The 64,318-nt window shown below is 48.9% G+C and overlaps 3 protein-coding genes across 9 annotated transcripts in view; all 3 read left to right on the top strand.

Annotated features, from left to right (window-relative positions):
- Positions 1-4,412: 4,412 nt before the first annotated feature.
- Positions 4,413-21,106, top strand: Ing5 (inhibitor of growth family member 5). 4 transcript variants are annotated; one of them, XR_005286596.1, is made up of 9 exons: positions 4,413-4,498; positions 6,634-6,705; positions 8,688-8,854; positions 9,435-9,546; positions 9,695-9,788; positions 14,747-14,882; positions 15,181-15,242; positions 17,030-17,970; positions 20,379-21,106. XR_005286596.1 is itself a non-coding variant. In XM_038340180.1 (8 exons), the coding sequence occupies exons 1-8, from the start codon at positions 4,462-4,464 to the stop codon at positions 17,070-17,072; spliced, it is 720 nt and encodes a 239-aa protein (XP_038196108.1). In that variant the 5' UTR covers positions 4,413-4,461; the 3' UTR covers positions 17,073-18,747. The 4 variants fall into 4 exon arrangements, 3 of the variants coding, with proteins under 3 accessions (XP_038196108.1, XP_038196107.1, XP_038196109.1); XM_038340180.1 differs by lacking the exon at positions 20,379-21,106 and having other exon boundaries at positions 9,698-9,788; positions 17,030-18,747; XM_038340179.1 differs by lacking the exon at positions 20,379-21,106 and having other exon boundaries at positions 17,030-18,747.
- Positions 21,107-24,599: 3,493 nt separating this feature from the next.
- D2hgdh (D-2-hydroxyglutarate dehydrogenase) lies at positions 24,600-46,222 on the top strand. Of its 4 annotated transcripts, none has more exons than XM_038339568.2 (10): positions 24,600-24,668; positions 26,208-26,552; positions 29,984-30,041; positions 30,632-30,771; positions 31,493-31,686; positions 33,938-34,106; positions 36,128-36,271; positions 37,322-37,464; positions 43,439-43,604; positions 45,035-46,222. In XM_038339568.2, exons 2-10 carry the CDS (start codon positions 26,219-26,221, stop codon positions 45,292-45,294), a joined length of 1,608 nt encoding a protein of 535 aa, XP_038195496.1. In that variant the 5' UTR covers positions 24,600-24,668; positions 26,208-26,218; the 3' UTR covers positions 45,295-46,222. The 4 variants fall into 4 exon arrangements, with proteins under 4 accessions (XP_038195496.1, XP_038195495.1, XP_038195494.1 ...); XM_038339567.2 differs by lacking the exon at positions 24,600-24,668 and adding an exon at positions 25,041-25,159; XM_038339566.2 differs by lacking the exon at positions 24,600-24,668 and adding an exon at positions 25,177-25,423 and having other exon boundaries at positions 37,355-37,464.
- A 7,639-nt stretch (positions 46,223-53,861) lies between these two features.
- The window catches only part of Gal3st2 (galactose-3-O-sulfotransferase 2), a 13,548-nt gene continuing 3,091 nt past the window's right edge, over positions 53,862-64,318 (top strand). Inside the window, exons 1-2 of the mRNA XM_038339918.1 lie at positions 53,862-53,967; positions 63,650-63,736. Of these exons, the coding sequence (XP_038195846.1) occupies positions 53,939-53,967; positions 63,650-63,736 (116 nt within the window). The 5' untranslated portion in view covers positions 53,862-53,938. The remainder of the gene's footprint in view (positions 53,968-63,649; positions 63,737-64,318) is intronic.

Raw genomic sequence — 64,318 nt, 5'->3', positions numbered from 1 at the left:
GATGTGCTGCAGCTTCATCAAAGCGTTCAGAAATGTTTGCTGTTTTAGTGTACTGGGACTGTGTCAAAAACCGAGGGACAGAGTTGGTGGAATTGAATTTAATTGCAGCCTTGGCCAGAACTGAACAATTCTCATTTTCTTCTTGCTTTGCCTCAGTAGTGTTTTTATAGAAAAGATTAAAAACAGGAAAAATAAATGCGTTGGAGGCAGGCACAATTTATGTAAGTTTGAGGTCAGCTTGATCTACATAGCAAGTTCCAGGACAGCCAGGGTTGCATTGTGAAGCCAGATCTCAAATAAAACAACAGCACTCGGAGGCTGAGGCAGAAGGATCCCGAGTTAAAGGCTAATATGTTTCAATAAGACAGATGGGGGGGGGGGGGGCTGGAGAGATGGCTCACAGGTTAAAAGCACTGCCGGCTCTTCCAAAGGTCCTGAGTTCAATTCCCAGCAACCACATGGTGGCTCACAACCATCTGAAATGGGGTCTGGTGCCCTCTTCTGGCCTGCAGTCATACATGCAGACAGAATATTGTATTCATAATAAATAAATAAAGACTGATTAGGGGGCCTGGAGATGGTGGCACAGGCCCAGCAGTTGGGAGGCAGGGACAGACGGATCTCTGTGAGTTTGAGGCCAGCCTGATCTACAGAGTGAGTTACAGGACAGCTAGGGCTGTTACACAAAGAAACCGTGTCTTGAAAAAAGAAACAAGGGGCTGGAGAGATGGCTCAGAGGTTAAGAGCACAGACTTCAAGAGGTCCTGAGTTCAATTCCCAGCAACCACATGGTGGATCACAACCATTTATAATGAAATCTTCTGATGTGCAGGAATGCAAGCCAGAACACTGTATACATAGTAAGTAAAAGAAATCAACCAAAAAGAGGTCACCAAGCTTTGAAAAAAAAGAAAAGAAAAAACAAACAAAACAAAAAAACCTGATTAGGAAGCTCTCAGCTGGTAGAGTGATTACACAACATGAATGAAGCCCTAGATTTCATACCCAGCACAGAAACATCGATATATTGGGAGACATCCTATAATCCCGACCCCTTGGGAAGTGGAGGCAGGATAAAAAATTCAAGGTCTGTGCAAACATCTGAACTGACACCCCGTCAAAGAAGGTATTCAGGTGCCAAGCAGATATGTAATCACGCTCAACATAACCATTATTAGGAATCGTCCATTAAAAGAAGATAATTTCACACCTCTAGTAGAATAGCCCAAGCCTACAATTCCAACCATACAGCACGCTGGTTAGGTTTTGGAACAAAGGAAAATATCAATGCTGATGAGAAAGCAAAACCTGTGGGGGGAGGGAGGGCGGGGGCACTTCAGAAGACAGCTTGGCTGTTCCTCAAGAAACTTTTTTACTCTTAATATATGGTCAGTATTTATTCAAATGAGTTGGACACTATGTCTACAGAAATTCCTGCAGGCAAATGGTTGTATCAGTTCTATTTATATTTGCCTAAACATGGAAGCAGCTAAGATGTCTCTAACAGGCAAACTGATAAACTGGTTAATTACACAGTGGAATCCTTCTCAAATAAAAAAGAAATCAACTATCAAGTCATAATAGGACATGGAAGAATCTGAAGTGCATAACGATAAGGGAAACCAGTCTGAAAAGACTGTATATTGTAAACCCCAACTACAAGGCATCCCGGAAAATAGCAAAACTACAGAGATTCTAAAACGTTTATTGGTTACAAAAGTATATATGTGTGTGTGTGGGGGTGTCCCATACTGTAGTAGACCAGAGGCATTTAAGGCAGTGAATATTCTTCAGGATGCTGTAGCGGAATACTTAGTATGTATTTGTCAGAAATATGAGACTCCAGCAAGCCTGGACTCTCGTAAACTATGGATTTTAGTTAATAATGTATCAATGTTGTTTCGTTAACTGTAACAAAGTTGCCATAGGAATGTAAAATGTGTACAATAGAGGAAATTGTTGGAGATCCCTATGCAGATTATATGCTCAATTTTTTAGGAAACCCAAGACTGCTTTGAAAAGGGTTATTAGTCTTTAAAATGAGCTCCAGAACAGAGATATTTAAACAGAAAAGCAGGTCCAGTAAAGTGGTGTATATGTTCTCACTAGGCATTAAAAGTGTTCAGGAATGAGCACCTTCTTCAAAGGGAGGGACCTGGACGCAAAGTGAAGACCACTGGTTTAGTATTTGGACCGAGTGGGAGACATTTAAAATTCCTATATAGTTTGAATTTTTTTCTAGAGTAAATGCTTCTAAGGCTGGGAATATAGTTCACTTGGTAGAATGCTTACCAAGCACTCACAAATACCAAGTAAACTGGGCATGGTGGCACACTGCTAATATTAGCACTTGGGAGGTGGAGGCTGAAGGAACAGTTCAAGGTCATCTTGGGCTGCATATTCAGATTGTGGGCAACCTGGGCTACACGTTCCCAAAAACTGCATTTTAAATAATGAGGACCCTGGTCCAGGGGATGTGGTGGCACATGCCCTTAGTCCTAGCACTGGGGAGGCAGAGGCAGCTGATCTGTGTGAGTTTAAGGCCAGCCTGGTCTCTATTTTAGCAAGTTTGAGGACAGCCAGAGCTACATAATAGGGAGACCCTGTCTCAGAAAACCCAAAAGAAAAAAGAAAACCTTGACCAGGGTGGTGATGGCACATGCCTTTAATCCTAGCACTCAGGAGGCAGAGGCAGGCAGATCTCTGTGAGTTTGAGGCCAGTCTGGTCTACAAGAGCTCGTTCCAGGACAGGCACCAAAGCTACACAAGAAAACCCTGATTCTTTAGTACTGAAGAGATGGCTGAGTTTAAAAGCACTTGCTGCTCTGTAGAGGAACTGGCTTCCATTCTCAGCATCCACATGGTGGCTCACAACTCTAGTTTCAGGGGATCTAATGCCCTTTACCGGCTTTCCTGGGCACCAGGCAGGCACATAATGTCCATGTGTGAAAAACACTCATACATGTAAAAAACAAATTCTAAAATATTGTACAACCAACAATGTCAGAGGCCGAGGCTGTGAGGATTGTTCTGGCACTATTGCTGTAACCCCAGCTGTTCCTTGGCCCTGGAGCTTTCAGGACAGAAATTTCTTTTCTTTCTTTCTTTTTTTTTTTTTTTTTGGTTTTTCGAGACAGGGTTTCTCTGTGGCTTTGGAGCCTGTCCTGGAACTAGCTCTTGTAGACCAGGCTGGTCTCGAACTCACAGAGATCCGCCTGCCTCTGCCTCCCGAGTGCTGGGATTAAAGGCGTGCGCCACCACCGCCCGGCAGGACAGAAATTTCTTATTCCTGGCCAGCGTGAAGTTAAAGTGAAAGCAGGATTGGTCCGCGACACCCAATTTCGCCCATGAAATTTTGCAGGAGATAATTTCCTAATCTTAGCAGGCTCGGTGTGACAGAGGGATAAGTGCTGACTGGCAAGCGCATCCACGCTGATAACACTGAGTAAGGTCCGGACACAGAGGATCCACACTTAATTCCACCATCTGATATATTTAAGTGGCACCCACCGCACCCCCTTTTGTTTTTAGAGACAGGGTTTCTCTGTGTAACCTTGGCTGTCCTGGAACGCACCCTGTAGACCTGACTAGCCTCGAACTCAGAGATCGGCCTGCCTCTGCTGTGCTGGGATTAAGGGATGTGCCATTACCACCCTGCTAACTTTCCCTTTTTTAAAAAAAAAAAAAATTGTGACGAGGTCTCGCTAGTCTGGGCGGGCAGGTAGACGACGGCAGGCCTTGAACTCATGACGATACACCTGCTTCTGCCTCCCAAGTGCTGGGTTTTAAAGGCGCGTGCCCCCACGCCCGGCTTTTCTAGGTTTTTTTTTTTTTTTTTTTTTCTTTTTTTTTGGCAGGAGTCGAGGTGTGTATGGCTTCACGAAGTGCGGGTCAGGATATGCAGGTCCAGCGTGGGCACACCCCTCGGGACTAAAGAGCAACACAGAGCATCAGTGTTAACCAAGGCCTCTGTGTGTGTGTCTGTGTGTCGGGGGGCGATCTCCTTCCTGGAGGACCACGCTGCCACCTTCGAGAAGCCGCAATCAGCTCGCGCCGGCTCTCGGCCCGGCCAGACCCCAGATCCGAACAACGCCGGCAGAGCGGCGGGTGTCAACCGGAAGGTGAAGCTCGGAGCCGGCACACGTGCAGGCAGGGTCCCCAGTCGAGCGCTCGACAGGACACTGCCAAGGCTCGGACCTCTGCGGTAGCCAGAGAAGTAGCTTCCGCGTCGCCAACCGCCGACCGACTCCATCGCCCACCCGGCTCCCCTCAGGGGAAACCCCACAGCGCCGCCTGGCGACCGCAGCCGGCCGGAAGCGTGGGGGTGGGCCCTGACGTGCCCCGCCCCTCCTCCGTCCAATCGGCGCGCGCAGCTCATGAATAGTGAGCGCGCGGCGCCGCCCCGCCCCGAGTCCGCGGCACCGCCCGCTCGCGCAGACCCCGAGCGTGGCCGCGGCGAAGATGGCGACTGCCATGTACTTGGAGCACTATCTGGACAGTAAGCACCTTGGCCGAGCCGCCCGCCCTCGCGGGTCTGCGCCGCCGCCGCCCCTGGCCCACCGCGACCCGTGCGGGACCCCGGGGTGCGGTCGCGGATGGGGACTGGTCATGGGGACAAGTGGGGGCTCACGGCCGGTCTGGGGCGGGGCCGTGGATGGAGGGCGTGGGGCGCGGCGCGGGGTCCCGCCGCCTCCGCCGCGCCAATTCCAGGTGCGTCACGGAGGGGCGGAGCCTGAGGCTCAGCCCGCCCTCTCCGCTTCAGCCACACCCCCCGACGCCGACCACGCCCCGGTCCCCTCCCCTCCAGTTCAGTCTTGCTTGGGGGAGGTCCGCCCCTTCTTAACCTGAGGCTTGTGGTGTTTGCTTTTGGAACCGCAGTAGGGAGCTATAGGCTAGTGGGGTACGTTTTTTCGCGGGAAATCGTGCTGTCTGTCACAAACCCAGTCTGACAGGGGAGAATGTCCTGTGTAACGGGTTGATCTTTGACATCCCAGGCATGTCTTCCTCCGTTTATTTTTAGATGGTGAGATTGACTCCCGGCGAGAATTGAGGGAGATTATTTTTCCACTCTTTACATATGAGGAATTGAGACCCTTTGTAGGGAGGTGGATCAAGCCAGTGCGGCGCCCTTCTGCCTTGATTATCTTGCTGGGCTTGGGAAGTGGGTGTCCAAGGTGATCTATTTAATGCCCACCCAGTGGGTATTCTAAGTTAGATCCAAGACGGGTTCATTTCAGTGTTGGCATCGTATGGTGGCTGATGTCCACTCGCCACCTGCCCAGTGTCACATGTGGGCAGGAACCCAATTTCTCCACAACTCACTGATAGTTGAGGCACACTCACCCCTCCCCGCTTTTTTTTTTTTTTTTAAAGTTCATAGATGACTCAGGCCTGGAAATAAATGTAGATGTGGAGACTGCAGATAAAGGGCCCTCTCTCTGAGAGTAGAGAGGGCCACTGGAGGGTCGAATGTTGACTAGCTATCAGGGCCATGGAGTCAGGCTGTGGGTGATAATGACTCGGTGAGCTCAGGAAGATACAGGCTTATAGCAGCAAGTGTTATAAGATGTAGGCCTAAAATACTGGCCTTGTTGGCTGTGGAGATATTTGGAGTGGGACAGGACCCAGAAGGCAGCTGGAGCCTGCCGAGAGCTTGATGCAGGTGGCTCTTCACCAGGGGACACAGTGCAGGCAGGAAAGCAGCGTGAGATGGTTCGCCAACCAGCCCACTCTAACCACAGGGACTAGAGAGCTGCTCGGTGGCACTGGTTGCATTGCCAGTGCTCACGGCTGCATGTGGCTAGAGGCTGATATGTTGGGCCGTGCAGAGAGAACATGTCTTGGGGACCGCTTGGTCTACAGTTCTTGGTGCAGTAGCTATCAGGATAAGGTTGGAGAAATCCAGGGGGACTCTTTAGCACATCTCATAAGAACCCAGAGGCAGACATTGGGGTTCAACTTGAAAGTCAGAAAAGCAAAACAGCCAACTACTGGCTCTTATCTCTACCTCAGTCCGAAATGACAACCTGCCTCCGGGAATCTCAGGAAGAGACTGTGTGAGAGCCGTCTTCTCCCGTTTTATGTTCCTCTCTAGGGCTGGGATTAAAGGTGTGTGTTATTGCTGCCTGGTCTGTAAGGCTGACGAGTGGGGCTGTTTCACTCTCTGGTTTTCAGGCAAGCTTTAGTTATTAAAATACAAATGAAATATCACGATAGGAATCAGGTTCTCTCAGGCTGTTGGTACCTGCCCCTAAAATGGTCTCAGTCATTTTAGTTCCTAACTGGAACAGAAATGATGATAAAGCCTGCAGACTTTGGTGTAAGGCCCTGGAGATAGTTTTTTTTTTTCTCCCCGCTAAATATTTATTTATTTATTTTATTTTGTGTATATGTGTGTTTTGCCTGCATGTATGTCTATGTACCACATGTGTACAGTGCCCTCTGAGGCCAGAGAGGACATCAGATCCCCAGAACTGGAGTTACAGATGGCTGTGAGCTTTCACATAGGTGATGAGACTTGAACCCGGGTCCTCTGGAAGAGCAGTAAGTGCTCTTAATAGCTGAGCCATCTCTCCAGCCCTAGAGGCAGATTTTTGTCTGCTGAGAAGTACAGCCTTTTCTTGTCTCTTTCAGGCATTGAGAACCTTCCCTGTGAACTTCAGAGGAACTTCCAGCTGATGCGAGAACTAGACCAGAGAACGGAAGGTGGGTATATCCTGAGCTGGGTTTAGAGCATTGGTCAGAGAGAGAGAGATGGCAAAGGACACAGGGTATCAGAGAGCTCTGCAGGGACCTTGTATAGCACAGGCTTTGCATCATACAATGTCTTGGAGGGAGTGCTGGTACTTTTTGTTGTTCTTCAAGACAAGATTTCTTTGTGTATCCCTGGCTGTCCTGGAACTCATCCTGTAGACCAGGTTGGCCTCGAATTCAGAGATCCGCCTGCCTATCGCGTGCGCGTGCTGGGATTAAAGGCATGTGCCACCACTGTGTGACTTGTAGTCAGAGTTTTCCTGTCGCCACCGCCTGCTCCCAAATAATCAACATGGAGATTTAAGATTGCTTATAAATACAAAACTCTGACTACACTTGGTGGGTTTTTTCTTGTGTAGTTTTTTGAGACAAGGTCTTTCTATATTGCCTTGACTGGCCTGGAACTGCCTGTGTAGAGCAGGCCAAACTCATAGGGATCCACCTGCCTCTGTCTCCTGAATGTTAAGATTAGAGGTGTGTACCACCATGCCCATCTCAGGTTCTTATTTATTTATTTAGAGATGAGGTCTTATTCCATAGCCTAGGCTGCCCATGAGTTCCCAATGTGCCTTCCCTAGCCTCTGAGTGTAGGGGTCGGGAGGAGAGTGCTGGTGCTTTTAACTCAGGTATAGTTTCTTGGTTTGTTTGTTTGTTTTTAATCTCTGTGTGTGTGCATGCATGATATGTGTATATGCACTTGTGTGGGTACGCACTTGTCATGGCAGCCTTGGTTTCAGAGACAAGGTCTCTTTTCTTGTTTACTGCTGCATATTTGGGATTTTCCAGTCTCTGGCACCCATCTCCCAGTGAGTGCGCTGGAATTACAGATGCACATGCTTTTGGCTCTTTTTTTTTTTTTTAAGATTTATGTATTTTGTATACAGTGTTCTGGTATGTATGCCTACACACCAGAAGAGGGCGCCAGATCTCATTATAGATTGCTGGGAATTGAACTCAGGACCTCTGAGCCATCTCTCCAGACCCCCTACCCCTTTTTTCCTACACTTGGCTTTTAAGTGGGTTCTGGGGGGGCTTGGACTCGTGTCGTTATCCACAGTGATGGCTTTACCCACTGAGCTATTTCCCCAGCCTGGTTTCTGGCTTCCTACACAATCCTTAGAGCTTTTCAGCTATTGTCCTTTACAGTCAGAATGTTTGTTAAGCTCTTCTCCTTCCAAGTTTTTTCCTATTTCTGCACTGTTTATAAGTGAGTATTCCTTATCCAAAATGCTTTGGGCCTGGAGTGTTTTGGATTTTTATGTTTTTCCATTTTGAAACATTTAAAACTGTATTGAACTATCCTTGGGGGTTGCAACTCGTCTAAACAGGGAAAATTTGTGCCAGAAGGCAATTTTATATGACATTGCTATTGATTTCGTGTGTGGAATAATGTGTGCTCTGAGCTGCTTGTTAATGGCTGTCGTCTGAAGAAGTCCCACTTCTCGGTTAGAGCAGAGTTGTGTGTGTCCCTGCTGTTGAAGCATGCAGCGTGTTTTTACACGTTTTGCTCTGTTGTTCACCGTCAACATCCGTTGGACTCAACCATAGGTTGTGAATCACTAGTTGGCCTTGTGCCCTAGATGGTATAGATGTGGCATAGCCTTGCTCATTAGTCTTACTGTGGGTTGGACATTTTCACCGTTTCTTGCTTTTGTGTGTTGTGTGTGTTGTTCTAAGTATATTTTGGTGCCTAAGTGCTTCTCCTCTGGGTATGTGACTAAGTTGTGCACCAGGAGGTAGGCATGATGACCATAAGATTTGCTGTTCATGAGAGCCAGGGGGCAGTTTGACTACCTGCTGGACGATGTTTGTGCTGGGTCTGCCCCTGGGTAAGTCGCTGTACCAGAAAGTGCACAGGCATGGTTAGTGATGCTCCTGCCAGCTTCTTGGATGCCTGTCACTCCACCTCTTCGCTTCTCACCTGTCCCCCTTAGATAAGAAGGCAGAGATTGACATCCTGGCTGCGGAGTATATTTCCACAGTGAAGACTCTGTCTTCAGACCAGCGTGTGGAGCATCTGCAGAAGATCCAGAACGCCTACAGCAAGTGCAAGGAGTACAGTGACGACAAGGTGCAGCTGGCCATGCAGACCTATGAGATGGTGAGTGCAGGGGTGCAGCTGGCCATGCAGACCTATGAGATGATGAGTGCAGGGGTGCAGCTGGCCATGCAGACCTATGAGATGGTGAGTGCAGGGGTGCAGCTGGCCATGCAGACCTATGAGATGATGAGTGCAGGGGTGCGGCTCTCCATGCAGGCCTATGAGATGATGAGTGCAGGGGTGCGGCTGGCCATGCAGACCTATGAGATGGTGAGTGCAGGGGCGAGGCTGGCCATGCAGACCTATGAGATGGTGAGTGCAGGGGCACAGTGCAGGCCTTCACTCCTGCCTCCTATGCTGCAGGAGGAAAAAGGTGTATGGAAACATGTATCTAGGGTGGGAGTTTGGAGCACCCAGAGAGAGGGCGCATCGGGGGTCGCCATCTGGGCTTACTCCCATGGTTTTGCTTTTTTGGGCCCTGCTTGTCTTGCCTGTCGGTGGAACCATTGTTTGTTGGTTGGTGTTTCCTTGGGGAGGTCTAATGCAGGGCTTTGTGCACACAGGCAAGTGCTGAGCCACTGAGCTGCATCCCTAACCTTCATTTTACTATGAAGTCACATGTTCAAATGTCCTTTTGCAGGTGGACAAACACATCCGAAGGCTTGATGCTGACCTGGCACGCTTTGAGGCTGACCTGAAGGACAGGATGGACGGAAGCGACTTTGAAAGCACTGGATCACGAAGCTTGAAAAGCAAGTTGACTGATAATTCTGTTTGCTAGTGATTGCAGTTTGGAAGGCTTTCCTCTAAATGTGTTAAGGACACGATGGTAAATGAGTGTGCGTGAATCTTGTTCCACATTGGTCTGTTCTGTGATAATAATGGGTCTTTGTCCTTCAGAAGGTCGGAGTCAGAAAGAAAAGAGAAGCTCCCGGGGCCGAGGCAGGAGGACATCAGAAGAGGACACACCTAAGAAAAAGAAGCATAAAAGCGGGTAAGATGTTTCCGCCCTCTTTTCCCAGTGGAACACTGGTTTTCGAGGAACAGGGAGAAAGCCTGGGTGACTCCCACTACTCTAGCACTTACCGCGCATGCCTAGCCAGGCCTCGGACTAATGATTCTTCCTCAGCCTCCTAAGCACTTAAGTACTGAAAATACAGACCGTAATTTTTAGCTTGAATTTTTTTTTTTTTTTGTTGTTGTTTGTTTGTTTGAGACAGGGTTTCTGTGTGTAACAGCCAGGCTGGCCTTGAACTCACAGAGATCCTCCTCTGCCTCCTGGGTGTTGGCATTAAAGGCCTGTGCCACCACCACCTGGCTTAGCTTTAAATTTTTCAAAAAAATAGTATTTGACAGTTTCATACTTGTATATAAAGTATTTGGAGCATAGTCATCCCTCCCCCCTTATCTTCTTTCATCCCCCTTCCGCTCCTTCTGAACCCCTATTTTGAACAAGTCATTCTCCTACTTGAATGCCCTCAGCCTTTTTCTTTAATGGCCCGTCTGGTTTAACTAGGTTTGTTTACGTGAGCATGTGTATGGAGTCGTTTGCTAGAACATGGGCATATTACCAGTGACTCCAGCACTGAAGGGTGACTCGCTGTCCTAGCAGCCTGTATTAACCACCTGTGTTACCGACCGTTAACTGCTCAGCTCAGGAAAGGACCTCATGAATCCCTGCTCAATCCATGATGGAAAACTGATTATATCTGGCACTATCGTAGGCTCATTTTGTTTTGTTTTCTATATGTGGGTGTTTTTTGCCTGGGTGCATGTTTGTGTACCCTGTATGTGTGTTGCCCTTGTAGGCTGTAAGAGGGCACTGGATCCTCTGACTGGAGTCACAGACAGTTGTTAGCTGCCATGTGGTGCTGGGAACGGAGCCCCAGTCCTCTGCAAGAGCAGCAGCTGCTCTTAACCTCTGAGCCGTCTCGCCAGCCCATTTTAAATCTTTGCAAAGAGTCTCTAGCCCAGGTTAGCCTTCCAACACACTATGTATCTGAGGATAACTTTACATTTCTGATCCTCTTGCCTGTCTCTCCGAGTGCTGTGAAGTCTGGTGTATGCAGCAGTTGGGAATGGACTCAAGGCTTTGTGCAGGAAGGTACCCTGCCAGCTGAAGCATGCCCCAGCCAATCTTTACCTCTTTTTCATCTTGGATGTCTACAGTGGCTCCTATGGGAGCATGACTTTCCATTAGCCTATGGCTTCCCTGAACTTCTTGCTCATAGTCTCCAGACCGGGGGCCTATCCTGGAACTAGCTCTTGTAGACCAGGCTGGCCTTGAACTCACAGAGATCCACCTGCCTCTGTCTCCCGAGTGCTGGGATTAAAGGCGTGTGCCACCACTGCCCAGCTTCGGACCGGGGCTTCTTAGCATTTTCTACTTGCAATTTCTTTTTATGTGACCTTGGCTATAGAAAACACAAAAAACTAGGTATATAAGAGGGCTGGTAATACATCATATAGAAATTTATTTTAAAGCAAATCTTTGGCATATATATATAACTTTATAATTTATGAAAGATAAGCAAATTTGTATGCTAGTGAGGTGCCTATTAATGTTACTTGTTTTTACATAAAATATTGATTTTGCTCAACATTTGATACTGAAGGATATAGAGCATTCTCATTGTTTTTTTAGAGTTGATTGATCTTTTAATTTTACAATTGTCAATGCTAAGAATTTCTTAGTTTTTTTTTTTTTTTTTTTTTTTTTTTGCTTTGTTTTATTTTTGAGACAGAATCTCACCGTGTAGTCCTGGTCTGGAACTCACAGAGATCCACCTGCTTCTGTTTCCCAAGTGCTGAGATTAAACATGTCTGGGTTTTTTGTTTGTTTGTTTTTGTTGTTGTTGTTTTTTTATACTAGGGTTTGGTTATTGAGTATTCTGAAACTTTTCTCCTGTTGCCAGATTTTCTGAGGAACCCCCGTTCCCCCACATTCATATAGTTTAGGGTTTGTGATCCACAGTTTAAGAAGCTGAGGTCTAAACAGTGCTGCTAAGTAGAATTCCTTTGTGAGCCTGGTGGGGCGGGGAGGCTGAATGTGTAGGAATCTAACCAGTGCCTCTCCCCGTGGGCCATGCTGTCTGCAGCTCTGCCACACATGGCTGCTCATTGTGGGAGAGAATCAGACTACAGGTTAGCAACTTGTGTATGCTGATAAAGATGATATTTGCAGTGCTAGAACACCCGTTTGATTTGATTTCCTTTTAAAAAATACAGTTTTGGCTTCTGTTTTTGAAAACGATGTATATTTCTATCCATTTAGTCATAAATCTTTTAACTTTTTTTTTTTTTAAAGATAAGGTCTTACTCTTTGGCCAAAAAGCAATGCACCTTGAACTCTGGCATCCCAAGTGCTAGGCATTAACTTCCTTACGATAGCTATTTAAAGCTCTCCTCTCTCACATTTACATCCCGAAAGGCTGTGTGTGTGTTCTGTAAGTCAGCTTCATACTGCCCTCATTGCTTCTGGGTTGAGGAGAAACTGGCTGTGAAAATGAGCCCTGGTTTCACAGACTCTAGAGTGAGGAAATTGTCACTCTGCCTTTGTTGACATAGAACTCATTTAGTTCATATTCAGCACATAGACTGGGTGTCCATGGCTACCACATGTAGGTCCTAAAGTGTTATGTAGATAGCTTGGCCAGCCTTCCTGCCAGGTCTATCAGATGGACAATCTCTCTCTTGCTACAGATCACCCAGCTCTATTACTCCAGGGTCTTGCTGCCTGTAAAGTGGTTTTGAGCTTTGCATTTCTGACTTGTGGGATGGCAGCACGATGTCTCTGCTCCTTCCTTCCCCAAAATCCAGACGCCGTGCATCTGGGTTTGCACAGACAGTCTTGCTGGTTGTCTTCTTCACTGAGTGTTTTTCATAGTGTCCTCAGCATGGGGAGCCAGTATAGGGGTCTCTAGGTGGTGGGGAAGCCAGTACCCACTGGCTGGAGCATCCTCCTAAGACCTCAGGTATAAGATGGGCATTGTAATACTCCTAAACTCTCACAGATGAGGCAGGCTGTTCAGTTTCTCCCTTGACAGGAGCCACCATGTTAGGTCTGATACTTAGGAGATAGTCACTGCTTTCAGACCTGTTTGCTGGGCTCGCTGGAGCGGTGGCTGGTTAGTGACGGTGGTAGGACACCTGTTCCCTCTGGCTCATGAGTGGCAGTGCAGCCGCTGTCCCAATTTGCATATGTTCAGTCGGGAGGCTGCTGGAATGAGAGGTGTGCTCAGGCCTTGACATCTGATACACAGAGCACCTTCCACAGAGTAGGCATCCAGAGGTAGCCCAAGGCACTGAAGTCCTGGACTTGATGTATCAGGGTGCGAGCTTGTTGTGGCTTCAGAGCCTAACGCTTACACAGACACTTGCCTGTTGCTCTCTGGAGTTCTACACAGTGCCTGTGTCTAGCCTGTGTTCGGCGGGTTTTTTTCCATGACCTAGATGAGATGGACTAACGCGTCAGTTACAGCTTGCGGTGTCTGTCATTTTCCATGGGAGACCTGGAGCAGTGCTCAGTCAGGTTCCCGTGGCTCAGTGGCCACTTGGCCAAAGGACTGAGGCACTTAGCAGCAGCTGTGTCATAGCTGTGCCAGCTTGTGCTTGCCATAGCCTCATGGGAACTGGCCATATTAATTTATCACTATCATTCCTAGTTGAGGGGTAAGTACAGATAGTGGTATTACAGGTTTAGGGATTATACTGTGTCGAATGTCCTACAGTTTGCATAGTTATTTGAAAAGCACATGTAAAGGGGCTGGAGATGACTCAGTGGTTAAGAGCACTGACTGCTCTTCCAGCGGACCCAGGTTTAATTCCCAGCACCCACATGGCAGCTCCTTGCTGTCTAGAAATCCAGTTCCAGGAGACTCGACATTCTCACACAGACATACAGGCAGGCAAAACACCAATGTAGCCTGGGCTACAAGAGCTAGTTCCAGGACAGGCTCCAAAGCTACAGAGAAACCTTGTCTTGAAAAAAAAGAAAACCACATGTAAAGAGTAAGTTCAGTGTCCTGCTCTACAGTGAAGGGTGGGCTGCACTGTGTAGGCAGCAGGTACGGGGGCGGGTGAAGGGGCAGCATTCTCTCTAGGCTGCTGTTTAGAGAGAGGCAGCTTCTGACATTGGGGAGTGAGCAGGATAGTGTGTACCAAGCTGGTTCTTGTTAGTCTGGTGGGCAGCTGGGTGAAGTTAATGGGTAGATACTTGGAACCCAAAGGAGACTAAGAAGGGTACCTGGGTAGATACCTTCGAAGAGAGGAGGGGATAGCCATTGGTTCTGGTGAGTGCCTCAACCCTGAGGTCAGCCTTGGGTGAGGCACAGACTCTTCCCAAATGTTAGCTATCTGCTGGCAGGGGGCCATGCTCTTGTCACCACCAGGAGGTGACAGCCGAAACAGAAGGGAGGCCCAGAGAAAGCAGCAGCTTTGTCCATTTGGAGGGGTCTGTGTCCCCAGTAGGCAGCAATGGCTGATGTTGGATTTAGTTGCTGCTGAGTGTCGTTAGCAATCTCAGACCCCACTGCCTGCTTCTGTGACCTCTGCTGGTGTGTGGGTAGTGTGACTGCCGTGTGCTGCTGCCCCAGGTTTGTGGCTGTGGCAGTCCAAGGGAATCTCTTCACTGATATTAGCACACCATATTATTCTCACTATAAATTCTTAGAGATTTGGCTGGAAGGTTGTGAGGTTATCCTTGAAAATGTATCTCAGTGACGGGTATTAGGGCTGTTCCCAAGTTCCAGTAACAAGGAAATCAGAAGCTAGTTTATGAGTGATCATTAGCTCAGGGTCACTGTAGATTCTTCTCTTGGAACCTGCAAGCATCTTTGGCTCCAGGGGAGAGGAGCCCTGGGCCACTGATGGAAGGGTGGTGGTATGGCTGGCCTTGTGCATCTGCTGCCTACCTCCTGTTGCCCTGTAGTCAGCAGTTTCCCCTCCCTTCAGGTCTGAGTTTACCGACAGCATCCTATCTGTGCACCCCTCTGACGTGCTGGACATGCCCGTGGATCCAAATGAGCCTACGTACTGCCTGTGCCACCAGGTGTCCTACGGGGAGATGATCGGCTGTGACAATCCAGATGTGAGTGCATCTTTTTTTTTTCTTTTCTTTTTGGTTTTACGAGACGGGTTTCTCTGTATAGCCTTCCTATCCTGGAACTCACTGTGTAGACAGACTGGCCTCGATCTCACAGAGATCCGCCTGCCCCTGCTTCCCGCGTGCTGGGATTAAAGATGGGCTTCACCATCACCCAGCATGAGTGGATCTTAAAGAATACATGTTCCCTGGGACGAACCTTGTAGAGATGGGTGGGTGTTAACCTTTCTATGTCTAATGTACAGAGTGCATAGGTGTGACAGGTTTTTCCCTTGCTTTGCAGTGTCCAATTGAGTGGTTTCACTTTGCCTGTGTGGATCTCACCACAAAGCCCAAAGGAAAGTGGTTAGTATGGGGTTGACTGCAGCCTCGGACAAGCCTGTCTGGTGCTCTGGGTCTTGTTGTATGTCTCCGTATTTCTGCAGCACTGGTCCCTGGGGAGGGGAGGTGGTGGTGTTGGCAGACTTAGAGACGGAGGTCTATTGCTCAGCTTACCTTGGTGTGTATAGTATTACACTGCTGCCCTTGGAAGAAGGGCTCCCTGCCTCCGGGCCAGTGCTCTACCACTGGACTGTGTCGCCCTCACCTTCTGGCTCCAGGTTGGGTAGTGGTTATTTTCAGCAAAGGCGAGGAGAGCAGGTTCTCATCTCCAGGGGAAAATGGGGATCATGAAGAACATAGGAAGTAGCTGTAGAATCGTGTTCCCCTCCAGAGGGCTCCATCTACCAGGGCACAGGAGGTTTGCATTTTCCTGTTTTCATCCTACATTCGGCCAGCAGCAGACTACTTACTGTTCAAGAGGTTCTCAAGGTTTTCTTTGAATAAAAACCTGGTTTTGTTGATTTATGATTTATGTTAAAAGTGGATGCATGTTCTTAAAATGAAATAGTAGAGCTTGGGCCTTCCTCCTAGGAGCAATTGGAGCATCTATCTCATGGTAACATTCTCGGTGTGTAGATCAGCCCGTGGCTAGTTTGAGGGTCACCTGGGAAAGGAGGGTGGATGCTGTGTTGCAAGGACTTTGGTCAGTGCACTGATAATGTGTGTGGTATGAGTGTAATCTCACCTTATTGAGCATGCCTACTGTGCATGGCTCCTTACCTCATGTTACAAGAACCATATGGCATGCACGTGCCTTGGCTGGGCCTGTGCCCTGTGGGAGTGGGTTGGGCTGCCGTGGCAGTGGGTGTGTGGGAGCAGGTATATGGCTGGGCTGCCGATGGGGTGGTGGTTACTCGGTTGAGGAAAGGGAACAGAGCAGGCTTGTGTGAGGCAGTGGAATCTGACTTCAGGTTCAAGTTGGACGTGGTGCGTTGTTTGCAGGATCTCCAGGTAGGGAGTCTGACAAAGCTATTGGAATGTCACATCAACCTTGGAGAGTCTGTAAGCCTGGCAGCTACTCAGTGTGCTAGACCCAAAGCTAGACAGAGGAACTGGGGAGTGGGGTTCCAGCGTGTCTTTCTGTAGTTACTGGAATGGGGAGTGGGGTTCCAGCGTGTCTTTCTGTAGTTACTGGAATGGGCTTCCTCAGAGGGACTCGTAGCTTCTAACTGACGTGGTCACTGCAGCACTGGTAGGTACTCGGAGCTTCTGAGCACAGAGGGAAGTGATGCCAGCTGTGGCCTGTGTCAGAGAGCTGGCTCCCACATCAGGACCTTACTGGAATGTCTCTTTGGATCTTGAGTGGCTGCTCTGTTCTGGAGTGTTCATGAATACTGTCTGAGGCTCTGATGTGTGCTTGACCGACAGCACTGGTACCTGTGAGACCCGTTCAGTCTCCAGGGCCAGGTGCAGCTGTCTCAGGAACTAGTGTCCACAGGCTTCTGCACATGGGGTCTTCAGCATGTCCAGCCAGCCAGCCATTGGTGTCACCTCAGTAGGGGGTACCTCATAGTAGGGCCAGTTTTATCAACTTTATCACAAGACCGTGCCGACATGTACTAGTCAACCTCAGATATGCAGTCAGCGCTCCCCAGGTGAAAGACTGCACCTCTCACTTGGTGTAGCTGTCCTCCGGCACTGTCTTCCCTGAATCCAGCTGCCCTGGGGAACGCAAGAAATATGTACTTGGGTGTCCTGTGTGCCAGGAGATACGATGCAGAAGGTTGATCCCCGTGTCTTTCTCGTCACAGGTTCTGTCCCCGATGTGTGCAGGAAAAGAGGAAGAAGAAGTAACGAAGAGGTTGTTGTGCCAGACTGAAGAGCAAGCTAATATATTTCTTCACTCATGTTGCAATATTATCTTTCATTTAAAAAACTACCTTATTTCAACTGATATTTAATAATTCAGTGGCCAATTATAGTTTTGGGTATTTCCCAAAATAAGAAGCCACTGCACCATTTGCACAGAACAATCTCACAGGGACTTGCCACAGTGACTTCCCGTGCAGGCTCCCCACTCCTGCACCCTCCCAGCACTGGGGTGGCAGCACCCCCTGTGCCGAGTGTTCCTTGGGGCTGTAGGCAAAGTGCATGGTGCAGGCTGGACACGTTTTTCACCTGGTCTACTGCCACTGCTCTGTCACTAGAGGGTCGGCCTTGAATGTCTGTGTCATCCAGGACTGGCTTGTGGCACCATGGAAGCTGCTGTTCTGTGAGCCAGGTCTTCCCAGAAGCTGGCCTGTGCTGTGCTCTGACCCTGGCTGAAGACCAGGGACTCCTGGCCAACATACCTCTGATGTGTCTGGAAGGGACTGGGGGCTCTTCCCAGGTAAAAGTGCCCTCTGTTTCGTTGTGCACCGCCTTTTCATGTGAACTTCCAGCCCGCCCTGGAGATTCAGCTTCCATTAGCCTCGAACTGTCAGTTATCCGACCAGCACTGCCCAACAGCGGACAAAACAGTCAGGCTGAGCTTCCACCTCTCTGGGAATTCCTTTGTTTTTTACTGTGAAGATGAAATTATTGTAATAGCATGAAGGTCTTGGGTCTGTGTCTGAAGTGAGTCTGTACTGTGAGCTGATATTAGAACTTTGCTGTGTTGCTTCCCACTGGACCACCGGCTTATATTCAAGGGGCTACAATTATGTGACATGATTTGTGAATGTGTGTGCCCAGTAACAGTTCTGGAATGAAGGTAGGAAACTAGAGTATACTCTTCGTTTAACCGGTGTCCACGAAACCAGTGTTGAATTTGGAAATATTTGGGCGGGGGTGGGGGGGATGTATACAAAGGGCCTGTTGAGATGCATCTGTGGTGGTTCCTTAAGTGTGACAGGATCCTGAGAGCTTCCTATGACTTAGAATTCCTCTGGCATGTTTTCTAGTGTCTCAGGCTCTCTGAAAACCAAAGAGAGCCTGTCCCTGGCCTCACTCCAGAGAAAGACCCGCAAGGCAGAGCTGGGCTATGCAATTTCCAATTTAAGGAGAGACCAGTTGTTTATCTGACGACAGGCATATTGTTTTAAGATGGGCATGTCTAAATCAATACATTTCCCTCCCACTTTATCCAAGAAAAGGGCACAAGGCAAGAGGGAGTTGTATCTGCCCCACATCATGCCATCATGGTCCTGTTCTTACTGGCCAGGGTGTCCTGCACAGCCTATCCCAGTGAGAGAGGGAGACAGGAATGGCTTGTGTTTATGCTACTGAGTTAGTTGGTCCATGTTGACCCGTCCTGGACAGCAGGTGCCGGGCAGGTGGGAGCAGCTGCTAGGCAGTTGTCCAAGCTTGTCTCTAGGCTAGGAGGAGCTTTGGAAATGCGGTGCCTGTGGCCTCTAGGCTTGAGGGGCTGGCTTTCTTCCTGGGGACCCCTTCTCAGGCTTAGATTGGATATTTTCATTTCTTTTTGTTGTTGGGTTTTTGTTGTTGTTGGTTGGTTGGGTTTTTTTTGTTTGTTTGTTTGGTTGGTTGGTTGGTTGGTTGGTTGGTTGGTTGGTTGGTTGGTTTGGTTTTTGTTTTTTCGAGACAGGGTTTCACTTTTTAGCCCTGGCTGTCCTGGAACTAGTTTTGTAGACCAGGCTAGCCTTGAGCTACAGATTCACCTGCCTCTGCCTCCTAAGTGCTGGGATTAAAGGTATGCGCCACCACTGCCGGCTAGACATTTTCATTTCTTAATTTAGCCTTTTGTTGTACTAAAGGTTGTGAGGATACGTTACACAATTTTTCCCTCTTTTCTCTTTTATTTTAAAGACCAGGTCATATGTATCCTGGGCTGGCTTTGAACTCACAATGTAGCCGAGGATAACTTTGATCTTCCTTCCTCCACCTCCCAAATGCTAAAGTTACAGGTGTGCACCAAGAGGTGTGGTTTTACAATGTTAGGGACCAAACCCAGAACTTTTTTTTGTTTTGGTTTTGGTTTGGTTTTTTGAGACAGGGTTTCTCTATGTAGTTCTGGCTGTCCTGGAACTCAGAGATCTGCCTTCCTCTACCTACCAAATGCTGGGACTAAAGGCGTGTTTCACACAGTCTGATAAGGCATACACTATTACCTGGCTCCAACCCAGAACTTTATGCACGCTAGGCAAGCATTCTACAGATTGAGTTATATCCCCCTCTCTTTTTCTTCATTCTTTAGTCTTTTTTTCTTTCTTCAGTCCTAGGGGTCAGGCTTCGTGCATCTTTTAATTTTATTTAATTAATTTATTTATTTGGAGGCAGGGCCTAATTATGTAGCCCAGTCTTTGAACTAGCATCATCCTGCCTTAGCCATGAAATGTTGGAATTACAGGTGTGTGCCACCTGTAATGTCTGGACCTCTTATAATCTCTGTAAGCACAAGAAGTTTTAAATCAGATCTTGCCTGATAATGCATTAGAAACTGATTTAATACCTGAGATTCAGCCTTAGGCAGAGGAGGGTTTCCTGGTGGACCTGCTAGAGGCCGGTTAAACTCCCATCTTTCGGGCCATCCTGCATACTGGCTTCTGACATTTTTTATTTTACAAATTTCTACAGTAATGTCACCAAAATAAGATTCATATAGTTTGGAAACAACAGAATTCATGGGTTTGGGAGTTTAACTCAGTGGTGGAATCACTTGCCCACCAGTGTGGTATTGGTTGTGTGGTGGTGAGCAAACCTGCCTTCCAGAAGTGATGGTCTAGGTTTGATCCTTGGCAACGAAACAGAAAAAAGCAGGAAGGAAGGTCTTTTGGGTCACTGTTGGGCTCCGATGGCATGCTTGTCCCATTGTTAGTATCTGTGAGCAGGGAGGCTATTCGAGGAAAAGTGTACTGCTAGCTCCGGCTTGGGTGCTCAGAAACAGAAGCCACGGTGCTGTGCTACTTAACACCATTCTAGGAGCCCTAGCTGTCTCCATCATTGGACCAGATATTCTTCTGTGCCTGCCCATTGAGACCTGGCTCTAGTCAGAGTGAGTAGGATGACCCCCACAGGTCAGGGTGGCAGCCAAGACTGGGTCTTCGTTGTCTCATTCCCCTTCCTTGTAAGTATGTGAGTGTTTTGCTAAGAGAAGAGGAATCATCTTCCCAATTTTCTGTGCATATTATCAGTAGTTTGAATTTCTCCCGTTTCTTATAGAAGCATGATGAATTAATAGAGAACTGAGCCCCACGATCTGTGAACATGCTAGCAGTGTGATGGTCCAAGCAGTGCTGACCACTCACCTGTCCAGCAGGTGACGTCAGCAGGAGTCAGGCCACCGACTGTGTCTTCCACTCTGCTGTGAAGAGCCGAAGAGCCGAGCGGTGGGAGGGCTTGTGGATGGCTGGGGAAGTGGCCGCCTGCTTGCTCCTGTGGATACAGCATCTTGCCTTCTATCCCTCACCTGTCTCCAGAAGGCCTTGGCAGGGCTGCTTCAAGCAATAACACTGTTCGGAGAGCAACTCCTCCATGTGATATGGTGCCAGGGTTGGCCCTGTTAGGAGGCTGGGAGGCTAGGTCTTCAGGGTGTGAAATCAAACAGTGAGGGACATTTAATTCAGGCTTTGAACCCTGTTTTCTGTGAACAGAGATTGGTCTTCACTGCCTGCGCCGAGAGGAGCTTTAAAGCAGGGGAGGTCTAAGAAGTGTCTTTTCCCTCAGAATGTGCTGTGGTCCTTCTTCAGCACGCTCCATCCATCAGGATGATGCAGCTTTAACATGAATGTCACATTTTATTTTCAAGGAATTATTACCTTTGTCCCCTTTGTAAAGGAGAGATACTATTGTAAATCTTTTTATTAAATAATGTAAAGATGTATATCTGTATTTTTGGATCATGGATTATGGATATATTGTTTAATAAATAAAGTATTTTTGGGAAGAAACTTTTGTAAGTACATTATTTTGAAAACAGACTTGTAGCATCCCTATGCTGTGTCAGAGGTGAGTGTGTCTCACGTTCACTTCCTCAGAGTCGAGGGTGTCACTGAGGGACTTTATGGACCCTGAACTTGGCTTCCGTTGGGTACACAGGGAGGTCAGTGGCCAGTGCTGGGTTTCCAGGCTCCCACTGAAGATGTGAGCATGAATGGGAGTGCTAGGGGCTGCTTTATAAGGTATTGCTGAGGGTCGGGAGAATCTGTCTCAGCGGTAGGACATGTGCTGTGCCTCTCCTGGGCCAGGAACCTAACGTGCGCGTGTGCGTGCACACACACACAGTTGATATCTGCCAAGGGCTTTGCTCTTGGGTTGTAGGCAACTGCCTCTCCTGCACTCACATGGCAAGGTGAGTGGGGCTAGGTAGGAAGGGAATTTTCTAGTGTGTCTTCTAAATTCTTATTTTCGGACAGGGTTTCTCTGTGTAACAGCCCTAGCTGTCTTGGAAGTAGCTCTGTAGACCAGGCTCAAATTCACAGAGATCCACCTGCCTCTACCTCTCAAATGCTGGGATTAATTGTTAATATATAGGTGTGAGCTGCCACTACCAGGTATGGTGGCATATACCCATAATCCCAGCACATGGGAGGTCAGGCAGGCTGATCTCTGAGCTTGAGGTAGCCTGGTCTATATAGCTTGTTCCAGACCAGCCTGGCCTACATAGTGACATACAGAATTTTAAGCATACTAGGCAAGTACTCTATCAAACAACTACATCGCCAGTCCCCATGTGTTTATAGCAAGTCCTGCAGATCCCAACCGTAAGTCCCTACTTAGCCTTAATTACACACATGTAGGCCCTGTCCCCAGTCACATTAGGGGTCAGGGCTTCCACATACGAATCTAGGAATATACATTACTGTATTGTCTTAGACATTCCCTTGGACAGTGCTGAGTTTCCAGACACCGGTTAGCATGAGGCCCAGCCTTTCACCCATCATGGGAAACTTTGAGGCTGTGGTTTTGTGGCATGATATTGTATTCTCCATGTATAGCCAGGGTATCAGCGGTCACTTCCCAGGGTGGCTGTTAGGATTAAGGGAAAGTCCAGTTCTTGGGGTGGTGGATAGGCAAGTGACTGACTGCCAGTTTATTTTTTGTTTTCTTGCAGATTTATTTATTTTGTTTTTTGAGATGGTTTCTCTGTGTAGCCTTGGCTGTCCTGGAATTTGATTTATAGACTCAGGCTGGCCTAGAATTCACATAGATCTACATGCCTCTGTCCCCTGAGTGGTGGGATTAAAGGTTTGATCCTCCACTGCTGGCATGACTGACTGCTGATCTTTTAGTTTGTCTGTCTTTGTTTTTTTCAGGTAGAGTTTCCCCGCGAAGCTCTGGCTATCCTGGAACTCACTATGTGACTAACTCCTGAGTGCTGGAATTAAATGTGTGTGCCACCACCACCTGACATTTTTTAAAGATTTATTTTTATTTTACATGTATGAGTGTATGTCTACATGTATGTCTATGCACCATGTGTGTGTGCCCGGTACCCGAAATGGCCAGAAGAAGTCATCAGATACTCTGAGACTGGAGTTACAGATGCTAGTGAGCTGCCATGTGTGTGTTGGGAATTGAACCCCAATCTTCTGGAAGAACAACCAGTGCCTGTAATCGCTGAGCTGTCTCTTCAGCCCCACGACTGCTGATCTTAACCGGCTCTGAACTGTCAGCAGTTCCATGGGGCCAAGATGCTCTTGGCCTACCAGGTAATGAGGGCTGTGGTGCTCAGGTGCTATGAGTGTTCACAGAAAAGGACCAAACACCCTCTGGGCATCTTTCTATTTCCTGACTGGAGCTGACTGTCTTAGTTAGGGTTACTACTGCTGTGATGAAACACCATGAACAAAAGCAACGTGGGGAGGAAAGGGTTTATTTTCACCCACAGTTCAATATAGACAGCTCATCTCCAGAAACAGTGAGGGCAAGAACTCACACAGGGCAGGAGGCTGGAGGCAGGAGCTGATGCAGCGGTCACAGAGAGACACTGCTAACTGGCTTGCTCAACCTGCTTTTTTCACTTTTTCTTGCTTTTTTTGTTTGTTTGTTTATTTTTTCCAAGACAGGGTTTCCTCTATGTAATAGCTTTGGATGTCCCAGAACTCACTTTGTAGACTGATGGAGGAGAGTTATCTGTCTATGTTTCTTTCATTGGTTAATTAATAAAGAAAACTGCCTTGGCCCTTTAAGAACAGAAAATTAGGTAGGTGGAGTAGACAGAACAGAATTGTGGGAACAAGGAAGTAGAGTTGGGGAGACGCTTCAGGGAGTCGCGTGGTGAGTCTCCATGCTGCTGCTCTCCGAGATGGACACAGGTTAAGATCTCTCCTGGTAAGCCACAACTCGTGGTGCTACCCAGATTACTAAATATGGGTTAAAGAAAGATGTGAGAATTAACCAATAAGAGGCTGAAACTATGGGCCAAGCAGTGTTTTGAAAGAATACAGTTTCCGTGTAATTATTTCGGGTGTAAAGCTAGCCGGTGGCCGGGTGGTGGGACGCAGCCCCGCCGCTTCACACTACAGTAGACCAGGATGGCCTTGAGCTCACAGAGATCCACCTGCCTCTGCCTCCCAAGTACTGGGATTAAAGGCGTGCACCACCATGCCTGGCTCATCAGCCTGCTTTCTTATAGAACCCAGGACCATCAATTTAGGGTGGCACCACCCACTAAGGACTGTGTCCTCCCCCATCAATCACTACCTAAGAAAATGCCCTCCAGGGGGATTATATGGGGCATTTTCTCAAGTGGAGTTCCCTCCTTTCGAGCTGTGTCAAGCTGACATAGAACTATCCAGCACACTGACATTCTTGATGCCAGTTACCCTCAGTGGCCTATGGAGTGAGGGCCAACTTAGTATGAAGGGGCTAGCAGAAGCCTCCGGAATGTCCTAACCAGTACAGGAATCCAGATGCAGTTGTGACTTGGACCTGGACAATGCCAGGATGATGCATTGACCGTGTCCCAGTGCCCCTGTCTGACAAACCCGGGAGAGTGGACAGACAGACACTAGGGAACTGGCCTACTGAAGGCACAGCTTGCATCCTCCCCCGCCCAGCGCACAGCACGTAACTACTGACCCCTACGTGCTGCCTTCTCTTATCCAGTTTGCAAGGACTATCTGGATGCCTTGGCTTTTTCTCAGCCAAGCGACGCTATACTTCTAGTCTTGCCTCGGGAGCCTCCTGCTCTTCCCGGGACAGAGATCTAAAGTAGCTGGTGCAGAACCCTAAATTATCTTAACATCTTACAGAATGTGCTTCCTGGGCTTGTCCCGTGATGGTAAATGGAAGTGGGTAAGCTGGAAGAAGTAACAGCTCCTGGGGCTGCCCCAGGAAAACCGCAGTACCAAGTACTGCCGGACCCAGGAGGCCAGGAATTCTCCGTAGAGCTGGACTGGCCTCTGTGGTACCCGTAGGTAAGTCCCTGCCCTGGACCTTGCTCAGTGAAGTGTTACTTTGAGGGCTGGGCTTTCGAAGTAGTGCCTGTTGATGAACCAGTGACCTCAGGTGAGACGGAAGCTGGGGGGAGAGAGAGGAAGAGGGTAGAGATTTATAGGGGCGGTAGAGGTACCTAGGGAAACAAAAACCCCTGGGGAAGAGAAGAGCTTCCAAGGGTGACAGGGTTCCTGGGGAAGGAGCCACAGTGAGATGAAGGAGCAGGCACTTAGCTTTTGGGGCTAGTCGTGTGGACCATGATGAGATCAGTTGGGAAAAGCGCTCGAAATAGGGAGTGCTGGGACATCTGCTGCGTGGAGTCAGATTCTGATCCAAGCAGAACACCCTCCTCTTTGGGACCTGGGGGACTCAGGTTGGGTCAGGAGAGCTCATTGGAAGGACTCGGAGGATTAAGTCAGGGCCTAAGGGCGGGGTTGGGAAGGGAGGGCCGACACATGCGCAGTCGCTTGCTTCATCCCGACTGGTCTAGGCCTAAGGTGGTGCAAGGGTGGGAACCTGGATGCGTGTGTGGACTCAGTTTTCGCACTCGGACGGACGCTAGGGTGCGTAGTGGGCCGGCTGCAGTTCCGGGGTGGTGGGCGCTGGTGTTTGGGTCTGTGCCGCCGGGACTGTGGCCTGTCAAGTGATTGCACAGGTCGGGAGCGAGCCGGGACTGCCGGCGGCGTGAGCCTATTTACAGCGTTCTCACCCGCAACGCTCCCAGGCCGTGTTGGCTAGGATTGCAAATAGCTTGTCTTCCCTGACGTCACAGCACATGACGCATGCGCATGCTTCGCGCATGCTGTGTTGTGTTTTTTCCGTCTCAGGTAAGGCGGAAGCGGCGGCCAAGTAGTTTTCAGTTGGAAGGTGGCATCTTCTGGATAAGCCTCCTGTGTTAGTTGCCTTACCCGGGCCAGTATGCACTGTCGCAGTTCCCTTCCCTCCAGACCTTTTAAAACTTGTAGCAAAGTATACCTAAGGTATAAAATTCGCCTTTCAGCTGCTTGGGTGCACAATTCCCGTGATACCTTCCCTTTCTGGGCTTTAAAACCTAGTTTTGTTTTGAAGGGGAAGGGTCTGGAAAAGCGGTTGCTGTTTGCAAAAGATAAAATTTAATGCCCAGGAGAGAACGCGCCACCAACAAGTATACACGAGTGAATTTACAGGGCTGTTATACTGGGTGAAACATTCAGAACCAAACCCTTCTAAATATCTTATCCTCTATGACCTGCAGCCTGAATCCCCTTCCTCTGTCTTTCTAGTGCCAAGCCATCCTGTTCCTCTAGGCTAGTGACTCTCAACCTTCCTAATGTTGCGACCCTTTAATACAGTTTCTCATGTCCCCCAACTGTAAAATTATTTCGTTGCTGCTTCATAACTGTAATTTTGCTAGTGTTATGAACTGTAATTCAAATGCTGATATGCAGGATATCTGACAGGCGACCCCAAAGGGGTAGTGACCAGCATGTTGAGAACTGCTGCTCTAGGCAATGTGTGTGTGACTTCATGTGGTACAGAGGCCATTGTGAGGCTCTCCCATTACTTCATTGCTCGGGAGTTGAAAGTTCAATCTTTATTTATATCTATCTATGTATCCATCCATCTATCTAGCGGCAGGAGCAATGGTGCTCCATTTGGTGCCCAGATGTTCTGCAAGGCTCTTCTGGGCATCAGCAGGATGGAGGAGGACCCACATTCAGGGAGCCTCAGTGGGGCTGAAGTGGCTGGGTTGCCCTCGGGATTCGTACAACCCGTTGGCTTGCAGAAGGTACTCTTCCGTCTCCGGCAGTCCTGAGGTGATGCTGACCTCTGAGCGATACCCAGTGCAACGGCTGCCGTTTTCCACTGTGTCTGAGGAGGACCTGACTGCCTTTGAACGCATCATACCTGGCAGAGTGATCACAGACCCCGAGCAGCTGGAGGCATGCAATGTGGACTGGCTGAGGAGCGTTCGCGGTGAGTCAGGACCTGGGGGCAGTGGAGTAAGATCAAAGCACAGAGACCAGGTAGACAGAGACCAGGTAGACAGTGTAGGTGAAGGGAGTAGAGGTCACTATGAACATGCCTTGGATGCCTTGAAAGACACCACTGAGGTCTTCAGGGAGTAAAATCGGCAGATTGAAAAGCCGAGGTCCTTGGCTGAAGCGAGGGCTGTGACACCGCTGTCTGCATCTGTGCAGCTTTTTAGGCAGTTTTCACCCAAGGCACCCACCCCTCTCAGTTCTGGAAGCTCAGAGTCCAAAATCAAGTGTGTTCCCTGCAGCCTTTTGGGGAGGGTCTTTCCTGCCACGCTGAACTTGTGGTGACTCCACGTGTTCCTGGTAGCACCCTCCAGCTTTGGCTTTATGTGGCCTCAATCCTTGGTCCTTTTCTTTTCTTTTTTTTCTTAAAAAAAAAAAAAGATTTATTAGCTGGGAGGTGGTGGCACACCCCTTTAATCCTAGCACAGAGGCAGAGGCAGGCGGATCTTAGAGTTCGAGGCCAGCCTGGTTGACACAATGAGTTCCGGTACAGCCAGGACTACACAGAGAAACACTGTCTTAAAAACAAAAAGATTTATTTTGTGTGTGTGTGTGTGTGTTTGTGTGTGTGTGTGTGGGGGGGGGGCGCTCGGGTATGTGGGAGAACAGTAAGTGACTTCGGAAGCCAGAAGAAGACGTTGGACGTCCTGGAGTTAAGAGTTCCTGGCAGTTGACAGTCACCTGATTTGGGTTCTCTGCAAAGGCTGAAAAGTGCTCTTAATCACTGAGCCATCTCTCCAGGTATCCTCTTCTGTCTCAGAGAAACCTTGTCAGTGTATTTAGGGTCCACTTAGTCCAGAATCATCTTAACTTGAGAACTTTAAAACAGCAAACAGATTTTGTGTGTGTGTGTGTGAGAGAGACTGTGGGTTTGCGTGTGTGAATGCAGTCCATGTGGAAGCCAGAAGGGGGCACCAGAGCTCCTGGGGCTGGAGGTAGAGGCACTTGTGAGCGGCCAGGTGTGGGTTTTGAGAGTCAAGCTCCAGTCCTTTGTTCTGCTCTTAATTACTCAGCCGTCTCCAACACGCAACCTTAGATCTTCATTATCCTGTCAAGAGCCTATTCTATATTGGACTGGACTGGAAAGATGGCTCAGCCATTAAGAGCACTGGCTGCTCTTGAGAGGACCGGGGCTCAATTCTTAGCACCCTACATGACAGTTCACAACTGTCTAACTCTGGTTCCAGAGGATCTGACACCTTCACACAGATATATATGCAGGCAAAACACCAACACCAACACACATAAAATAAATACATTTTAAAAGGTTTAAAAATGACCTTATTTTTATAGTATCAAGCCATTCCCATAGGTTCCACGGTTGAGTCCATCTTTGTGGGGATCCAGGTATCTCTAGAGAGTGGGGTGCATGACTGGTGCTCTGGCTGTTACATAATTGCTGCTATCAGCCTCCTCCTGCACCTCTTTCTGTTGCTCAGTAGCCCAGGCCCAATGGTTACTATGTCTCATTTTCTCTTCTGAAGTGATTTCATCCAACTTGAAAACACAGCGTGATATTCTTGCTATAAAGAGAAGGACTTGGCGACAACATACGAAGAATGCGGTTGACAGGATATGAGGATACTTGAGTGCCAGGCAGGATAGCCCAGTACCTCATGGATGTTCTCTTGTTATCAGGAAAGACCTGATAAAAATTGAGCCATCACAGGTTCCAGAGGAACTGGAAAGGGTTGTCTCTAGGTCTTTGTATGAGATACAGAGGAACAACAGCACAGCTGTGCAGATGGTGGAGCCCTGGATCTCTGTTTACTGGCTAGAAAGGAGCCCAGGAGAGTCTCTGGGGAAACGGAGTTTGGGTTTGTACAGATAGATGCAGCTCATTGGGCTGAGTGATAGGCCAATCTGGAGTCCAGCATTGGGACCACTGGGGCCCAAGGCCATTAGTGGAGAAGAGGAACCAGCTAAGGAGACTGGGAAAGCAAGGCCAAGGGACAGCAGGGAGCCAAAGGAATATGGTACAGAATCAGTAGAGAAAGGCTCGGTGAGGGGCACGGATTGCCACACGTGATAACAGATTAGGGAAGGTGATTGAGACAGATGCCATTAGTGACCTTGACTCAGAGCTGTGGGCAGGGTCCTTGGTGAAAGACAAAAATAGCCAAGCCTATTCCAGACTGGAGGAGGGAGGTAGTTCTCTTGGGTATTTCCTGGAAGTGTATGCTATCATCCAGGGGTCGGGGAAGTGAGGGCATTTTATAGGCTCCCAAGCCAGAGGAGGTTTGTTTTCAGTTTTGTTTTAAGATGAGAGAGAGCATTTTAGCTGGTGTACAGAGCCGATGGGGAGGTGGCGGGAAAGATGGGTAAAAAGGGAGGAAGGGAAAGGCAGTGAGCCCCAGGGATCGGGAGTGGTGGACTGTGTGTAAGCCATCTGCACAGGTGTGGGGCTCCAGGTAGGAAGCAGATCACCTGCAGTAGCCGTTGCTCGTGGGCGTAGAGGCAAGGTGAATAGAAGTTTGGAGGGGCGTCAGCAGTCATGGGCGAGCATAAGCTAGGACACGATTGTGTTTCTTGTTTGTAAAAATAGGCAGCGAGTCAGATCTGTCCCCAGTATGCATGGATACTGACGTCCTAATGAGTTCATCAGGAAGAAAGCTAGGGAGGCACAGGGGCATTGGGCAGCCAGACCTGAGATGGGTGGACTGGTGACGTGGAATGTTCCTTTGGTGGTGTCCTGGCTAGGGTGACTGTGCTGTGCTGTGAGGGAACACAGTGACTAAAGAAACCTGGGGAGGAGGGGGGTTTGTTTGGCTCACACTTTCGCATCACTGTTCCTCAGCGAAGGAAGTCAGGGCGGGGACCTGGCGGCAGGAGCCGATGCAGAGGCCGTGGAGGGAGGGGCGCTGCTTGCTGACTTGCTCCCACGGCTTTCTCAGCCTGCTTTCTTACAGAACCCAGGGCCACCAGCCCAGGAAATGGCAACACCCACTGTGGGCTGGGCCCTCCCACATCAATCAATAACTAAGAAAATGCCCTCCAGCTAGATCTGGTGGAGGCATCTTCTCTATTGAGTTTCCCTCCTTTCAGATGACTCTAGCTTGTGTCAAGTTGACATAAAACTAGCAACTAGCCAGGACAGGTGGATTATCAGGGAGAGGTACCTGCAAGAGAGACAGAAGCAAAGAGGATACCTGCACACTTTTTTTTTTCTTTTGAGACAGATGTTTCTCTGTGTAGCCTTGGCTGACCTGAATTCACTCTGTAGACTAGGCTGGCCTTGAACTCAGAGATCCGCCTGCCTCTGCCTTCCTGAGTGCTGGGATTAAAGGTGTGTGTCACCTTCAAGGAAGGATTGTGACTGAGCCGCGTCCCTCCATGTGGGCTGACAAGTCTATTCTCTTGTCACAGGCTGTAGTAAAGTGTTGCTGAGGCCCCAGACCACCGAGGAAGTGTCCCAGATTCTTAGGTAAGAGGAAATCTCCTGTATTCTTAAGTGAGGAGATGTCTGCCGTCGTACTTTCTGACACCACGGGCCACAGTTACACTTGCCCAATAGAAAATCCCTGTGGCTTGCTGTCCTTGGGGTTCACTGCGTGCTCATGGACAAGGGCATCCCTTTCTCCAGATCCCTATTTGCAAGAGTCCTGGCTGGAGGATACTTCCCAAGCACAGCCCGAGGGCTGGTGGTCCAGGCTCAGAACTCAGCCTACAGCAGTGGGATTAGAGGGGATGAGGGTGGTGGAGGTAAAGATGGTGTCGCCACTGACTCTTAGAAACAATGAGAGAGCTCTGAAGGTATTAGAATTAGGCCACATAGGCCCTCTTCCCCTTGTCAGCCTCCCTTCCTCTGTGTATAGCTTTGTGGGAGGAGATGGGGTGGAGACTCTCCCTTGAATTCTTTACAGGGTGTTGGGGAAGAACCTCTGTAGCAGGAAGGCCTAGAGAGGAGATGAGTTTTCAGAGACAACTGTCAGCTTGGGAGCCTGTCCTTTGGCGATGGGGTGATTGTCTGAGCTTTGGGATGCTGGCTTGATATCTATCCTATGTTTGTCCTAGGCATTGCCATAAGAGAAACTTGGCTGTGAACCCACAAGGGGGGAACACTGGCATGGTGGGGGGCAGTGTCCCCGTCTTTGATGAAATCATCCTGTCCACTGCCCTCATGAACCAAGTCATCAGCTTTCATGATGTATCCGGTAAGCATGTGTTCTGTGTGCTCCAAACTCCTCTGTCCTTCTTAGTGCCAGATGAGGCTGTCCTTCCTCCTTAGCCTGGGGCTGTACTTAAGCTAGCAAATGTGTGTGGGGGGGGGAGGGTTGGGGGGGGCGGGGAATCCTGACTGGGATAGAGCTGGCAGCTGCATAGCTGCATCAGGGCCATCTTCTGTGTGCTGTAAGTCACTAGGTGACTCACTAGGTGGCTCACACTGTGGACATGCTACACAAGTCTCATTTGTGTCCAGAGTTTGCCACGGCAGCTTGTCCTGGACATACTTGCTATGCAGTGATAGCTGTGAAGGGGTTTCATAGCCTTCTCCCATACCGAGGCTGGGTTGCTGTACAGGGGACTGTTGTTTGCAGTCAGCAACAGCTTTCATTCACCAAAACAGAGCTAAACATTGTAACCTGGGGCCGGGGAGCCCCCCAAGCTGAGGTCACTGCTTTGTAACAACCCTTTCTTCTACTCCCTCCCCTTAGTTAGACAAACACTTTTCTTCTCGGTTTTTGCCTTTCTAATTTTTCTCGTCTTATATTGTAATTACAAAGGACTAAGTGATGTTTTTCCTGTGTAGCCTCAGAGGAGAACACTCTGTTTCTGGGAGTTCTTACTACAGAGGAGTTTGGGGTTTCTCACCAGTGAGCATTCTCATACACCTGGAAACCCAGAAGTTGTTGGTAACTCAGTTGCTCTTTGTAGGAATTCTGGTCTGCCAGGCAGGCTGCGTGCTGGAGGAGCTGAGCCAGTATTTGCAGGAGCGGGACTTCATCATGCCCCTGGACTTGGGAGCCAAGGGCAGCTGCCACATTGGGGGTAATGTGGCAACCAATGCTGGTGGTCTGCGCTTTCTGCGATATGGCTCACTTCGAGGGACTGTCCTGGGCCTGGAAGTGGTGAGCTGGGTTCTAACAGGATGCATATCCTGTCCTGGGGACAGCTTACCTTCAGTCTGAGGGTGTTGGCTTGGCAGTGGTGCAGGACATGGGGCTATATTGGTGTGTGTATCCATTTCCAGATTAGGGACCCTATTATAATGGTTCCTGGCTCTGGGCTTCTCAGGGACATGTAGAGTCCTCCTAAGGAGCCACCAGGGGTCACTTCATTCAGGCAGCAACACTACTTGTACCAGACTTGTGGGGATTGGAGAAAGAGGAAGGTTAGCTAAGGCCACCTTCCTATGGAGTCACACCCCTGCCCGTGTCCCTTCTGGACTCTCTTCCCCTTCCCTGAACCCTTGCTGTATTAATTACTTTTCCCACTGCTGCCATAAGGTAATTGACAAGTGACATAAGGGAGGAGGGGTTTATTTTGACTCAGTTTGAGAGGATACAGTCCATCAGGGCTGGGAAAGGATGCTGGCCCGAATGTGAGCGAGCTGGTTACATTGTATGGTTACATTGTATCATTGTATCCGGAAACACAAAAAGATAAATTCTGGTGCTCAAGCCATTTTAACCGAGCTGGGGTTGTTATTGCTGCCCACATTCAAGGTGGGTTTTCTTAACCTCAGTTAAATATTTCTGGAAACACCGACACAGACACTACAGGCCCGGTGCTTCCATGCTTATTTAAATTTAAAATCAATTCCCCCCCCCCCCTGTGTGTGTGTGTGTGTGTGTGTGAGAGAGAGAGAGAGAGAGAGAGAGAGAGAGAGAGAGAGAAGCCTTAAGTGTCTCCTATTACTCTTTACCTTGTTTTCTGAGATAGTCTTTTATTGAACCTGGAACTCACCAACTGGCTAGACATTTGGCCAGTGATCCTCCTATCTGTGCCTCCCAAGGTTGGGATTATAGCACAAATTGTCATGTACATCCATCTCACTTATTTATATATATATTTATTGAGTTAGAGTTTTACTGTGTCACCCTGGCTGACCTGGAACTCTCTGTGTTGACTGACTGACAGACTCGCAGAGACGCACCTGCTTCAGCCTCCTGAGTGCTGGGATTAAAGACATGTGCTACCATGTCTGACTCTCCATATTTGGTGCATTTGTGCATGTGTGTGTATACCATGGCACATATGTAGAGGTCAGAGGACAGCTTGTAGAAGCTGGTTCTCTATTTCTGCTCTGTAGATTATGGGGATCGACCTGGATTATCAGGCTTAGTGGCAGCTGCTCCTACCCCCGAGCCTTCTCACAGGCTCTAGACCCAGCTGTTTACGTGGGTACTGGACATTGGAACTCAAGTCGTGCAGCGTGTTTTACCCTCTGAGCCATCTCCGCAGCTCCTGATTTTCTATCGGCTAAATTGACAATGAAGACTAACTTACTTATCCCGTCTCCTGGTGGGTTCTAAAGGCAGAGCGTGTTTTTCTTAGACAGAAAACCATGCTTTCTCCAGTAAGTCTCAGTGTCCCAGTGGCTTAGCTCTCTGGTTGGTTACCAGCTACTACTACTATTTTTTCTGTACTCACTGTCCTGAAAATCCAGTAAGCCACTGACTTGATGTACTAGCCAACGGGTCTCAGGTTAGAATTGTCATATGGGAACGAGCAATGCCTTTATGCCCTAGGGTCTCAGATGTGGGGGGACCCTCAAGGCACGGCTGTTCCCTGCTGTCTTCCCAGCTGTGTATATCCAGCTGTGCTTCTCGGTCCCCTTTCGTGGGCTCTTCCCTCTTTGGTGTGTTCCCTGCCCCCCAAGCTATGCTTTTGTTTCTCCCAGCTCTAGAGGTTCCTTGCCTCTCCCATATATGTTCCCTGCCCATTGAAGCCATGCTCCCAGCTTCTCTGTTCCCTCATCTGTGTTCCCTACTCTTCCTAGTTCTGTCCCTCACTTGTACGAGCTATGCTGCCCTCTCCCTCCAGCTGTGGTCTTTGCCCTCCACAGGTGTGCCTCTGTGTGTTCTTTGTCTTGGGTGGGTTTCCCTCCACCAGCCAGACAATGAACTTAAGTTGAGGTTGGGAGAGTCTTGCTCTAGCTGGGGACAAAAGTTATCCATTTAGTCTGATTAATCCACTCCAGGTTCTGTTCATCCCCAGGCCTCCATCCTGAAGTAAATGGGGGTGGGATGGGTATAGTGGCAGAGGGTTTATGACTGGCTATATTTTTGGGTGGGGGGAGGTTGGAGTTGGGTCAGCATCTCCAGAGAAGGTAAGGGTGGCTGATGTGGGAAGGCCTGTCTCTTTCCTCTTTGCCAGGTACTTGCTGATGGGACCATCCTGAACTGCCTGACCTCCCTGAGGAAGGATAACACAGGCTATGACCTGAAACAGCTGTTCATTGGGTCAGAGGGCACCCTGGGAATCATCACTGCTGTGTCCATCTTGTGCCCACCCAGGCCCAAGGCGGTGAACGTGGCTTTCCTCGGTAGGTCCTCCTCAGCCTGCTTCTGAGTCAACTAGCGGGGAGCTGCTCTGGACATGTTGGTGTGAGCTTGGAATGAGAGGAGCCCATTGCTCCTTGCCTCTCTGCTTCCTGTCGGGAGATCTGGGTCCTGGCCCTCCAGGTGTCCAGAGTGTAGAATTATGTGATAAGCTGTTTCTCGTCAGACCACACTTTAGAACAATCGAGGCTCTTTTCTTCTTTGTCCCACTGTGCTTGGATTTCTGAAGTGTGTTCTGTGACTCTGAGAGAAACAGTGGCTTGGTGGTAATTGCTGTGGGGCAGCCGGTCTCTCTCTCTCTTCCTCGTTTTCACCGCAGTCAGCTGTAGCATCTCTCCGTACGTAGGGTTCTCACACTGTTCGTTCCTTTTCTATGCAGCTGATGCGACGCCAGCTTCTGTCTGTGGCCTGCCTTTGCTGCCTATGGTTCGTGGTTTTCTCTTTCCTCCTTCTGGATTGTTATCCAGCTTCTGTCTGCAGCTGACTCATTCAGCTAAGCTGAGTGAGTTCTGGAGAGAAAGAGGCACGCTTGACTCACCAGATCCTACCAGAGGAGGCTGTTGGTCTTTCTTATGGTCTTCGTTTGTTCTTATTATGTCCTTTATCTATTTATATTCATGTGTGTGGGGTGCACATTTATGTGCATGCTAGTGCAGTCCAGAGGCCAATTTTTTTTGGGGGGGACAAGACTTTTCATTGTCCTGGTAACCACTGAGTAGACTAAGCAGGCTGACCAGTGAGCCCCAGAGATGCATCTGTCTTCGTTTCCTCTGAGTAGGAATTCCAGGTGTTCGCCACCATACCTGCCTTTTCTTCTCTTTCCTTTTCCTGCTTCCTTCCTTCCTTCTTTCCTTCCTTCCTTCCTTCCTTCCTTTCTCTTTCTTTTTTTTTTTTACTTGTATGTTGTTTTACCGGCTTGTTATGCCTGCATGTATGTCTGTGCACCATGTGTGTGCAGTGCCAATGGAGACCAGAGGAAGGAGTCAGATTTCCTGGAACAGGGTTACAGATGATTGTGAGCCACCGTGTAGGTGCCGGGAACCAAACCCAGGTCCTTTTGAAGAGCAGCCAGTGCTCTTAACCTCTGAGCCATCTCTCCAGCCCCATGCTGAGGATGAGACGCAGGTCCTTTTGTTTGGACAGCCAGCACAGCACCAAAGACTGAGCTATTTCCCCAGCCCCCAGGCAGTCCATCTTTTTAAAGTCTCCATCACAGCACTGCTCGTGGGCCTTTACTTTGACTTTTCATCGGTCTGCTGCACCAGACATTTCTCGCTCTCTCTAACTGTATCCAAGACCATTCCTTGGAGTGGAGGACCTGGTTTCTCACAGCATCTTGTCCATGTGTTCTGAGTTATCTTGGGCTGTAAGCATAGCCATGTTTCTCAATTGTTTGCTTCCTAGAAGCCTAGGATGAGTGTGGTTTCCTCTTGGAAGTGGTTATGTTGCTTTTGCTCAGTGGTCCTGGATCTTCTAAAGTCCAGGAATATCATCTTCTACGACAGGGTTTCCACCTGTGCATACAGTCCCTTAGTTCCTTTCTGCTTCCATACAGCTACCCTGGGGCTGCGCTGTGGCTCCCAAGTCCTGTAGCCCCATAGAGATCTCAGGTGTCCCCAGATGAGTGTTTGGTGAATTTCTGAGACCAGCTTAGACCTTAGTGCTGATGGGTGAGCGAAATGGCCTCTTTCTGATGGCTCTCGGTTCTGGCCCCATGTTTACAAGACTTTTCTAGGATTTGCCTCTCTGATCCCTTTTGCCATTCTGAGTGCACTGTAGCCGTTCTTAGGCATAGTTTCAGATCTGGAGATCTTGAAATGAACTTGTGGGCTGAACCGTGGAGTGTTTCTTGTAGCGCCCAGCCCTTCATGGTCAACTCCCCTTGTTCATGTGAGTTGGGATATGTTGTTGCTGAGAAGGGGGTGACCTTGCCAGGTGATGGGTGAGGCCCTGGGTCCTGCTGTCCTTCCCTCTGTAGTGCCTGAAGTACTATGTCCTGTTGCAGGCTGCCCTGGGTTTGCCGAGGTTCTACAGACATTCAGCACTTGCAAGGGGATGCTGGGCGAGATCCTGTCTGCATTTGAGTTCATGGATGCTGAGTGCATGAAGTTGGTGGGACAGCACCTCCACCTGACCAACCCAGTCCAAGGTACCTGCTCCTGTGCAGTTGGGCAACACTGCCCTGCTGCTTGGACACCATGGGACATGTTGGACTGCTCCAAGGTTCCGGCAGTGGCATGTCCCAGGCGGGCAGGTGGCCATTGTGTATGGGAAAGCTTGGCTGTCTTTAACACTGAATTCAGTCTGTGGTAGGATGAACTCATATTGTTCTTTTAAGAAGCCTTAATGTTGTGTTAAGGGGACAGTGCCCCTCGGTAAGTTAGTCATACACATTTAATTTTAGACAGTAAGGTCTTTATGGTAGAAATTATGGCCTTGAGCCTGTAGTAACCATGTCTGAGCTGATTGTCTACCCACAGGTGGCCTTTCCCTGGGGTTCTGGAGTTTTTGTAAGTGTTGCAGGATATTTGATCTCTCTGTGAAACTTCGAGACTGAGTTAGTAAAATTAACTTTGGATCGGGGGGTGGAGCCAGCAGCTAGTTAACAAGAATTAACCATAGAGAGTATGGAGGACCCAGGAAGATGGATAGAGAGAGGTGCAGGAAGGAGTAGGGAGGGACTTAGAGATTCATGGGTCTTATTTGTTTGGGACACATGCTCTTGCTGGGTCTCCAGACAATTAGGAAGGTCAGCGGGTTGCTTCTCGGTTTCTCTGATCTAGCAGGTTTTCACCCCAACATCTGACTCCCGAGTCTTTATTGGTAAACAGAACAGCTTAGATAAAAATGACATGTAAGAGTGGATAAGCCAGCGCTAAGAGCTGACAGTACATTGCTGTGTCAGCCTTGTTCCGCATCAGGCTCTTGGAAGGTACCCAACTGGACCCAGCCATGAGACTGAGAGTGAACAGGGTGGATCATCACACAGAGGGTCACCTTTGGTCTTTTTTCTCTGCCAGCAGGAAACTTACATTTAAACCATGTGAAATTTAGCCTACCCGAATGCTTCCTGTTCATAGGCCACCCCTAAGCACCTGGGACGAACTGATTCTGCCACATGACCCAGAGTGAAGTGGTTCTAACCAAAAACCAGCAGGTTGGCCCCGGGGCTTACACTGCATCTCCTGCTCCCTTACAGAGAGTCCATTCTATGTCCTTGTTGAGACCTCAGGTTCTAGTGCGGGACATGATACCGAGAAGCTGACCAGCGTTCTGGAGCAGGTGCTGAACTCTGGCCTGGTGAGCGACGGCACCATTGCCACGGACCAGAGGAAAGTCCAGGTGATGTAACACTGCTTTCCGCTTTCCTTCCCTCCAGTTCACATAGCTAAGCCTGGTCTGTCCAGCAATATACTGTAGTGTGTGGTCAAGCAATAGCCGGGTTCATAGTGTGGATAGAAAACCTCTTTGTAGTGAAAAATGTGTTCTTGCTATCTAGATCATTTTAACCAACATTAGCAAAATATTCCCACACGTCTCCCCACCCCCAGGCTACGTGGTAAATAGATCTACGTGGCTGACTGTGTGCTGCCTGTAAATTGGCTGCCGCTCCCCACAGACCTGTCTAGAGTGTGGAAAGGCAGGAAAAACTACAAGGATCGTGGAAGGCAAACCTGAAGGTCCAACAAGTCCTGGGGATGGGGTGCCTAAGGGACAGACGTTATGTAGGTGGAGTTTTCCCGTCCTCACCGCTAGTTCCAAAATAAATACACAGAGACTTAATGTAAATGCTTGGCCAATAGCTCAGGCTTATTACTAACTCCTACATTTAAAATTAACCCATATTCCTTATTTACGCTCTGCCAAATGGTGGTACCTTTACTAGCATGGCACATTCATCTCCTGCTCCCTCTGCATCTGCTGGCAACTCCAGACTCTGCCCTTTCTCATCCCTACATTCTGTTTGGCTTTCCTGCCCAACTTTATCACATTCAGCTATTGGCTAGTCAGCTTGTTTATTAAGCCAGTCACAGCAACATATATTCACACAGTGTAAAGGAATAGTCCACAGCAACCTTATATTGTCAGGAAGCCATTTGTTCTCTTAGTGGGACAAAGGAACAGGAGGCATATCTGTTTGGGAGCTGCTCATCACCTAAACTGAGTTTTATTTTCCTCACGTCCAGCCCTGGTCCTGCTGTCTGCAGTACGGTGAGTTGCCAGCAGAGGGCAGAGAGGCTGCAGGAAGCAGCAAGCATTGGTTCTTGAAGAGAGAAAAAAAGGAAGGTGCTTAAGGAGTGTGAAAAACACGGAATCCTTGAGCTTTGACCTCTACAGCCAGCCTGTTACATATCCTATTATTTTTTTTAAGTTTTTTTTTCTTTTAAGTTATGGTTGTTTTGTTAGTTGGTTGGCTTTTCGATTTTTTTTTTTTTTTTGAGACAGGTTCTCATACAGCTTCAGCTGGCCTTGAACCTGCTATATAGATGAGGGTATCCTTGAACTTCTGATCCTCCATCTTCTACTCCTCAAGAGCTTAGGTGTTCTTTCATGTCTGGTTTAGTGTAGCAACCCAAGGCTTCATGTTGCTAGGTGAGAACCCTACAACTGAGCCACATACTAACCCCACAGTCCACGTTTATTGAAGTGTAAGCAATTATACTACTTCTTATCAAAGGTGTTGAGGGGAATGTGGCAGCCCTTGTGGCCGATTTGATTCCATGAGGCTGCCTTACTGCCGCAGATTGATTTGGAGGCTGGTGGTGATGAACATGTTACTCTCTACCTGCTTTTGGCCTTGGCTTCTGTTGTAGGAGGAGGCCGCTTGCTTGCTCCCGGCTGCTCAGCCCCAAAATAATCACACAGAAACTGTATTAATTAAATCACTGCTTGGCCTATTAGCTCTAGCTTCCTATTGGCTAGCTCTTACATCTTAATTTAACCCATTTCTATTAATCTGTGTATTGCTACATGGCTGTGGCTTACTGGCAAGGTTCCATCCAGTGTCTGTCATGGCTTCTTGCGACTCTGCCTTCTTTCTCCCAGCATTCAGTTTAGTTTTCCTCACCTAGCTCTACTCTGCCCTGTCACAGGCCAAACCAACTTCTTTATTCATTAACCAATAAAAGCAACACATATGCAGAAGGACTTCCCACACCAGGCTTCTTCCTTCATCTGATGTGGTGCTTTTCCGCCTGGTAGTGACTCTGTATCTGCTCCTGATGGTAGAGCTGCTCACTCTGAGTCCTCAAGGTCCTCATGCCCCCATCATGCTGGGTCCCTCTGGCGTTTCCTAGAAAATGTCTGGGAGAGACTGGAGTGTTCCGGCATCCTCCTATCTACTTAGCTGGTGCTGGACTTGGATTTGGGTTTAGAAACACCCTTTCCTGGAGCTGTAGCGAGAGGATGTGGTCTAATCCCTGAGCGTCTCTTTCTGGTGTGAGGATGGTTTTGAAGATGTTTCTGCTGACTTATCTTGTTGAATGAGGCCTTGGGGAGTCCTGAGTCACCCTGCCCTCTGGTCCTTTTTTTTTCTTCAGAAGCCCTGAGTTTTCTATTGAAATTTATTAGTGTGTGTGTGTGTGTGTGTGTGTGTGTGTGTGCGTGCGCATGTGTGCACACATGTACGTATATGTGTACATTCATGTTATAGCATGTGTGGCGTGTTGGCCAGGGGACAACTTTGCAGAGTTAGGTTTTCTTCTTTCACCATGTGGATTCTGGGTATTGAACTCAGGTTGCCAGCCATACACAGCAAGTGCCTTTTCTGCTGAGCCTTCTCTCTGGCCTTTTTCCCTTTTTAAAAATTATTAGTGTGTGTGTGTGTGTGTGTGTGTGTGTGTGTGTGTGTGTGTGTGTGTGTAGGCAGAGAGTCAGCTCTGTCCCACCAGCCGCTCCCAGACACACAGAGACTTTTTTAATTTTGAAAGCTTGGCCAATAGCTTAGGCTTGCTTTTAGCTAGCCTTTATAACTTAATTAGCCCATTTCTATTAATCTATGTGTTGCCCCAAGGCAACACATCTATGTACTTTCCACGCTGCTTCGTCTACATTTGACAGAAGAGTCAAGTCCAGCCTGGGGTGAGATAAATGAGTGTCTTAGGATTATTTATAGGAGCACGTCTGACTTAGGGGAAGCAAATGTGTCAGAAAGTGTGCACCACTTGCCCACTAAGCGTCTACATTTGCACGTGTATTCAGAGTGCTGTCTAGTGTTGAAGTATCGGGTGGTCGTTAGCTCAGATAACAGCAGGAGCAAACAAGCGTCTGGGAAAGTTACAGTGATTCACACTCTACTTTTGCTTTTTTTTTAAAGAAAAAAGATTTATTTTTATTTTACATGTATGAGTGATTTGCCAGCTCATATGTGTATGCACTGCACACCTTGTGCCTGTACAGGATGGCGGACCTCCTGGAGCCTACAGACTGTTGTGAGCCCCCATGTGGGTCGTTGAAAAGAGCCAGGGCCTCTATAGGAGCAGCAAGTGCTCTTAACCACTGGCTCATCTCTCCAGCCTCTGTCCTTGCTTTTATGAAAGATTCTGTTGGTCTTCGTTGTGACGTTGTTAGACATACTTAACGTATCTTATTCATATCTCCTCGCTGCTACCAACCCCAGTATTTCCTTCTTCCCATGGGTCCCCTTTCTTGCCCCAAAGAGGTTCTCTTCCGCTTTCATGCCACATGTATATATGTATACGTGTGTACATACAGTTAAATACAGATTCTACATGTGAGACAAAACGTTTCCTGCAGCCTGGCACATAGAATAGCTTAATAATGGCTGCGGTTAGAGGGCCGATCTCACTTCAGGGACCTCTGACCCCTTATGCAAACTGTCCCAGTCCTCGCCCTGCTGGAGGCGCACAACAGATACCAGGCTCCATGTGTTGGATGTCTCTGTGCCGTATGAGAACTAGGTATCCCACTGATTGGACACCAGCAGTGACCTGGTGCTGTGTACAAGGCTCACACCAGTGCAGTGAGTGCCCTGGCAGCCCTGCCTCATGAGGAACCCTGGAGGGAGGCAGCACAGGTGTGGGCAACAGGGTGATGGGATGGGAAAGCAGGAAGATGTCCCCTGGGGTGTTTGCGGGAGAGGGAGGATGTTCTAGAGGTGGGGGAGGCTGAAGCAGACTAGGGGACAGAGGCCGGCTAGGGACAGCAGGACAAGCAGGGAACACCACAGAGCAGTATCCACCACGTTCCTCTCAGAGCTAGATGTGTCTGTGATGGGGATTGGATAGTAGGCCAGGTGGTGGTCACATGCAGAGTGACCAAAATGGCTATAAAAGTTGAGAGAAACAAAACAACCAAAAAAACCAAAAACCAAAAAAAAAAAACCAAAACAAAACTGGGCAGTGGTGGCGCATGCCTTTAATGCCAGAACTCAGAGGCAGGTGGTGGATCTCTGAGTTCCACCTGGTCTACAGAGCGAGTTCCAAGACACAAAAAGGAACCCTGCCTCTAAAAATTGCACACACACACACACACACACACATTTGAGAGAATTGGGGAGATTTGGACTTTGACTGTAGCCTCAATGGTGATGAGGGGTTGTGGTTTTTTATTATTATTCTGTGTTAAGCCTGGTGTGAGGTAACGTAGGAAGGAAGAGGCTATGGAGACAGTTCAGTCAGTAAATTACTTGCTGTACAGGTACAATGACCTGAGTTTGGTCTCGAGAACTCATGTAAAAGACTGGGCATGGTGGGATGGGCTTCTAATCCGAGCACCTGGGAGGTGGAGACAAGCAGATCCCTGTGGCCAGCTGCCTAGTGAGCCTAGCCTGATGCTTGAATTCCAGGCTATTCAGAGACCCCCGAGGAACATTTGAGGATGCTATCTGAGGAACAATACTCAAGGTTGTCTTTATACTTTCACATGTGGTACACACACACACACGGGGGGGGGGGGGAGAGAGAATGAGAGAGAATGTGGCAGGGGAAGTCCTTATCTTTTTTAAAAATATTTATTATTTATTATGTATACAATATTCTGTCTGTGTGTATGCCTTCAGGCCAGAAGAGGGCACCAGACCCCATTACAGATGGTTGTGAGCCACCATGTGGTTGCTGGGAATTGAACTCAAGACCTTTGGAAGAGCAGGCAGTGCTCTTAACCTCTGAGCCATCTCTCCAGCCCCAGTCCTTATCTTTTATATGTTTTACTTGGTACATTCCCTGAAATGTTGGGTTTTTTTTTTTTTTTTCAGGAACTGGCACAAGGGTGAAGGTGTAAGCACTGTGGCTCTGATGCAAAGGAATCCTGGCCTTGGGAGCCAAGGAATACTAAGTGTTACTGCTTGAATGGAAAACTATTCGGGCAATCAGAGGCCAAGGAATACCACAAGTCCCAGTAAAAGTAGCATCTTAGTGCCCTGCTCCAGGGGAAGGCTTCCCCAGTGTAACAGCTCTGCTCTGGCAGGGGAGGGTTTCCCCAGCGAAGTTGTTACAATTCCGCTGGGTTCTGGTACCGCTCCATTCAGCTCTGCTAGGGGAACCTTTCCCCAACAAGTGTTACTGCATTGCTCCGCTCCAACTCAGGCTCCGTCTCTGCTCCAGAGAAGAAGGTCTTCACCCAAACCTCATTCAAGAAGTTTATTGAGAGGGAAGAAGCCAGGAGAGTAGCTGACTCTGCGGGGGGGGGGGGGGGGGGGGATGTGAAAAAAAGGCAGCAGCAAACTGAAGAGGCAGAGGGTTCATAATAGGGCTTCTTAGTTTTTCCAGGGAGAAGATTTTTCAGGGTGGCAATTGGTCAGATTTCAGTCCCTTGTGCTCAGATTGGCTAGATCTCGTGTGCTCAGGGATTGGTTGGTTTTCTGTTCAGGGATTGATTCATTTTCCTGCTGAGGTTTGGTTGGTTTTCTACTTAGTTGGTCAGGGGCAGATTTGGCTCTGATTTCAGGGTCAAAGTGTGTTTCTTTCACTGCCTCTGGTTTCGGGGCCAGGCTGAGTTTCTTTGGCTGGCCCTTTTGCCCTACAGAAGGTCCTGGTGTGACAAAGTGGTAGGTAGTGGCTAACTCTGCAGAGGGGAGATGGGGGGGTCAGTCTTTGTGAGTTTCAGTGTATGAAAACCAAGTAATAATGGAACAGTTCTTGTGAGTGAACAACTCTGCTCCAGGTTCCTTCTGCTCAGCTTTGGTCTCCCTAGTCCCGTTCCAGCTTCCACTGGTCCCTCCAACAGTCCAAGCCTTGGCTCACCAAGCCCCTCACCTGCATCTGTGAAGACTTGGATTGAAGCAGCGCCATGTCAGAGACGCTGGCCCCGGAGCCCTGTCGAGGTGTGCTCTGACTGTTTTCTTTCACTGTCCCAGATGCTGTGGGCCCTGCGGGAGAGGATTACAGAGGCGCTCAGCCGTGACGGCTACGTGTTCAAGTATGACATTTCCCTCCCAGTGGAACAACTCTATGACCTCGTGATCGACCTGCGCACCCGTGTTGGCCCTCGTGCCAAACATGTGGTTGGATACGGGCACTTGGGTGAGCAGTGTGTCATCCTGCCCCTATGAGCTGCACTGTAGTGCTCTGAGTTAAATATGTTAAAGATAGCCTCGGAGGCCCTACTGCTGTCTGTCTGTCTGTCTGTCTGTCTGTCCTCTGTCCCTAACAAAGTACTTTATATTTACTGAACAGCCTAGGAGAGGCCATATGGGGAATGAATAAGGGATAACTTATGGAAATCTCTAACAGAATTTCACAATTGATTGTGTTATTTACTTCAGCTTACCCCAACCAGTCCCAAAGTACTCAGTAAACAAGCAGAACTATAAACATACACTATCAAGTTATATCCATGTTGACTCCAACATTTATGACAGAGATTTGCCATTTGAGGCTTTTTTCACCGTTTCCAGCAAATGATTACCATCATGTATGTGTCCTCTGGGTCAGGGCATGGAGGAGTAATTTAATATTATACATCATGATTACCATCGCATACATATATACAGCCACGTGTCTCCTCTCGTCAGGGTCATTATGATTATACCCTTGCATTTACTTAGGTTGTAAAAGCTGATTATATGAGAATAATCCAAGACATGTAAGGTTGGTTCTTACTTTTTTTTTTAAGCAGGCTAAATAAACAGGCTGAGTATATAGCAGGGTATCAGGTCAATTATGTAGTCTTATATTAACTTGGCTGTGAGGTCCAGCAAAAGTTCCAGTTTCTTAGAATGTAAGAGATACTGTCTTAAAACAGCATCACTTCAGTGACTGCCACAGCTGAGCTTGCCAGTTGAGTTCTGTGTTTTGTACCAGCAAAGGGCCCAAGTTCTGGATTGGGAGGATGCCCTTGTTTTTAATTTCTTTCTCTTTGCTTTGTTTTTGTTTTCGGTTCTTGAGACAAAGTATCTCTTTGCTACTCTGTAGCCCTGGCTGACCTGGAATTCACTATGTAGACCAGGCTGGCCTCGAACTCAAGGAGCCCCACCTGCTTATGCCTCCTGAGTGCTAGGCTTGAATCCGTGCACCCTTGCACTCTGCCCTCGTTTCTTTTATTTCAGGTATTGTTTGAAAAGTCTTTGTGCACCAGAATGGTTCTCGCCAGCCCGTCTCTTTAGACCAAAGTCAGTTTCCAGTCATTCTAGGGAAGCTAGAAAAGTGATGCTGTAGGTCCCATGGAGTTGATTGATAGGAATGACTTGTTTATCCAACTGGCTGTCCCTGACACCGTGGGAAATGTGCTGGGTTGGAGACAGCAGTGGAGCTGTGGACTTCTTGCAGCTTCTCAGGGCCTTACTTGCCCGAGGTACCGTAAGGTGGAGGGTTGATGGAATGGGTAAGGGCTGTGGTTCATAACCAGGATGGGCAAGGAGCATCTGGCTAGGGGAGAGTTCATCTCACAGGGTATTAGGAGTGAGGAGGACCTCTGGGGACCTGCCCAGCCTAATTGTTCCCTTGTTCCCCAGGGGATGGTAACCTTCACCTGAATGTGACGGCAGAGGCCTTTAGCCAGGAGCTGCTCGGTGCCTTGGAGCCCTACGTGTATGCCTGGACAGCTAAGCAGCGGGGCAGTGTCAGTGCCGAGCACGGGCTAGGCTTCAAGAAGAAGAACGTCCTCGGCTATAGCAAGCCGCCTGTGGCTGTGAAGATGATGCACCAGCTCAAGGTCCTGCTGGACCCCAAAGGCATCCTGAACCCCTATAAGACTCTGCCCGCTCAGGCCTAGCTGGAGCTTTTCATCTTGTTGCTGCAAGATGCCGGGACCTTGGGCATGGTTGATAGGCCTTGCGGCCTGCCATCTGATGACACCTGCAACAGACCAGGTGTCATTGGGTAGCCAGGAGCCAACTCTGAGGACCCCTCTGGACTGGGCTGCCTTTCTGTGAGTTGAGCAGAGTAGACAGAGCCGACCGGTCCCTTCTCTAGTCTCCTGCCAGCTCGTTGTGGACAGACTAAGTGGGCGGGCAGTTTCTCCACTCCCAAACAGGCCCACTCTCGCCTGCTCTGTCGTGGTCTGGAGACCGCCTTGTTGCAGCTCCTGGAGGAGTGCGGTGTGATCTCGTTACCGAATGGATCCCTGCGTGAAGTGTGTGCCCAGTGAGGGCTGTGCAACCCCAGATCAGTTACCATTATGACCCAGAATGCCACGACTCATTCACATGGAGCTGAGTGGAATCTGCTGTCTCACCAAGCAGGTCTTGGATGGGCAACTGATCAGGCAGACCATATGTCTTGTTTTGGTTTGTTTTTTTGTTTTGTTTGTTTGTTTCGTTCAGCCCTAGCTATCCTGAACTTACTGTGTAGGCCAGACTGACCTTTCACTCAGAGGTCCTCCTACCCGTGCCTCTGCCTCCTGAGTGCTGGGATTAAGGGCCAGTGCCACGGCACCCTGCTTACCTTGTTCCTGAAGGCCTGTCTGGTTGATGAGCAGGTGTGGTGGGTTGTGAACGCTTGCAGAATTTGACATTACTGGCATGGGACAATCTCCAGACTGAAGTGATAGAGGTGACTTTCAGTTGTGGGCCTGCCTACACCTGTCCTCTAGGACTTTGCCCGGTCTCCTGACCTAGATTCCTGGCAGTCTGGGAGGCTGAACACACCTGTCTCCTCTTTTGCTATCGCCAATTTCCAGAAAAGAAAGCTTTGAATTATAACCTGCTGCTGGAAAGTCATTTACATAAAGTCGGTTGTAAAGTTCTGGCTTACTACACCCCTCCCTCCGCACATTTGGTGCTCTCTGGGTTCCCAGTATGTCTTCACATGTGGATTGGGAAGTAAACGTGGTGGTGGGTGGTGGTGGGTATTTGAGGAGGAAGAGGCTTACCGCCGCCCTGCCCTTTAGCGTGGTTCAAATAGGTCCAGTGAATGTGGGGTCCCAGAGCAGGTGTGTGCTAAGCCCTCTGGTTAGTGCCAACCTTACCCTTGCTCGGGCTGGGCATTCGATTGTGGAGTTCACAGGGTGAAGGGTGGGCCAAGGGGCTGTGGTTTTTCTCCTCTTGAGTAGCTATGTGATGTTCCCTTTGATTCTTCCATCCCTGGGGAAGGGTCACTTCTTAAAACCCTATAGCTTTTCTTTTTGTGTCTTGAAGTCAGTACATTTTGACATGAGTGGCATCTAAGAGTCGATAAAATACAGCATGGCTGGGGTAGCACTATATACCTGGAAGACAAGCTATCCAGGGTTGTGTTAGCACTGACTACTCAGACAAGGGAGCAGCGAGTTCTGCCCGTGTTTAAAGCTAGCTGGAAAATGGACTTGCTTCTGAATCTGCTCACTGACCAGACTATAGTCACCGAGGACAGGGAACATCCTGAACCTACCCTGGGCACATAGGAGGCACACCCCAACCCATTGTAGTTTGCTGGCCCGGTGTCCTTGGTCCAGTGTGTGCCAGTCAGATTCCTTGAGAAACCTCAGGCCTCTGACACAGCTGTCCCCTAATACCTCAACACAGGAAGAAGAGTTAGATTATCACCAGAAGATGACAAACCCCCTGTGGGAGAGAGCTGGGTGGAGTGGTGCTTGCTTTTAATCCGGCATTCAGGAGGCAGAGGCAGGCCAGTATCTAAATCAGAGAGTTCCAAGCCAGCCAGAGCTCCGTAGCAAGATCCTGTCTTAAAAAGCGAGGACGGAGGCCCAAACAGCTGACTCTTCCCATTCCACTGCACACAGGAAGTCTCTAGTGTACAAACCAGGAGGGGCTGTTGTGTCTGGATTAGAAGTTTAGGGTTCCCTCTGAGCTGATGGAATATGAGCCCTGCTTACCTAATCAGGATGGTGGGAGGAGCACAGCCGGGGCCAGCAGCTGCTCAGAGAACACGACCTGGCCGTCTCAGTCTTAGGAAAGATGGCTGGGGCATGGGCAGGCCCTGAGCAGGGGCTGTGTGGTCTTCCAGAGCAGTGTGCTTCACAGGAGGAGGAGGACAGATGTCCCATGAAGGTGGTCAGCATCCAGTGCCATGTATGGCTATGGGCACGGAGACCTTGCCGGTGGGGGTTGTGCTCACTGGGCCCAGCACCCCTATTCAGTAGTGGCCACCCTGAACCAGCCTCTGCCCCTGGACATAGGGGATGTAGAGGACCTCTGCTCATGTTCTTGGTATCTTGGTGGCAACCTCCCATGGCTGACTATCTGGAATCCCAAAGCCTGCGTGGGTAGGTGACCCACAGGCATTCGAAGAGAACCCCTCTGCAGAGAGCAAGCATAGCTGCAGTGGGCTACCACTCTGGAGTCACAGACCTGTGCCCTGATGCACTCCCTCCTGGCAGGGTACCTCATCTCTGAGCCTGGCGTCATTTTTTTTTTTCTTAAAAAATGTGCAGGCAGCCTGAGGTAACTGTGTTTTCCCTCAGCATGACCCTTATCGCTGGTTAGGGCCAGGGTCTGCCCCTGCAAAGAGCTCCTTGACATTTCTGCACATTCCTGCTCAGCTCTAAGGACAGTGTGAGGCATGTCCTGCTGGAGAGTGCATGGGGCAGCTACGGCCTTACATTCATGGACACCTTCCTGTCTGTCTCCAGATCCAGCGTCCTGGGAGCACAGTGAGAAGAGGCTGAGAAACACTCCATCTCAACAAGCTGAGACTGCTTTATTGGAGCAGCGAGTGGTCCCAACCTTTCCATGGGATGGAGGTTGAGCATGCTTAGAGGGGGTGGGCACACACTCTTACAAACACACACACACACATGCATGCATGCACACACGCATGCATGCACACCCACGGAGAGAGGAAATGGGAGTGGTTTGTTTTCGATACCTGGGCATATTGTTTCTTCAGGTGGAATGGAACTGAATACACACACACACAGACACACACACACACACACACAGGTTTTTAGATAGATTTATTTATTCATGTCTTTTATGTATTGAGTGCTCTGTCTTCATGTACACAAGAAGAAGGAATCTGACCCCATTATAGATGGTTGTGAGCCACCCTGTGGCTGTTGGAAATTGAACTCAGAACCTCTGGGAGGGTAGTCAAGTGCTCTTAACCACTGAGCCATCTCTCCAGCCCCCAGGGTGGTTTGTTTTTGATACCTGGGCATATGGTTTCTGTAGACAGAGTGGAATTGTCAGACTGGGGCTACATCTCTATGGTTAGGGGCAAATGCCCTGTACAACAAGCCTCAATTCATGATCAGAGGCTGTTACTCAATAAGTACTAACTGTTAGGTTCTAGAACAGCACATGGCAGGCAGGGTAATAGAAAAGAAGGGCAGTGGATAAGTTAGACTTGAGAAACGCTTGGATGAGGCCCAAATGTGACCTGTGCTGGGAGCCTGGGCTGACCTGGTGCACACGGGCCAGTTGACGGTTGGTCTCCCTGGATCCTGGCTTGCCCTTTTCTACGGGATTGCAGCCATCTTTCCCCATTGGCCCTCATTCAGTAGGATTATAAACAGGTGTTCCTTGGGACAGTGGCTTTAGACGTTGGAGTTCTCTTTATAGAATGTGTGACTGCCAGACACCGCCTTAGTTTATAGGCAGTGTATGTGCCAGAGCTACAACAGTCTTGGTTATGTGGCCCTGGGGTCTTTGGGACAGTGGGGAGTTGGGGTACGGGTAGCAGGACACATTTCAGGTAACACATGAAGATTTGCCTCTGGCTCTGGACAAGTGGAAAGCCAGGGGCAGCCAGATGGATCCTCCTATTGATTCTCACTAAACCCTGCAATGGCAAGGTATGCACTGGAGGGAGTCGCTGGACCGGAGCCCTCCCTACTGCAGGTCCCACTGACCTGGCCAATGGCTGCCCTTGCCTTCTGTTTGACAGGTAGACTCTTTGTCCTCCAACCCTGGCCTGGGATGTGAAGAATTGATCCTTTGTTCTCTGGCACGTCAGGCAGAACCAGGCTCGATGCCAGATGGCCAAGCGGCACTAACTAGATAGGCAAACTAATGGGCTTAACCAGCCTTGGGTGGCACTCTTCCCACGCTAGTTGTGGGTCTGGCTGCGGGGAGGCACAGACATTGTGCCTAGCACATTAGCAGAACTGATCTGTGAGAAGGCAGAGCCCCAGGGAGATGGAACTGTCTCATACAATGCATCTGATGGGCCAGCAAGGCCAGTTGCAGATTCCTCTGTCTTCTGGGTCAGGTCATGCTCCACTAGACACACCAATTTTTGATGCTCTAAGCTGCCATATCCCTGAGCCTTTGAGACTTTAGAGAATGGCTAGAGGCCACAGACTCTGTCTCAGTAGAGCCTCTTGGTCACAGGAGACTGTGCCTTCTGTGTGACTGGCCATCCCCTCCAGATTCTGGAGGAACCTGGGGCTAGGGGTCACAATGTCCTGTCTTTCCTCAGGGGCATGAAAGTAGATGGGCCTCTTTCTCCTGCTCAGCCCCTGTAAGTCAGTCAGAATCCAGAGAACTGGGACCCCAGCCTTGAAGAAGGGTGTTAACTTGGGAACCTGACTACATGTGTCCTGGACAATTTTCTGCCCTCTGGGCCACTGTCTGTCACTGTAGAGCAGCTAAGGTATCTGAAATGTTTTAGGGGTGCATGAGGCCCACTACAATCCGTTATGTCTCTGGTTGATTCCTGTGTAGCCTGGACGGGAGGATCCGTGAGCTCCTCTCCTAAGGTGGAGCCACCCTTACCATTTCCAGAGTGGAATGTGGGGGAGGTGAGGTGTGGGGCAGAGAACAGCCTGGTGCAGCCAGTACCACATATCTCTAGACTCACCTGCCATTAGCTTGGAGAGCTAATTGCCAGACTCTTGTACTTTAAGCTCTGGGATGTGTTCTGGCCTTAGAGAATTATGTCTAGCTCTTGGCCCCAATGGAGAAGGTTGTTAAAGGACTGTGATGAGGGCTCCACTGTTTTTTTTTCTTTCAGGAACCACCTAAGATTCAGCATTTAATAATTAGGAGATAACATATCAGGACGTGAAAACACTTAAGTTTGAAAAACTGGGAGGGGAAGGAGATGAACTGACTTTATAAACTAACTGTGTAAGCCGTGAGAAGAAGGCATGCTTTGTGAAACCTTTGTGCCTTCAAGTCCCTGTCTGAGTGCTACTGTTGCTGCTGTTGCTCCCAGCACTCGGGAGGCAGAGGCAGCTGGATCTCTGAGTTCAAGGCCAGCCTGGTCTACAAAGGGAGTGAGTTCCAGGACAACCAGGACTACACAGAGAAACCCTACCTCAAGAGACAAAACAGAGCAATGTGTAACTACTATAAATAATTATAGTTAGTTACAATTTTTTTTAAGTTATAATTATTTATAGTACTTAGACAAATGAAGCCATTTGGTTTTTTTTTTCCTCTTGGCTTGAGAAAACGATGTTCTAGGTATCAGTGTGAATCAGCAGCAGGCGTCACTTTTCTGTGTGGTAGGGATCTTGTTTGTGCCTTCAAGTTCCATCCCAGCCTGGGTCATCAGGTTCTGTGATGTTTTCTCCAGACTGTCAGTGTGGCTACTTATTTGCTATCCATTCTAGTTGGGAATGGTCTGAAGCTCAGCTTGCTTCTGCTGCAGTTGTCTCTCCATCAGTAAGATGATAGTTTGTCTCGTCTGTCTGGGCTCCATCTTGCCAGCTCACGTGTTGCCCTCCTTGGTGGTGACATCTCTTCTTTACCTCTTAGCCAGTGTTCAGTTGCTGTGAAGAGACACGGTGACCACAGCAACTCTTACAAAGGAAAGCAGTAATTGGGACTGGCTTACAGTTTCAGGGGTTTAGTCCATTACTGTTATGGTGGGAATCAGGGCAGCATGCAGGCAGATACGGTGCTGGAGAGGTAGCTGAGAGTTCTACATTCGATTGGCAGGCAGAGAGAATGACACTGGGCCTGGCTTGAGGGTTTAGACCCCAGAGCACAGCCCCAGTGACATACTTCCTCCAACAAGGTCATGCCTTCTAATCCCTGTCAAGTAGCACTACTCCCTAATGACCAAACGTTCAGACATATGAGCCTGTGGGGGTTATTCTTACTCAAACCACCATATCTACACTTCAGTTTCTCAGCCAAGATGCCCCTAGCTTCATGAGACAACACATCTTGGAGGCCTCTAGCTCTTACTAGCAACTGAACACACTTATGAACAGGAGCTGCTACGCTGAGGGCAAGACTCTCAGTGGAAGGGGCTAACCGCTGCCTCTCTCAGTCTCTCTGATCTCTTTGAATCTTCATGAGCATGTATGGTAGTTTGAATGAGAACTACCATAGGCTCATATATTTTAAATGCTTGGTTATCAGTTGGTGGAACTATTTGGTAAAGGTTAGTAGGTGTGGCCTTGTTGGAGGAGGTATGCCAGTTAGGGTGGACTTTGAGGTTTAAAAGCCAATACCAGGCCTAGTCTCTCCTTCCCTCCCTCCATTCCTCCTTCCCCCTCCCTCTCTCCCTTTCCCTCCCTCTCTTCCTCCCTCTCTCTGCTTCCATCTTGTGAATCAGATGTATGATGGAGGATGGTCATCTGTCTATGTGTTATTTTTATTGGTTAATAAACTGCCTTGGCCCTTTAATAGGACAGAAAATTAGGTAGGCAGAGTACACAGAACAGAATTCTGGGAGAAAGAAGGCAGATGCTTCAGGCAGTCGCCATAGGCAGTTGCCATGCTTCTCCTTTCCAAGACGGACGCAGGTTAAGATCTCTCCTGGTAAGCGACCACCTCGTGGTGCTACACAGATTACTAAATATGGGTTAAAGCAAGATGTGATAATTAGGCAATAAGAGGCTGAAACTAATGGGCCAGGCAGTGTTTAAAAAAATACAGTTTCCTTGTAATTATTTCGGATGTAAAGCTAACCAGGTGGCGGGACACAGCCCCGCCACTCCATCTACAGATGTAAGTTCACAGTTTATACTCCAGCACAGTGCCTACCTGCCTGCAGCCATGCTCCCTATCATGATGATCATGAACTAACCCTCTGAAACTCTGAGCAAGCCCCCAATTAAATGTTTCCTTTTATAAGTTGCCTTCACCATGGCGTCTCTCCACAGCAATGGAACAGTAACTAAGACAGTATCTCTGGAGCTTGTGTTCTTCTGGCCTTCTGGGTGGTGAAAGGTCCCAAGGTATTGTCTTCTGAGCATCCATCCTACCCTGGCGTATAGTCATCCGTGCAGGTCACTGGCCAAAGCAAGGATGCAGGGTGTCCAGTGTTCTGATGTCTAAAGGCACATGGAAGGGCAGTGTTCAAGATTTTCTCATAGGTCAAGAACCAAAGTTAGCCATGGATGACAGGGTCAGGACCACTACCATGGATTGCTGTGGCTCTCTGTGGGGCATCATCTTGTCAGCTTGTATAGGATGTTGTCCGTGTGGACCTACCTCTTTTTTTTTTTTTTTTGAGACAGGGTTTCTCTGTATAGTCCTGGCCTGGAACTCCCTCTGTAGATCAGCCTGGCCTTGAACTCACAGAGATCCTCTTGCCTCTGCCTCCCGAGTGCTGGGATCAAAGGCATGTGTTACCACTGCCTGACTTGGAGTTACCTCTTAATTGTTAAGTAAGATAATTTCTCAGAATTTTCATTAACTAAGTAACTAATTCTGAGATATAATCTCACTATGTACATAACCCTGCCTGGCCTTGAACTTACATAGGTCTCTGTCTCCCGAGTGCCTGGATTAAAGGCTACCATGCAGGAACTGTCTGTGCCTCTTGAGTGCTAGGGTTAATATGTATTCATTTCCTACATCACTGTCCTCTTTCAAAGGTTCCTTTTTACCCCAAGATTTTTTTTTAAACAAAAGGCTCTTTCCTCTTAGTATAAAGAGAGTTTTGAAGAAGAAAATATTTCTGACGTTTGATCACACATCTGCAGAATGATTGGCCCATTCCCGGATCTCTGTTACCCACATCAATTAGGGAATGTGTGTTTAGACACCCCCAAAAGTCCACCACCACTGGGGCAGCTCCCTCCAAGACCTCCCTGGGAGGATTAACATGGAAGGTGCAGAAGGAGAAAATGTGAGTCTGAACAAGGAAATCTTCCTGGGTCAGACAGACATCCCAGCTGCCAGGGCCCCACCTAGTGATACAGGAGAAGGAGGAGGAGGTGGAGGAGGAGGAGGTAGAGGAGGAGGAGGTGGAGGAGGAGGAGGAGGAGGAGGTGGAGGAGGAGGAGGAAGCCTAGTGAGGGAGGAACCAGCATTCCCTTCTGAGTTTAGGGGAAGTCTAGTTCCTTTTTAGGTTACAGCAGTTAAGCCAGGTCACTGGGGTGGGGCTGGGGTGTAGAGGGTGGGGCCTGGGGTGGCACCTGAGCCAGCAGGTGAGCTTCTTAGGGATTTAAGTTCAGTGTTCCCTGAAGCTGTGTCCTTCCTGGCATGCTGAGAGAGGGCTGTCTCATACGCAAGGCAGTGGGAGGTCTTGACAACCGCTTCCCTGCCCATCTCTGTTGGAGGCTCTGAGCCAGGATGCTGTCCATCCTGGGAGGTACACCGAGGTAAGGTGGTATGGCTTTAGGTGGTCAGCATAGGGGGACACTTGCTTTCCTTCTAGAATAGTTCAAGAAGCTGACAAAATACGTTGACGTTTTTCTGTCTTTGAAAGGAAGTTGGCTTGGATTTGGGGAAATCAGTGCAGACACTTTCTTGAAATCAATATTTTTAGATTTCCTGTCAACTTTTTTTAAAAAAATTTTTGTGATACTGAGGATTAAACCCAGGGATTTCACCTTTAGCTGGTGGTTGAAGCAAGCCCTCAACCACAGAATTATATCCCAGGCCCAGTTTCACTTCGGACAGGAGGAGAGTGGTTTGTAGTTTGGGAAGCCCCTGCATGAGAAAGCCGCACCCTGAGCACAGAGATATGGAACTTACCTGGATTATTTGGGCTGGAGATTTTGGTGGGAAGGCACTGGGGTCAGGGACTTATTAGCTTGGTTAAGTGACTTCTGTCCTGCCCCATGGCTGGGACCCTGTTTTTTTGTAACAATATCTGGGCTGTGAGCCCCTGACAGAGTCCCCTCATTCACACCTGTAGAAAGAGGGTTGGCCTCTTCTCTGAATCATTTAACCCCCCTTTCTCATGGATATTGCTGGCATATTGTAAAGAATAGGCTCAGCGGTTTCCTAGTTAGTGAGGGGTAAAGCACAAATCTCTGTAAACTTCAGAGCAACCCTTAGTTTAGGGGCGTTCCAGGTTCCTGATGCCTCTTGGGATCCGAGTCTGATGGTAGAAGGCCTTCTGAAAACCTGTGGTCCTAGGGTGTTGAGCCCAAGGGAAGTCTCCTTCAGGGACAGAGCTTCCCATGGGGACCTGTGTGACCTTGTGGATAGTATGTATCTCCGTGTGTGTGTGTGTGTGTGTGTGTGTGTGTGTGTGAGAGAGAGAGAGAGAGAGAGAGAGAGAGAGAGAGAGAGAGAGAGACAGAGAGAGAGAGAGAGAGAGAGAGAGAGAGAGAGAGAGAGAGAGGTGGCCATGGAGTCTATGTGTCCTTGTGGTCAGCTGTCACTTGAGACCAGCTATTGGATCCCAGTTTGGAAGCTGGCTTTGAAGGGTAGTGGGCAAAGGAAGGGCATTTGGGTGCAGTCTGCCACATGTGGCCACATGGTGGTGGGGTGAGCACTGAGGCTGAGTGTGGTGTCATATATCTGTGGTGTGCCAAACCTTTCCTGGGGAGACACAGCATACCTATCCACTCACCCCAGATAAGGAGCCTATGACAGATCCAAATACAGATACCACCAAAGTCCAGCTTGGTGAAGCAATAAGTTGTATTGGAGTTACAGGAATTTATTACAGGAATATGGGAGAGTTTATTTACAGGAGCAGAAGTGATCCAAAGACAGCTGCCTCACCAAAGCCTACCTCAGCACGGGTGACACTTCACAGAGCTGGGACTCTGGAGCACACTACACAGCCTGCAGGCAGCTCAACAGTTTAGAGTATCCTTTCCAGGAACCGTAGAAAAGCTTGTGTTGTGATGCAAACAGGCCCTGGAGACTAATGGCTAGTTCCCAAGTAGGTGGTATACAGTTGTGTTTGTGGAGGCCACCTGACTGTATTGTAGACCTGCGTGGGTCCTTAGAACCTGGCTGGCTGAGAGCTAAATGATGCCTCTGCCAAGGTACAGTCAGGTGTGGGAGGTAGGGGGGACATGGAGGAGAGGGTGGTAATATTAATTAAAGCAGTGCTTGGCCCATGAGCTCTAACTTCTTCTTTTTTAATTTTTTTATTACTTTAAAAAAATACCAATCCAAATTCCCACTTCCTCCTCTCCTCCCCCTCCCCTCCCATTCCCTCTACACACCCTCCTTCCACCCCCTCCAATCTTTTTATTTATTTATTTATTATTAGTATTAAAAATTTCTTCCTCCTCCCCACCTCTCATTTCCCCCCCTCCCTCCACTCCCCTCCCCCTCCCTCTCCAGTCCAAAGAGCAGTCAGGGTTCCCTGCCCTGCGGGAAGTCCAAGGTCCTCCCCCCCTCCATCCAGGTCCAGGAAGGTGCGCATCTAAAGAGACCAGGCTCCCTCAAAGCTAGTACATGTGGTAGGATCAAAACCCAGTGCCATTGTCCTTGGCTTCTCAGTCAGCCCTCATTGTCTGCCACGTTTAGAGAGTCCGGTTTGATCCCATACTTTTGCAGTCCCCCCCTCCAATCTTAAGAGAGGACAAGGCACCCTGACCTGTTGAAAGTCCAAGGCCCATTACAGTAGGAAGGACAGTTCTTGAAGTTTTCATGTCATTTGTGGATCAAGAAACTGAAAGAAAGCAGATTTCAGAGGCTGTTCCTATTGTCCACAGATCCACCTTTCTACTGTTTAGAAGGTGTTTGTGTGTGGCACCTGAAACTCTTTGGTCCAGGGATGCCCATCTTTCTGGATCATTGGCCAGTGATGCATGCTGTGGGTCTCCAGGGGGTCCTAGGCTGGTCTCACCTCCTATACTGGTGGGTATAGATCAGGTTACCCATTGACTAGCGTGACAGGTGGCCCTGGGGGTGGACAGTTTGTCTCCGAGGCCTGTACTGGATAGGTTGAAGGTGGGTTAGAGGTGCCACAGTTGAGAAGAGCAGAGGTCTGGCATCTGGGAAGGGGTGTGGTGCACACACTCTTAAAAGTAGCTTTATTTCTTGCCTCTCTGCCTAGGTGTCTCAGACTGGGCAGGGTTTACCACCAGAGCATCTAGGTGGGCCAGATTGGAAGAACTGTACAAGTTTTCTAATACTCCCAGGACCACAGAGTGTTTGCCGCTTCTGGGGGTAACCCTTGTCACACAGGGCTCAGCCACCAGCAGGGGCTAGCCCACTCCTGTTCTCTGGGCTCTGCAGGAAGGTGCCGTGACTACTGTTTCTCTCTGAATCATGTTGGGATCTATGAGAGTTGTGGCCTTAGACTTTCATAGCCTTTCTTTGCAGTAAAGGTTGGGGAAGGATGGTGTGACCAGGTGCTTGGATAAAAAGATTTGATAATTTGAGTCATTTCCCGTAAAGTATTGTTTGTCCTGGTAGCTCCCCAGAGCCTGACAACCACTCTGGGAAAGGAAACTGGAATATTCTACTGGAGAAGGGAAGTAGAACATTCTGGAGACTGTTTTCTCCAGGCAGCAAACCTCCTTTGTTCTGATGTGGGATTCCCCCCTGTATGATATGAATATGTTTTATAACCATTGGTTAATAAAGAAGCTGCTTTGGCCTATGGCAGGGCAGACTATAGCTAGGTGGGAAAACTAAACTGAATGCAGGGAGAAAGAAGGCAGAGTCAGACGGATGTCATGTAGTTGCCCAAGAAGCAAGATGTGAGGTAACAAACCATGAGCCTCATGGTAAAATATAAAATAATAGAAATAGTTTCATTTAAGATGTAAGAGCTAGCTAAGAATATGCCTGAGCCATTGGCCAAACAGTAGTATAATTAATAAAGTTTTTGTGTGATTATTTGGGTGTGGGTGGCCGGGAAACAAAAGTGTGGCCTCCAACTAACCTATTTGTTAATATTACCCAAGCTTGGCTTGGGTGATTTAGCAGCAGATAAGGTGACATCTTTGATGTTCAGACAGGCTCTGTACCTTCTTTGGTAGTTAGGCAACTGGATACAAGATTCCTTTACACTGGCACCTGTAACCATGTCTACCAGGCCATCTTGGTGGAAACCTCTTGATTCGAAGAGCTGATTGAGACACTCAGGCTGTGGAAGAAGTGGAGTTGGAGGGCTTGAGAGGATACCTGGGGGACCAGGTTCTAGGCAAAAACCTTAGGTTCTGTCCTCCATCTAAGGGTAGAATAGACAAAGGCCTGGGGATATCTGGGGGTGGAAGATGGTGTCCAGGTAGGGATGTGTGGGAGTCATGGGAAATATGCCCCCTCATATCCATGTTCTTGTTTTTTGGGGGGTGCAGATTTTAAGACAGGGTTTCTCTATGTAACAGTCATGGCTGTCCTGGAACTTGCTTTGTAGACCAGGCTGGCCTCAAGATTCACCTGCCTCTGCCTCTCATGTGCTGGGATTAAAGGTGTGCACCACCATACCCAGTCATATGCATGTTTAGTTCCTAGAACCTGTATGGTGGAAGATAAGAAATGACTCATGGAGACTGTCCCCTGACTCTCACATGCATGACTCAGCGTGCATGCATATATATATATGTACAATAAATACATAAATGTAGTGAAAAGTTTAAAGGAAAAAATAAATGTCTCCTGTCATTGCAGCTGGAAGCTGGTTTGTGACCTGGAGCCAGGCACCAGATGGTCTTATGTCATGGATCTATTCAGAGAGAAGTTCTGGTAAAACAGTGAAGGTCTATGAAGCTGGCAGAAGGCTTGCAAAGGTTTTAGACATGCGTACATCTATCTTAAGGGTGAAAGGATTCACGGTGGAAAGTGTTCTGTTTGTTTCTTTGTTGAGACAGGGTTTCTCTGTGTAGCCCTGGCTGTCCTGGAACTCACTCTGTAGACCAGGCTGGCTTCGAACTCAGAGATCTGCCTGCCTCTGCCTTCTGAGTGCTGGGATTAAAAGGTGTGCTCTGCTCACAGTGGTAAGTTTAAGTCAGTGCTCTGAGAAAGAAGGAAAGAGTTCCCTTTGCTTTCTGCACATGAAAATCAAGATTTATTTTAAACCATTGAAGTTCCTATTTGTTCTCATGCAGAGGACCGGGCCGGGTCTCCGGTCTTGGACTATGACTGCGTGGGCCCCCAGCTCAGGCAGAGAGAGCGTGTGATGGGTTCTGAGCTGTGTTGAGGCAGGGCCGGGTGGTAGGCTTGGAGCCCTCTTCAGCTTGTGACTTGGGAGCCCTGGATGGTGGACTGTCCCTGTAAAGGTGCATTCCTAGCAAACTCCAAGGCAGATGGTTAGTGGGCGCTGAAAGTTTATGAACCCAAGAGGAGGCCAGTAAAAGGCAGCATGTTTAAGGAAGGATTTTTATGTGGAGGACCAAAGTGATGGCTACGGGAGAACAGAAGGTGAGCCGTTGTTGTCTGGCTGGGTTCCTCGCCGTTCTTATCAAGTGGAAGTCATGCCGTAACTATATAAAGTTATATAACCATATAACATACTCTCATTATACCCTAACTATATAAGGCTGTAAACCGTTCGCCGCCATGCAGCCTCCTCCTCAAGGAGTGGTAACCGCAATGATTCAGAAGCTTTTAACTTGAGGTGGTGCCTACTCTGGGTTTGGGAAGACCCTCTAACTCATGAGGAATCTTCAGCAGAGACTGACTCCACAACCTCATTGCTCCTTTCTGTTTCCCCCCTGCCTCTGTGTCAACCCGGCTCATCTGGCAGAGAGAGGACCCTGAAACTGAGGACATTTGGCTAATTTTGGCCCAGTGTGGTTGTGATGTCCGTCTAGTTTCCTCCTCAGGGTAGCTCCTGAGCTCTTTGTCTATACAGACTTCCTGGGAGTGTTGGAGACATGGCTGATACACAGCAGAGGTGACATGTCCCATCCTGGCTAGGGTAGAGCTTTGAATGACACAGTGAGGTGGTCATTGGGTAGTGGTGCTGCCCTGGGGCTCTAAGGGGGTTTTTGTGCTCTTCAGTACAGGTAGAGAAGATAATGTCATCACGGAATGCCCACATTTATCATGGCTTGTGTCTTTGGGAGCCCCACTGAGGGTGTGAAAGACAGGAGACAAATAATTTGGACTGGAAGAAGCTCAGTTAATGGCTAGAGTCCCTGAATCAGACATGTAGGGGTAGCCTCAGGAGGGTTTCTGTCATATGTGGAGCCCTGGCTTTATCTATGCAGAAGGCCTAGAAGATCTGACCTTCTTGGAGCAACAAGCATCCTTGGCCCTCAGACTAGGATCCCTAAGGACTGTTTCCTGCCAGACGTGCCCAGTGCTCCTTGGAGAGAGATGGCTGACTCTAGGCCTGGACTAGGAAAGTTGAAGATGAGCTTGGTAGGTTAGCGAAGAAGCTGACAAAGACCAGAGAAAGGCAGTCAGTAGTAGGCAGGATAGATATTTCAACAAAAGCCTTTTAACTGCAACCAGGATGATCTTGTAGCCCCATATGCAGCTAGGACACAGATGGACTCACTTGGGAGACAGAGGCTTAGGGCGGTGGGTACTGTTATAATTTATCTAAAATTACTGGAAGGAGGAAAGCCATACAACAGGGCTCATATAGAAGGTTCATTGGAAGGGGAGCGAGAAGGGGCAGGGGCTGCAGATGAGGACGTATCCTGTCACGATCCCTAGGGCAGGCCAGGACAGATGCCGGAATTCTAGCAGGTACAGTGAGGTGGGAGGACCACTTACTTGTCTCAGAATACCAGGCAGAAGCTTCTCAGCTTCCTTTCCACACCCGTTTCGAGCTTTGGCCACTGTGACACATTAACCCAGGCCGTGTACAGCAGGGGCCACCGTTGTACATACCCCAGAAAAGATACACAGCCTAGAGCCTCCAATTGGAGCCCGCAAGGATGTGTGCCATCTGTTCCTACTGCTACGGTCCTAAATGTCCTGGTAGGAAAAGATCAGAGAACAGCTGGTACCCAGGACAGCTCAAGCAGTGAGCCCTTAGAAGGGGAACCTAGGTAAGTGTTTTGTCTACAACGGCAGCAAGAGCTAGCAAATCTAAATAGATGTAAGGGAAACATAAGACAGAGGAGATTCATGTTGACAATATGATTAGAGGAACTGTGTCCTGTGAGATGAGACCTACCACCTCCCTGGTCAGGTAGGCAACACCTTAATCAAGCAATAAAGCCCTGGTTTTTCCCATCCATGCTAACAGTTCCCTTCTGGCCTGTGAAATGGACCTCGCTAGGTCCTGCCTCGTGTGCAAACTCAGCCTGGACCCGTCATTCTTCGGTGACCCGGGGAATGCCTGGGAACGAGAAAATAAAGAAGGCAGGAAAGCTGGAAGCACAAGATCTTCCATAACCTGATGGATAATGACAAGCAAGTTTATTAAGAAGTATAGCATCTTACACGTTGTTTGTAGGGGGAAATTGGACAGAGTCAGCAAAAGGCTACATACAACAGGATGGCATCAGCAAGAAGATATCAGCAATGTTGCACAAAGGGAACATAGGGTATCTCAAGTACACCAAGTTGTTGTTGATTTTTTTTTTTACTCTATGCTCTTTGGGGGCCTGCCACCCACCTCCCAAATAAACACACATGGAGGTTTTTTTATTACTTATAAATGCCTGGCCTTATCTTGGCTTGTTTCTAGCTGCTGGGTTCTCCAGCAGATAGGGATGAGGCAGAGTCAGTCCTCCGGTCTCTCCGCCGGGCTGAGCGGAATGGTGAGTGTTGAAGGACCCAGGCCCACCCTCCTCCCCCCACCCTCCCCGGCCACAGGGGAGAAACACACACTGAGCCGGGAGTCTGTCGAAGCAGGATCTCACTTTATTGCATCAGGGCAGGAACTTATATAGGGCTGAAGTAGTGGACTGGATAGAGTCTTGGAATGGGGTGAGGTGGAGTGAGGTAGGTATAAGGGCCAATAATATCCTTCCACGTCAGCGGTGGTTGGGCAGAGGTGGGCCTAGGTCAGGCTGTGCTGAGTTAGGTTCAGGAAGTTATACTGGGCCTCACCAAATTCAAGTTAGGCTTAGGAAGTTACGCTGGGGCTCATGAGGTCAATATCTAGCCAGCTTTCCTTAACTTAAATAATCTCATCTACCTTTTACCTTGGGGCTTATAGCCTTTCTTCCTTCCTTCCTTCCTTCCTTCCTTCCTTCCTTCCTTCCTTCCTTCCTTTCTTTCACTCTTAGTCTATGGCTGGCTGAGAGGCTGGCCCCTTCTTTTCTCAAACCTTGACCTCTCCCACTCCCCCTCTATTTATTCTGTCTGCCAACCCCACCTATCCTTTCTCCTGCCTCATTATTGACCGTTCAGCTCTTTATTAGACCATCAGATGTTTTAGACAGGCAAAGTAACAGAGCTTCACAGAGTTAAACAAATACAACATAAAAGAATGCAACACACCTTTGTATCATTAAACAAATGTTCCACAGCATAAACAAATGTAACACCTCTTAAAATAATATTCTACAACACCAAGTGCCACAGATCAGCACTCAGTGGCATTGAGACTGGTAACCATAGCCCTTTAAGGAGGAGAAAAAGTTGAGTTCTCAGGATCTGAAGTCATAGCTCCCTGCAAGGTCCTGGCCTCAGGTCATTACTGACCTTTACATGTAGTATGTTTAGACAGTGACTCTTTCCCATGCATCTGGGTTTCAGGGGAAGTCCCAGACTAACCTGGCCCTTAACAACTTCCTCCTCCTTCTCCTCAAAACACCTAAAAATTAGGACCTACAACTCAACCTCAAGCCACAGGGTTTTCACATATAGGTGAGAAGTGGGTGTTGTTACAGGGCTCCTCCCTGCCAGCTACCATGGGTCTGCTCTCAAAGGATGCATGGCAGAGAGGTCATCAGGCAGGGTCCCCCTGGAAAGGACAGCACTTGTGTGCTCTGCATATGGGAACTGTGACCAAGTACATCGTATAGCCTTTTAGACTGAGCATCTGAGAGTCATATAGTCATCAACAAAGCTAAGGGACCACGCCCAGGCCCAGGCAGGTGCTAGAGACAGCTCTCGGAGAACTGGAATCCTAACCTAATCCATCTGTTGCCCACTTAAACTGTGGGTGCCATCTGTTTTATGTCATGTGGTGTATGAGGCACAGCAGTCTCAGGAGAGCTCCACACGCTCCTGGTAACTGTCCATGTGTCCTACCAGAGCTTGTCAGAGAGCGCAAAAATCCCGTCATGATCCTTTATCTAGGAAAAGGAGGAGCCAGTGGGATGATTGGGAACCTGGGGAGCTGGTGCCTCCTCACAGAGCAAACACAGCCAGTCAGTGTGCTCACTGGGAAACCAGACCCAGACACTGAGAGGTGAATACACATCCTAGGTGTATAGGCAGGGAGGGCTACGAAGGCAGAGAACAGCCCCAAACCAAGATCTCCAAGGTTAGGAAGAGATGGTTTTCTAATGCTCTACTGCATGTCCAGGGATGTCCTGGGCCGAGGTGGCTGTGCCTCATGCGGTAGCTCTGTGTCCTAGAATTAGGACCCAGCAGAGGCCTGCCCTCCAGGCAGCTCTGGCACCTGAGTACATGCCTTGGCTTGAGGCACAGTCAGCCGCAGAGCAGAGCAGCAGTGAATCCTCCGAAATGCTTCTGCTTCTGCTTCAGCGGGTGGAATGCCAGCACACTCCCTCTCTGCCCCAAGGTGTTCACTTGCCAGCCAGCTGCCTGATGTAGCCCCTCCCCACGCAGGGTGGTGCTTTGGAAGCTAGAGACTGTGAGAAGGAAGTGTGTGTGTGTGTGTGTGTGTGTGTTTCTGGGCTCAAAGACAGCACCTTTTTTTGTTCTCACAGGATAGGGTCGGGTGGGGAGAGGAGGCAAGCTCTGTGCCTATCTTCTCATCAGGACACTAATTCCGACGTTTCCATGAGTGTTCTTAAAAGGGCACTAAACTGTTTTCCTATTGGGGGCTGGGGCCTTAGCCTGGGGCTCAGTCCATGCATCTACCCTGCAATCACACCCATTTGCAGCTCAGGGGCTGGGGAGGCCGGAGAAGCCCCCAAGCCCTACGTGATCAGAGATGAGCATGCCTGGGTACCCTGTTCCGGCTTGCAGGTTGTTACAGGGTTCCTTGTCTAGCAGTGGGTGGGGCTGTGTATCCAAGCGACACTGAGCTGCTACTGCCCACAGGTCCTTCCATGTGGCACTCTTCTTCCTGGTGCTGGTCGTGCTCCTGATGGCTGGCTTCCTGCACGTGGACATCGAAATGTTTACGCCGTAAGTTCTGCGCAGGTGTCTTATGCTCCAGGAGGCTGCGCTCTTCCCTTGCAGCTCCAAGAGCGCTTCCAGCATCCTATCCTTCCTACTTTAAGAACACTCACTTTCTCACTGAGCCTCAGCGTCCTCTCTTTATTCGCTGGGTCTGTATCCTATGAGGGCAAGCCTGCTTGGAAGCCTTCTGAGGCGGCTCTGGGGAGCAGGCGTGGCCTAGCCAGCCTGGCCTGGGAAGGGAACTGAGCAGAGCAGAGTCTACAGTGGGAGCGGTGGGAAGGTCACCTCCCAGTCTACCAAAACGGCTTGGCTTCTAGTATGGCTTTCGGGTGAGGAGGTCACAACTGTACTCCTTTGTCACTAGGCCCCAAAGCACTCTCTCCCCTGCCTGCCAGGGCTACACCATCCAGAGGGTGGTCATCTATGCCCACTTGCACAACCAACTGCCTCCCAGGCCAGGATTCTGGGAGGGTCTTATTTTCCTGGCCTTTATGCATTCTCTGGTTGGATTTGGATGACAAGGGGTAAATTGTCCTCTGAGAAAACGCACCGTCCCAAGATCCACTGGGTCCTGCTCCTCCCCATCCT

Source organism: Arvicola amphibius, chromosome 8 (genome assembly GCF_903992535.2).
Source record: "Arvicola amphibius chromosome 8, mArvAmp1.2, whole genome shotgun sequence".
Lineage (NCBI taxonomy): Eukaryota > Metazoa > Chordata > Mammalia > Rodentia > Cricetidae > Arvicola > Arvicola amphibius.
This window is presented reverse-complemented; position numbering and strand designations above follow the sequence as displayed.

What these genes read in the sequence shown, in the direction of transcription:
- Ing5 (XM_038340179.1), top strand. Translation starts at nt 4,462, where the DNA reads ATGGCGACTGCCATGTACTTGGAGCACTATCTGGACA. An exon ending in CTTGGAGCACTATCTGGACA is followed by an intron (nt 4,499 to 6,633) that starts GTAAGCACCTTG and finishes TGTCTCTTTCAG; the next exon opens with GCATTGAGAACCTTCCCTGT. An exon ending in TCGGCTGTGACAATCCAGAT is followed by an intron (nt 14,883 to 15,180) that starts GTGAGTGCATCT and finishes CTTGCTTTGCAG; the next exon opens with TGTCCAATTGAGTGGTTTCA.
- D2hgdh (XM_038339565.2), top strand. Translation starts at nt 25,372, where the DNA reads ATGACGCATGCGCATGCTTCGCGCATGCTGTGTTGTGTTTTTTCCGTC. An exon ending in GAAGTGTCCCAGATTCTTAG is followed by an intron (nt 30,042 to 30,631) that starts GTAAGAGGAAAT and finishes TGTTTGTCCTAG; the next exon opens with GCATTGCCATAAGAGAAACT. An exon ending in GGTGAACGTGGCTTTCCTCG is followed by an intron (nt 34,107 to 36,127) that starts GTAGGTCCTCCT and finishes GTCCTGTTGCAG; the next exon opens with GCTGCCCTGGGTTTGCCGAG.